The sequence below is a fragment of the Chrysemys picta genome, chromosome 17, assembly GCF_011386835.1.
Source record: "Chrysemys picta bellii isolate R12L10 chromosome 17, ASM1138683v2, whole genome shotgun sequence".
Taxonomy (NCBI): Eukaryota; Metazoa; Chordata; order Testudines; family Emydidae; genus Chrysemys; species Chrysemys picta.
This window is the reverse complement of record NC_088807.1, coordinates 16,771,874-16,842,265: the sequence shown is the minus strand read 5'-3', so window position 1 is coordinate 16,842,265 and position 70,392 is coordinate 16,771,874. Positions and strand designations below refer to the sequence as shown.

The 70,392-nt window shown below is 52.4% G+C and overlaps 2 protein-coding genes and 1 long non-coding RNA gene across 4 annotated transcripts; 2 read left to right on the top strand and 1 right to left on the bottom strand.

Annotated features, from left to right (window-relative positions):
* Positions 1–32,442: 32,442 nt before the first annotated feature.
* On the top strand, positions 32,443–64,160 carry LOC135976272 (uncharacterized). 2 transcript variants are annotated; one of them, XM_065571184.1, is made up of 4 exons: positions 32,443–32,589; positions 32,977–33,098; positions 33,500–34,221; positions 63,559–64,160. In XM_065571184.1, the coding sequence occupies exons 1-3, from the start codon at positions 32,578–32,580 to the stop codon at positions 34,209–34,211; spliced, it is 846 nt and encodes a 281-aa protein (XP_065427256.1). In that variant the 5' UTR covers positions 32,443–32,577; the 3' UTR covers positions 34,212–34,221; positions 63,559–64,160. The 2 variants fall into 2 exon arrangements, with proteins under 2 accessions (XP_065427256.1, XP_065427255.1); XM_065571183.1 differs by lacking the exon at positions 63,559–64,160 and having other exon boundaries at positions 33,500–34,762.
* LOC135976318 (uncharacterized) lies at positions 37,710–39,974 on the bottom strand. The gene is made up of 3 exons (XR_010593475.1): positions 39,869–39,974; positions 38,773–39,415; positions 37,710–38,098 (listed from the first exon to the last, which is right to left on the bottom strand). It is a non-coding gene; the product is annotated as an uncharacterized LOC135976318 (long non-coding RNA).
* Positions 61,870–64,160, top strand: LOC135976271 (uncharacterized). The gene is made up of 3 exons (XM_065571181.1): positions 61,870–61,951; positions 62,249–62,370; positions 62,817–64,160. The coding sequence occupies exons 1-3, from the start codon at positions 61,940–61,942 to the stop codon at positions 63,547–63,549; spliced, it is 867 nt and encodes a 288-aa protein (XP_065427253.1). The 5' UTR covers positions 61,870–61,939; the 3' UTR covers positions 63,550–64,160.
* Positions 64,161–70,392: the final 6,232 nt, after the last annotated feature.

The window sequence follows — 70,392 nt, the reverse complement described above, 5'->3', positions numbered from 1 at the left end:
GCTGCCCCAGTGCTACCGGCTTCAGGGTTTGAGGGGCAGCCCCCAGACCCTGCTCCCCCAGCCGGCGCTTCCCCAGCGCAGCTGGAGCCCGGGAGGGGAAGCGCCCAGCCGGGGGCGCAGGGTCTGGAGGCTGCCCGGCAAACCGTGAAGCCGGTAGCGCTTGGGCTTTGGGCAGTCCCTATGCCTCCGGACCCTGCGCCCCCAGCCGGGCACTTCCCCTCCCGGGCTCCGGCGGCGCAGGGTCCGGAGGCACGGGGGCTGCCCGAAGCCGGTAGCGCTCGGGCAGCCTGGCTCTTAAACAGAGCCGAAGAGGAGCAGAGCCTCCAGCCGCGGCGGCTCTGCTCCTCCCCGACTCTTCGGCTCTGTTTAAGAGCCAGGCTGCCCGAGCGCTACCGGCTTTGGGCAGCCCCCGTGCCTCCAGACCCTGTGCCCCCAGCCAGGCTCTTCCCCTCCCGGGCTCCGGCGACGCAGGGTCTGGAGGCACGGGGCTGCCCGAAGCCGGTAGCGCTCGGGCAGCCCAGCTCTTAAACAGAGCCGAAGAGTCGGGGAGGAGCAGAGCCGCCATTTTCCTGGACATGTTCGGCTTTTTGGCAATTCCCCCCGGACGGGGGTTTGACTGCTGAAAAGCCGGACATGTCCGGGAAAAAGAGGACGTATGGTAACCCTAGCAAAAATCTGTCAGGGATGGTACATGGTCCTGCTGTGAAGGAAGGGGACTGGACTCAATTACCTTTCAAGTTCCTTCCAGTCCTACACTTCTATGATTCTTCCATGACTTATGCAAAAGTTTTAAAAAAACAAAAATAGGAAAAAAGGCTGAAGTTGAGTGTGTGCGCTGCAAATGGTGTGGCCCAATTATTAAATGTAAATATTTGTAAGCAGAGTCTGGCTGTGCTCTCCCCTGCCATCTAGTGGTGAGCTGTGGAAAAAGACTTCAGAAGCTGGTCTTGTTTGCATGGACACACCCACCCTGCTTAGATGCTCAGCATAATGGGATTACTTCCCCCAAGTGATCACTTGTGGCTGGTGTTGGATCCCCAGTCTCCTTGTTATTGGGGCAGGAGTAATAAAGGATTGCTATCCTTGTTGTGTGAACTGAGGGCAGCAGAACTGTACCTGGCATATCCCAATGGAGGGACTCACCCTCATTTGAATGGCACTCGCTAGGCAGGAGACATGAGTTCCAAAGGCCTAGGAGTGGGGTGTTGTTTTTGTAAAGGGGATGGGGGTGTTTTAAAAACAGTTCAGAAGATGGGAAAAGCAGTAAAAACAACTGAAGAGTAGTTAGTCCTGATAAGAGGTCTGGAGGTATCTTTTTCCAGCCCTCAAGGGGAAAGAGCTAACTGCCTGAGAGGAATATACCTGAACTGGAGCAGTGGTGGGGAATAGTCCAAGGGAGCTGGGGAGTTCCAGCCTGGTAAAACCCCAGGCTGCAGGCCTTGTTGAAGGCCTACAAAGTTATTGGTGCTGCCAAGATACAGCCTGGGAATAGACAAAGGCAGCAGCTCCTAACCCCTTGCTAATGATGAGTGGCTATTACAGACTGCAGTCTGCCCCAGTGAGCAGGGGCTAGATGATGACTGGCAGCAGCCACTGAGGCAAGGTGAGTTTAGAGGGTTGGGGGTCTCCCTGGGAGGGGAGACCCAGAGCGAGGGGGTACTGCTGGGGAAGAACCCTGAGGTAAAGGGCCCCGGAGTCTGGGAGGAACATAGGGCCAGCGGCAGGTAAGACACCAGCCTGCAAAGGGTGCTCCAAGCTGGACAACAGCTAATTTCTAAGATGACCAGCAAGAGGCACCATGCCGGTGAGTCTCGCTTCGCTACAGGGCTAGATACTATTTGGCTTGTCCTCTCTCCATGGTACAACAACAGAGCTAATTTAGACTCCATTGAGAGTCTTGTTACACGCTGCGGAGCTGAAGTCACTGATACCTGGGTCTAAGTATTAGACCTGCTTTGGGACAGTGTCTCTAAGGCAAGAGACTGACCTGTGTGTGCACCAGCAGTGAGGCTCCCCCACTAGCAGCTGAAATCACTGAGAGCTGTGCTAAGTGTGTGTGTGTGTGTGGGGGGGGGGGGGGCTGAAGACATCTAGGTGAGTGGGTGGCTGGTGGAGCGGCGTGGCAAGCAGCCAGCAGAGAAACTGGTGGAAAGGACCAGAGCAGAGCCCTGCAGAGGTGTGACAATTGGCTATTGAGGTGATGAGCGAGTGCCCGAGCAGTGGAGTGTGTAAGGTGCCTCCTTACCCCCCTGCCCCCACCTTCCACACAGGGTGGGAGGTGAACCCTGTGGATGAACCTCTGAACTCTGGGGCTGCACTGGCCTAGGACCGCAATTTAGGGTTACCATATTTCAACAATCAAAAAAGAGGACGGGAGGAGGCCCGCCCTAGCCCCACCCCTGTCCTAGCCCCTCCCTCCCACTTCCTGCCCCCTCAGAACCCCCAACCCTCCCCCCCACTCCTTGTCCCCTGACTGCCCCCAGGACTCCACCCCCTCCCTAAGCCTCCCTGCCTCTTGTCCCCTGACTGCCCCCTCCTGAGACCTTCCCCACATCCTAACTGGCCCCCTAGGACCCTACCCCTACCTGTCCCCTGACTGCCCCAACCCTTATCCACACCCCCACCCCCTGACAGCCCCCCCAGAACTCCTGACCCATCTAAACCCCTCTGCTCCCTGTCCCCCCCCTCCTGGGACCCCTGCTCCTAACTGCCCTCCAGAACCCCACCCCCTACCTAAGCCTCCCTGTTCCTTATCCCCTAACTGCCCCCTCCTAAGACCCCCCCCCAACTGTCCCCCAGGACCCTACCTCCTATCTGTACTCTGACTGCCCAAAACCTTATCCACCCCCCCCCCAGAAAGCCTGCCCCGAACTCCCGACCCCCCCCAGCTCCTTGTCCCCTGACTGAGCCCCTCCTGGGACCCCTGCTCCTAACTGCCCTCCAGAACCCCACCCCCTACCTAAGCCTCCCTGTTTCTTGTCCCCTAACTGCCCCCTCCTGAGACCCCCCCACCTGTACCCTGACTGCCCAAAACCTTACACCCCCAACCCCCAGACAGCCCCCCCTGAACTCCTGACCCATCCAACCCTCCCCCCTGCTCCCTGTCTCTTGACTACCCCCCCCCCAGAACCTCCCTGCCGCTTCTCTGGCCCCCGGCCCCCTTACTGTGCTGCAGAGCAGCGCACTCGACAGCGGGGGAGGGGAGCAGGGTCGGAGCTCCAGACGGCGAACGGCCCCGATCTGTGAATGCAGGGAGGGGGGGGAGGGAGAGAGAGGAGGGGAGTGGTGTCAAGTTTCAGGAGAGAGGAGGGGGGAAGTGCAGGAAGGGCTCTGGCTGTCCGAGCCTGGGCTGCTCTGTAAGCCGCGCGCACGCTCTGTATGGGGGGGGGAGGAGGGAAAGTCCGGACATTGACAAATTCCCCCCGGACGCTATTTTTAACCCAAAAAAGCTGGACATGTCCGGGGGAATCCGGACGAATGGTAACCCTACCGCCTAGGAGCCACTGCCGGAGGGGGTGCTCCAGGTAAGCACCGAACCCCACATCCACTTCCAAAGCCTGCACCCAGGCACCCTCCTCACACACACCCTCCGGCTCCCAAATTTCCTCCTGCACTCCTACCCCCGCACCCCTGCACCCCCAAACTCCCTCCCAGAGCCTGCACCCCTCACCCCCTACCGCACCCCCATCCTGCACCCCACGCCCCCTCCCCCCTAACTCCCTCTGCACCCACTTTTGCCCCCAAACTCCCACCCAGAGCCTGCACCTCCACCTCCTCCTGCACCCCCACCCCCTGCCCCAACCCAGAGCCTGCACCCCAGACCCCCTCCCCCACCAAACTCCCTCCCAGAGCCAGACCCCTCACACTCCTGCACCCAAATTCCCTCCCAGAGCCTGACCTCTCACCCATGTGCCCTGGGGGGAGGAGGGGCAGCAGCCACGGCGTGGCCAGCACCTGCAAAAGCAGCTTTTTTTTTTTTTTACTTTTTTTTTGCTCCGCCCCCCCCGCGCGTCCCGATATCCCCCCTTCTCCCCCCCCACGTCCCGATATTTCCCGTCAGTGATCTGGTCACCCTAGCTGGATGTCCAGCTCTGAAGGCAGCGCTCCACCCGCAGCAGCGCAGAAGTAAGCGTGGCAATGTCATACCATGCCACCCTTATTTCTGACCAGCTCCTGCGCTGCTGCCTTCAGAGCTGGGCGGCCGGAGAGCAGTGACTGGTGGCCAGACAGCAGTGGTTGTTGGCTGAGCACCCAGCTCTGAAGGCAGTGCCCTGCCAGCAGCAGCGCAGAAGTCAGGGTGGCAACACCATACCAGGCCATCATTACTTCTGCGCTACAGCTGGCGGTGGCTCTGCCTTCAGAGCTGGGCTCCCGGTCAGCAGCAGCGCAGAAGTAAGGTTAGCAGTACCACAACCCCGCCCCCCCAATAACCTTGTGACCCCCCCACCATCTCCTTTTTGGGTCAGGACCCTACAATTACAACACGGTGAAATTTCAGATTTAAATAGATGAAATCATGACATTTATTATTTTTAAAATCCTCTGACCATGAAATTGACCAAAATGGACCATGAATTTGGTAAGGCCCTGCCTATAGGATAAGTGCCCCCCAGTATTATGAGGGTGAGTGAGCTAGATTTGGGCATGGGAGTCTGAGCATTAGCATGAATATTCATGATCACGCTTAGGCCCTATAATAGGGCAAACCACCATGAACCCAGCTTCATTCCCACCCCCTGTTCCAGAGGCTGGGGGCTGCGGCAGGGTTGGGGGGCTCAGTTTAGGGGATGAAGGTCTGCTGGACTCACTCTGCCCCCACAGGTGACACCTGTGCTCCCCCAAGCGCATGTTGTGTCCGCCTAAAGCAAGATTCCCTCCCAGTAGATTGTAGCTAAGGCGAAGGTGCACTGGGCTGGGAGCCAGGAGCTCTGTTCCCATGTCTGTTGTCTAATGCTCATCACACCCCTTGTAACTGATTTGTTACCTGCTCACTCCACCCCCTTTTACCCTTCCATGGTAACCTGGTTAATTTAGGCACCCCCAACCTTTCCTAGTTCCTAGGGCTCAGGGCGTAATTTTCTGCAGGTTTGCAGGACCTTTTACCAGTGAAAGAGCATTGCACAGTAATATCCTTAACCTCTATTTATTAATAGCTACCAAAACAGAACACACAGGGGAAGCAGACAATGCTCACCACTCCCAGTAAGGCAGACGGACTTTTCCTGGGGCCAGTCAGTGGCAGGTCATCTGGGGCTCTAGCTGCTGCATTGAGGGCTGGCAGGGTGCTGAGGGCTGACAGCTCTGATCTTGGGCTGTGCCCCGGAGTTAGCATCCAAAGAACTTCCTTTTGGACCTTAGTTTATATAGTGAAACTTGAGTCCTGCTTAGCTGTACCTGACCCAATCATTGCAAGCTAAAGTTCTACAAAACAATCCCTGCCCATTACAAAACAACTCTTTACCTAATCAGACCCCACCACCTTAGTTGATTTAAATCTTGCAAAATGAGTAATGCACCAGACAGAAACCACACAGCTAAACAATAGAGAAGTGGGGACCGTAAAGGCAAAATGTTAGAAGTAGCGATTTCACACCCACAGCTATTGCTAAGTGGTTTCTTGCCAGACAGAACGCTATCAAACAAAGTTTTGTTAATGATCCTAAGCTCTGGTGATGGTGGGTACTATTAGAACAGGAGCGCCGCCTGAATAGCTCAATACTAGATTATTTTGATATAATTTAGAGGGAATGTGGGGATGTGACTCTCTGTTTTCTGGCTCAGGGCTGCTGCTGTTTACTGCAGTAAAAGGCCTCAGACCTTACAGATTAGTGCCCTGTACGGCAGCCAGCTATGAGTCTCCAGGTCAACTGCACGAGACCACTTCAGGCAGAGGTGGGACTAGAACCCAACTCTTTAGCATGGTAGACCCCAGCCTCAGACATAGCCACAGCCTTTCACACTGAATGTGCCACATATATGTGCTGTTGTTAGCCTCCCTTTAACCACAGTCACAGTCCCCTCCCAGAGCCTGGGTGAGAACCGAGGAGCCCCTATCTGCAGGATTCTTTAACTCTCCAGCAAATCGCTGTGTGTCCCGGGGCCAACTGTGTGTCACGTCCCTCTCCTGGGGTGGCTCTGTGTAAAAGCTCTGGCTTGCTCCTGGAGCTCAAGCGGCAACGCTCAGCCTGGCGGAGCTGATGGATCCAAGCTCACACTGGGCTGATGAGCCCCAGGAGCAATCTATGGCAGTCCCTGATCTTCTTAAAACCACCCTCCAAGTGTATTTCATTCTCCCAGGGGCGCAAACATCCCCTGACCCAGGCTGGAGCCCTGAGAGCCTAGAACCGGCCAGTGATGGCGCCATGTGCGACCCAACCCAAGTGTCCTGCACTGCAGCCGTTTGCCGCTCAGGGCTGGGGGCAAAATGGTCTGGAGCCCCATGGGCCCTCACTGCCCTTTGCTTTGCCTTCCCTTAGGCATGGGTTCGAAATTGAATACGCCTTCGCCGTCAGCCTGAACAGTACCTATTGCCAGAACCAATCTGATCTGGAAGTCGTGCTGCCCACGGATACGCTGAGGAACATGCAGGCAGCCCTTAATGGAAGGGACCACCTGTACGACCCAGGCCAGGGGAACATCGTGGCTGCCACGGTGATGGAGCTGCCCAACACGCGCTGGGAGCACGCCGAGTGGCGCCTGCTCCAGGACGAAAGGAACAGCCCCGTGTCAAAGCTCGTGGCCCGGACCTCCAGGGAGAACAACAATAACATCTGCCTGATCCTTTTCACCCTCAGCTCGCCCTGTGTGGGGAAGTGCCTGCTGGTGAACAGGTTCTTCAACATCCTACAGCCGGTGAGCAACATCTTCAGCCCCATCAAGTACAAGGCCTTCGTCTTCCAGAGGATCTTCTGGTGGGACCGGAAAAATGAGACACGTGAGAGCCTGCTGCAGGCCTGGCACCAGCTGCAGAACGTGCCCCTGTATCGCTGCGACAATAACGGCTGCAAGGACTGCAGCGGGAACAACCCCAACACCAACGCCTGCTTGGACGGGATGAGAGCCGTGGAGCGGCCGCTGCTCCCACCTGGCAGGGGGTAGTAGGGAAAAGCAGGGGGCCCAGGGGAAAGCAGGGGATGCAGGGGAGAGCAGGGGGCACCATCAGAAGGATGGGGGGGGGTGGAGCAGGGGACACCATTGGGGAGATGGGGGGGTGGGACAGGGGGCTCCGTCGCAGGGTTGGGGGATGCAGGGGTGGAGGTGGTGGGACCTTTCTTCTTGCAAGGCCTGTAATTTTGATGAGTCCACACACATGCACATCCTGTATGATTAACACCAATAAAGTGTCAGAACATCCTGGGGCCTCCTGTCTCTGTCTGTGCGTCTTGGCTTTCCAGGGCGCGCAAGGCCTCCCAGTTTCCCTGGCAGTGCCCCCTTCATCGGGCCAGGCCTGGGCCCCATTTTTTCCCTGGGGCTCCCCTGAACCCAGACCCCTGGAACAGAGTCATCCCTTTGGGAGCGTGGCAGGCAGCCTTCAACAAACACCCAGCTCGCTATGGATTAACCTGGCCATCTGCTGCCATCTGCTGGTGAACTGGAGGAAGACACACCACGAGCACAAGGAGCAGACCCTAGTTTGCATGTTTCCTGCCAGCCCCCGACTGGCTGGATCAGACGGCACCGAAGCTCACAGAGCAGCAGGGAGACCCAAACCTGGGTGGGAAGGGGCTGAGAGGCAGAGGTGAAAGTAAGCCGGTACGGTACAGTACGGCGTACCAGCAAGAGCCAGTATGCCGTGCTGGACCGCAGCAGCTTCCGGGGCGGGGATTTAAATGGCGGCCGGGCTGGGGCCGGCATTTAAAAGGCCTGGAGCTCCACGGCAGCTGGAGCCTTGGGCCCTTTAATCGTTCCTGAGCTCCGGAGGCTCCCAGCCACCTCTGCAGCTGGGAGCCCCTGAGTGATTTAAAGGCCCTGGGACTCCTAGCCACAGCTGGTGCCTCAGGGCCTTTAAATCTTGAGGCCCCGCCTCTTCCGGATGAGGCCACACACACCCCCAGGACTCCGGCCGTACCGGTAAGTCCTGTAAGTTACTTTCACCCCTGTTGAGAGGGGATCAGATCTGCCCTGTAGCCCTCATCTGGGAACACAACGACACAGAGGCCAATGAGAACTGCTGGGCAAAACGCGCCAGCACCAGCACTGGGTGCACATCCACCTGCAGTGGGACGTGTAGGTGCCCCATCACTCCATGGAGACCTGCAGCTCCCCAGACTGATGGGTCGAGGCTCCAGGCGGTGGCTGGAGGCTCTGAGGTGCTGTGCTGGGGATGGGGGACGGGAACAGGGGGCAGGAGAGCTGGTTAGACAGAAACATGGGCCTGCCCGGGCTTGGTGAATCGTACATGCCTGTTCATTTCATCCAGCTTCTCCCCTGCTTGTTAACCAGGCAGGGATCCGCTGATGTGGACGGATGGGTGGTAAAGGTCACTGCTAGGGTCAGGTGCCTCTCAGCTGCTCCAAAGATAATTCAGGGAAGAAAAAACAGGTCTCTGTTCGGGGAAGGCAGCTCTAATAAAATACAAAAGAACCCGATAAAGCCTGAACATCTGGGCAATGCACAGGGAAGGGATTGTAGCAATCTGAACAAATTCCATGTAATGGAAAATTACAAGGATCCTTTAATCGCACAATTAGGAAGTGATGGGGAAAGACTTGTGCGCAGAAGGCTGCCGATAACTCTCCTTTCACAGCCTTTGCCAACGGACACCCAAGAGCAACCTGTCCCCAGCTCCACTGAACCTGCAGGGAAGGCAGCACCGGCACAGTGACCTCTGCTGGGTCCAGGCACAAGGACATCATCCATGCGGGAAGTGTGGATTCAAGGGACGGGCTGCTGTAATGCAGATACAAGCAGAGAGGTCACGGCTGAGGGGCTGCATTAGTGGGGCAGTTTGGGGGACATAGTGACAGTCACTCACCTCCCAAAGCGCTCAGGGAAATTGGCTATGGCCAGGAGAAGCCAGGCCTGCACAGCACCAGCCGATCTGCCCGGGCTCTCCCCTGCCCTCCCGCATAAACCAAACCTCACCGCCGTGGAGCAGGCTGACGAGAGACACCTGCCAGTGGCTGGCTACCACCTCGGCCAATGCTGGGGACTGGACCAACGACTCCAGGACTAAACACAAGAGTCTTTACACCTCGTGCCAAAGCGCCAGGCTCTCAGGCTGAGCGTTGTCACAGACTCCCAGTGTCTGCGTGTGGGGTCCGGGGCAGGAGGCCGACCACACCTCTGCACCGGGGGGTTCCACAGGCAAAACGTGCGACAAACAACTGACGTGTGTGTGTCAGGGATTCACACTGTAACTGACCCAGCGCCACAGTTGTGATGCACAAACCTATTTTCAAGGGGGCTTTTCACTGCGTGAATCGCATGAAACCAGAGCGTGGCAGCGCCTAGGACCCCAGTCCTGGATCAGGCCCCATAGTGCTAGGTGCTGTACAAACCCCGAAGGAAAAGACACTCAGCCCCCACATAGATCAGCAGCAGGCAAAGTTGGAACTAGAATCTAGCTCTCTAACATGGTAGACCCCAGTCTCAGACACAGCCTTCACACTGAATGTGCCACATATATGTGCCATTGTTAGCCTCTTTCACCACAATCACAGTCCCCTCCCATAGCCAGGCGGAGAACTGAGGAGGGTCACGCAACCATCAGGGCTGGGGAGGGACCCACTGAATGTCTAATAAACCTGGGGAGACCGCCGGTCTGCGCGCCCCTTCTGCACCCAAGTGGCAAGGGGACAATGGGGCAGGGCAGGTCGTGCCCCTTGCCATCTGTGCTAGTACCTGGGACCTGTGGTGTTTGCCCAGGGAAGGGGTTTATAGCCCAGCCCTCCCCCACTCACCTGCACCGAGCTGCCAACAGCCCCAGCTTGAGAAATAAATGGCCCTGTGTGCTTTGACGGTGGCACAAGAGCTGAAGGGTGGGCAGCCTCCAGCCACTGAGGGACCAGCCACTGGCAGCCTCATCTCTGACAGGGAGTGGGGAGTGGGCAGAGGCCTCCCTCCCGAGCCCCTCACCCTTCCTCTGGGGCCAAATGCACCTCCCTGCCCCCAGCCTCAGCCCTGTGATCCCCCGGGAATCTGGCTGGGATCCGGGTTAGAAGGAGGGAGGAGGACAGAGTGGGGTCCCCAGCGGGACAGGATGAAGATAGAGCATCACGGTGAAGGTTTCTCCGGGAGGGGTGCAGAGAGGGTATCTCTGGCAGGTGGGGGAGAGCAGGGGACATGGGGGAGAATAGGGGACATGGGGAAGAGCAGGGGGCATGGGAGAGAATAGGGGGCGTGGGCATTGCTCACTCTGACCTGTGGCCCCCCCAGCTCAGCCCACGGACGGTCGAGAGATGCCAGAGTGGTGCTCTGTATACCTTTATTCACCTCTTGCACACTATTATAATACTCTGTACAAAGATACCTTGGGAGGTATCGGGTGAGAACTCATAACCCGCTGGTCAATACTGTCCTAATAAAATATGTGTGGCCACATTGTATGTGAAGTTATCAGATTCCCCAGTATGGTGTGACTGAGACATATTCCAAGTCTGGGGAGCGGCCAGACCAGTTCCTCGGGGACAGGGACAAGCTGATGTCTCAGCCAGGTGTAAACAAGGTCATTGGGCCATCACCTGCTAAATGGCTCTTCGTGGGCAGGAAAAGGGACAGGGGCAATTAATCTTCATCTTAAAAAGAAGCAGCTTTGGGTTCCCGTCCACACAGATGAAGTGTCTCCTGGACCTCAGCTGGAGCTTCTCGAAGAAGGGAAAGGACTATAAGAAGGAAGGGCTGAAGCCCCAAATCATTCCTCGCTTTCGCTCGCTCACCTCTACCACGACACCTGAAGACCAAAGGGAGCAGCATTGGACTCGGGGAAGGATCCTGAGTGAACGTTCAGCCCGTAGGACCTGCTGGAACATGTGGTGAGAGAGACCTGGCTTTGGATTCACTTTAGTTTGTTAAGTTGGGCCTTAGTCGTGTTTTACTTTTATTTTTCTTGTAACCGATTCTGACTTTTATGCCTTAGAACTTGTACTCCCTTAAAATTGATCCCATTGTAGTTAATAAACGTGTTTCACTGTTTTATCTAAACCAGTGTGTTTGCGAAACTCCATTTGGGAGAACGGGTTTGGTGCATTTAATTTTCTATTAACAAAATGACAGACTTCATATGAGCTTGTGTTGTCCAGGAGAGAGCCGGGCCGTACAAGATGCACATTTCTGGGGAAAGTCTGGGGCTGGGAGTGTGCTGGTGTCGCTCTGCAGTGTAATCCAGGAGTGGCTGGCAGCACTCACACAATATAACTGGGAGTGACTGACCTGCTGGAGGCTGGGTGTGAGCAGACCGGGAGTGGTGGCTACCAAGCACAGCAGTGCAAAAGGCACCTGGGATGCTGTAGGATTGACTATGACCATTTATTCATTGATATCACCACTGCTATACAATTGCAGCAAATCTTGTACAGTGTATGTCATGTGAGGTGTCACTGGAGAAGTGACACTCTATCAAATCATAGGGAGCATGAAGGGTTGAAGTTTGGGGTGGAGTGGGGGGGGTGACACTGCCCCCAGAGGGGTTATCCCAGGGGAGTGGCACCTCTGGGGAGGAAAGAAACAGACACAGAGACGTGAGGCCAAGGGCTGCTCTGAAGCTTTATTGGTGTCGATCACAGGGCAGAGAATGGCCAAAACTGGGTTTTTCAGGCGCAGTGTTATCCAAACCCAACCCCCAATACGGGCCCTGGGGTCTGCCCTGGCCCCTGGCACAACCCCCCGTCTCCCTCTCCCACCTGCATGCCATGCTCTGGACAGGAATCCCACCTCCTACTCCCTGGCTAGAGAAGGGAATGCATCTGCTGGACTGGGAAGGCGGGGGGGACACAATTGCAGGGGAAACCCAGGGCCCAAATCCCAGGCGCTTGGGCACCCTGGAAATGAAAAAGAGAGAGAGAGAGAGGGAGTGAGAGGAGATCACAGTGTAAACCCAGTGCCCAGATGCCATGGGGATGGGCACCTTGAAATGAAATAGCAAAATAGAAGGAGAGGTATGTGAGAGGCATGAACAGATGGGCTGACAGATGGATAGGCTGACGGATAAGCAGTTTGACAGATGAATAGATGGATGAGTTGACAGATACATGGATGAGATATGGATGGGCTGATGGATGGATGGATGAATGGATGGATGGGTTGACAGATAAATGGGTTGACAGATGGATGGATGGGCTGATGGATGAAAGGTTTGATGGACAGATGGATGGATGGATGGGTTGGCAGACAGATGGGTTCATGGACAGACGGATGGCTGGATGGGTTGAGGGACGATGGATGGACAGGTTGAAGAATGGGTGGGTTGGCTTTTGATTGATTGCATTGCAGCTTACATGCTCCTCCCACTTTGGCGCCCTCACCCATGGGCTGTCTTCGGGTTTGGCTCAGTTTTTCATTGATGTTAGGCAGAGGTTCCTGTTGATGTTCTTCTCCTTGCAGCTGTGGCAGCCCTTGTCATCGCACTGGTACATGGGCACGCTAAAGACTAGACTGCAGCTCAGAGACCACCCAGGAATGGGGAGCGTGGGTAGGGGATCATGTTCTTGATTGGAGCTTGACATGCACAAAGGGCGGATGGAGGTTTAGAACGCAGCTTGTGGTGCTGGAGGCTGGCAATTCTAGATTGGTGCACACTTGGGGAGAAGAATGGGCTTGTAGGTTGAAGACGAGCAAACCCCGGGCTGGGCTTCTAGGCTGGAGCACCACCAGAGATGGGGGTGGGGTTCTACACTGGAGCACACCCAGCTATGGGGCTCTACATTGGAGATTTTAGCACATCAAGGGATGGGGTTCTAGACTGGAACACACACTGGGGTTCTAGGTTGGAGCGCATCCATGGATCAGGTTCTAGATTGACACATGTCCATGAAATTGGTTCTAGATCGCAGCGCTCCAAATCGATTGGGGTTCTAAACTGGGGCACACATCAGAATGAGGTTCTAGATTGGAGCTTGGTAGCTAGTTGGGACGTGTTTCTGTTACACTCAGCGAGCCAGACGCGCATGCACCACAAGGGAGACCTGTGGAAGAGCGATCCCCACATGGTTCTCAGCCCCGCTTCATCGTGCCTCTTCCCAGCCAGGCAGGGGTTGTTTTCAGGGTTCATCACAGCACAGTCCCAGCAGCCGTTGTTGTCGCAGCGCAGCAGGGGCATGTTGCGCAGCTGGTGCCAGGCCGGCAGCAGGTCCTTCCAGGTCACTTCAGGCTTCATGTCGTAGTCGAAGATCTTCTAGAACACGAAGGCCTTGTAGTTGTTGTCAATGGCCGAGAAGGCAGCGCTGGTCATCTGCATGATGTTGGAGCGCCCGGCCTCGCACAGACACTTGGTGGAGCAGGGCGAGTTCAAGGTGAATAAGATCAGGCAGCTGTTCTGGCCGTAGGTCCTGGCCGGGAGCTGGGCCACAAGGCTGTTTGGGCCCCCCTGGAGCAGGCGCCACTCGCTGTGCTCAGTGTATTTCCCACTCGGTATAACCACTTCCTTTGGCTGTGCAGCCACGATGTTCCCAAGAGGCGGGTTGTACAGGAAAGTGGTGGTGGGGGGGGAGTGGGCTGTTTCTCTGAGCTTCATGCAGTCTCAAAACCAGGGCTTTTGTCTTTTCAAATATTTATAAGAGCATGTTAATATAGCTTTATTCCTAAGAAACATCACTTTGTTGCAGTAGTTAACAGCTTCAAATAACAAGGCGTGGGGGGGGGTTACAAATTGTTCTGTTTAAATTTTAAAAAGTGGCGAAATTTGTGTATAAGCTGCTTTCTTAGTTTCGCCCAGTATGAAGCATGTTAATATAGCTTTGTTCCTCTCATGCATTCACAGTCACACGTTACAAAGCTCACATTAGAAGAACTCCTTACAGCTAACGTCAATTTCCAAGATTTGTTTGTCTGTTTTTTGTCCTCTGGTCAAGTCACTTGGGCAAAACTCTGAAAATCAAACTAGCGCTTTCTGAAAGAACTGCTTTAAACATGTCTTTTTATGTTTTATTTTATTATTGTAAAACCCCTTCTTTGTCCATGCTGATGTATTGAATTTTCACTAGGAAGCACATCTGGTCACTGTAGCTTTTCATGTTAGAAAAAAAAAATATTCCCGGGCTGGAGGCAGAAGACTTTCTCTTAATTTACAGCATGTCTCTCATGGCTTGTGGTCTGACTGAGGGTCTGTGTTTTTAACCCTGCTGTGTCAGCCTCTCTCTTTATGTTAGAACAGGTGCCTCTCGCTGTAAAAGTTGTATCATTTCATTACAGAATTTTTTCCTGTTAGCAAAAGGATTAAGAAAAGACTTTGTTTCTTCAGGGCCAGTGTTTATCTTACATCTTCACACTGTGTGAAGGGGGTGGAGATGGGGGGCTCTTGTTGTAAAATGTAAAATGCCAGAGCACAGCCATAGCCGATGAAGGTTGGCAAAGGACAGAACCCCCACCCTGCATCCTCCCAACCCCCGCACCTCAGTACTGCTCTGAGAACCCCCCAAATTCCTTCTCACTGCCCCACCCCCCACCCGTTCCCCAGCTCTGAGTCTGGGCTGGTCGTCACCAGCTGGGCCCTGGCCCATTGAGTGGGTCAATGGAGCACAGCCGGAGCGGGGCAGTTTATCAAAGGCAGGGGCCAGGTGCCAGCCTCAGGGCTGGGAGAGGAGGATTTGCCTCTCCCCGCACTCCGGGTGGGACAGAAACAATGTGCAGCCGGGCAGCTGTGAAACCCCCTTGTTAACAGGTGGCTCTGGGAGGGGCCCACCTGGCAACTCCATAAGGGGAGAGCGACTCCGAGGGCCGCCCAGTGCGAGCCAGGGAGATGCCGTCCAGCGGGAGGCTCCTGGCAGGAGCACCGCCAGCTTTTTTGCCGCCCTAGGCGGCGGAAGGTCCCTCCCCCGACAGGGGCAGCGGAAGGTCCCACCCCTGAAATACCGATGACGACCGGGGCGGCTGAAGATCCGGCTGCCGTGGTCACCGCCCCCCAAATGTTAGTGCTCTAGGCGACCGCCTAGGTCGCCTAATGGGTTGCGCCAGCCCTGGCTCGTGGCCTGGAGCTCAGTCGCCCTGGCCCTGTGCATGGCAGCCCCAGGAAACGCCTTCCCCCTGGGTAGCCCCAGGCTGTGCCCCCTGGGATCCCCGTCTCACTGATCCCCTGGGTGGGGGCTGCGGGAGAAATGAACACACAGGGGAATCACACAGAAGCTTTTCCTTCTTGTGGAAAAACTTCTGCTCTGATTTATTGATCTGCTGCAAATAGCTGAGCGTGTCTGAAAGGCAGCTGCAGAGGGCATCCGGGGGCCGATACAGGGTCCCTGCGCAGGGCAGGGGGAGTGCAGTGCAGGGAACGGGCACCCCAAGGGTAGTTCATTTGGTAAAATAGCTGCATCCATATCCCACCCCCTCCATCGGTACACAGAAGGGGGAAGCCAAGAATACTAATTCCTAGCTGCTATAGAGACATCTCCTCTGGGGTTTTCAAAAAGCTTTACACAGGGGGTAAATAACATCTCCCCCCCTTTAACAGATGGGGAAACTGAGGCAGAGCTTTGCCTGCAGAGCAAGGATTAGAACTCAGGTTACCAGAGTCCCACTATAGCACCTTCCCCACAAGTGAACACTTACCCCTACTCCTCTCAGTGCAGCCTCTTCCTCACTGTGTATAATAACCTCTCTGTTCCTTGTCATCAACCTGTTTCACTTTTAGGCTTAATCACTTCCCCTTTATTTACAAGGGAAGATCACACTGGTCATGCACCAAGGAGGGACGCACCAAGGGGGGGAGCTGTGGTGCATGACCATCAGCAAACGGAAGTCCTGCGATCTGAGGCGGGAGTCCCGGCAATCTCCACCTCTCACTCCGGTCTCGTGGATTGCACAGCGGTCACCCAGCGCGGCCTCAGTCGCTGCAACTAGGAAACGGCCCCTGCTCCAAATCATAGAATCGTAGGACTGGCAGGGACCTCGAGAGGTCATCTAGTCCAGTCCCCTGCACTCAAGGCAGGACTACGTATTATCTAGACCATCCCTGACAGGTGTTTCTCTAACCTGCTCTTAAAACTCTCCAGTGACGGAGATTCCACAACCATTGTCCCTTGTCCAAACTTTTCTGAGATCTAGTTCATTCTCGCTGAGGAACATTTGATTTAGCGATTGCTCGCTTCTCTCCTTCACTCGCTTCCCGCTCACAAGAACCGCTCTCGCTCCTTCTCCAGCAAAAAGCGCCGCCCCGCTCAGCGCAATGAAACGACGGTGTACCCACGATCCCACACGCACGCATGCGCAGAAGGAAGGCGAGCGAGCGAGGGAATGCGTGAGAGCGCTGTGTGGCATGAGACAGTAGAAATCAGGCTATTTAATACTAGCAGACAGAGCAGAACTAGATCCAGTGGCTGGAAGTTGAAGGGAGACAAATTCAGACTGGGAAAATGAGGCCTGGAAACTGCATAATCCTTATGCAGCAACAAGGGGTTCAATATTTAGGGGTTCCTCTTAACATGACAAAACAGAACCGGCTCAAGCCCCCACCCAGTAATCTGGGGAAACTAAACCCCACCCTGGGCACCTGGAAGAGGCAATAATTCCCCACTCACAAGCCCTGAGTCTGTGTGTAACAAAAGAAAACCTGTATAGAAAGGGAGCGGGAACCCAACATTAATTTGGGAAAACACTGCAGTGACGGATTCAAAAGCCTGCAAACCACAAGTGAATACCTGCCCCCAGTATCTTGGGTAGGGTCCTTTGCCTCAGTGTCCCACCTTGCGGTGTGAAAGTCTGGCAGATGAATATCCTTTCAACATGCCACTCCCCTTTTCCCTCCGCTGCATCCCACTCACAGCTGCTTGTGCGAAGCCAGCAAGGTCCCAGAATTCAGGGGTGCATTCATGTGGGTTCTCGCCCCACCCCTAAAGGGGAGGGTTTTGCAATGCCACTGGTGCTGCCGTTATCTTTGCTGCCACTTGCCACTCGCTGGGGCCTTTGCGCTGATCTCTGCCACCTTTCCCCCTGCTCATCACTGCCATCTCTGCCACTGCTGGCTGCCATCTGTAGAATGCCATCTCCTGAGGGTTGCCCCCTTAGCCCAGCTGTGAGTGAGTTCACAAGGCCGTGATTTCACCTCACCACTGCTGGAGCCTCTGCATTATCTGTCAGTGCACCCCGTCCCTGCAGGGGGCCTAAGTCTCAGCCCCATAAACCTGCTCACCAGCCATTTCAGCTCTAGGAATCACTGAGCGGAAACAAAGACCCACCACCAAGTTTGATGGGCTCCAACTCTAAACACTAAAGGAGCAAGTAGGACAGAAAACTCTTAAAGCACAACCAGGAACATCAACCCCCTACAACTCTGACTCTCACATGGATTTGGCATCACTATTGGGGGGAGGGATTGCTCAGTGGTTTGAGCATTGATCTGCTAAACCCAGAGTTGTGAGTTTAATCCTTGAGGAGACCATTTAGGGAACTGGGGTAAAAATCTGTCTTAGAGCAGGGAGTTAGACTTAAATGACCTCCTGGGGTCCCTTCCTTCCAACCCTGATATTCTATGCTCCCTGCTTAGCTAGCAATGTTACACTTAGGGTGATTCTGGCAGTCAGCAGCTGTGTCTGCGAGGCAGGTCTATGCAATATGGTCTGTTCTGGAGGGCTTTCCCCCTGGTTCATCACTAGATGTTGGGGGAGAGCTCATTCAGACCTGCTTACTGCTGTCCTCCAGCAAGAGCAATTAGCCAGTGGAACAACTTTCCACATGATGGAGAATCCACCACAGTCCTAGGTGTCTATATAGGGAGACTGGGCGTCTTTCTCAAAGATCTGCTCCAGTTCAACTATAAGCTACTGGCTGGATGCAGGAACCACTGTGTTATACAAGAGGGCCAACTAGCTGACCAGAATGGTTCTCTTCTGGCCTTAACATCTATGAATCTATAAAGGTTTAAGCCACAAGAGTTGATTTGGCCACATTAGTCCAGAAAGAAGAGGCAGGAGTTAGTGCTTTTCATCCCGAATCCATGTTGATCAAATCTCACCCACACAACCCACCCCAGCGTTGTGTATCTACTTGCCACACATCTGGCAGAGGTAGGTTAGGCAGATTTCAGACAGTTTGTGGGTGACTTTACCTGGGATTTTGCTGCTTAATCACAGAGGCCCTTTCCTTTCTATCTCCGCCTGTGAACCCAGCGCGCCATGCGACCAACTGCAGCAGCCTCCATGGGTAGGGTTACCATTTGTCCGGATTCCCCCGGACATGTCCAGCTTTTTTGAGTTAAAAATAGCGTCCGGGGGGAATTTGTCAATGTCCGGATTTCCCCCCATGCAGAGCGTGCGCGGCTTACAGGGCAGCCGGCCGGATCGTGCCACTCGCACGGGGCTCCGGCAACCTGAGCCCTTCCTCCACTTCCCCCTCCTCTCCCCTGCAACTTGAGACCTCTCCCCTCCTCCCTCCCCCTCCCTGCATTCGCAGATGGCCGGCCGTTTGCCTCGGGCCTCCGGCAGTCTGGAGCTCCGACCCTGCTCCCCTCCCCCGCTGTGGAGCGCGCCGCTCTGCAGCACAGTAAGGGGGCCGGGGGCCAGAGAAGCGGCAGGGAGGTTCTCGGGGGGGGTAGTCAAGAGACAGGGAGCAGGGGGGAGGGTTGGATGGGTCAGGAGTTCGGGGGGGGGGCTGTCTGGGGGTTGGGGGTGTAAGGTTTTGGGCAGTCAGAGTACAGGTGGGGGGGTCTCTGGAGGGGGCAGTTAGGGGACAAGGAACAGGGAGGCTTAGGTAGGGGGTGGGGTTCTGGGGGGCAGTTAGGGGCAGGGGTCCCAGGAGGGGGCAATCACGGGGACAAGGAGTGGGGGGGAGGGTTGGGGGTTCTGAGGGGGTGGGAAGTGGGAGGGAGTGGAAGGGGCAGGGGCGGGGCTAGGGCAGGACAGGGGTGGGGCTAGGGTGGAGCTCCTCCCGTCCTCTTTTTTGATTGTTGAAATATGGTAACCCTATCCATGGGGAACAAATACAACGAGTGCGTTTAGAGGGGAGACTGGAGGGCAGCATGGGTGGCGGGTAAACCCCCCCCCCTTCAGAGGCTGAGTGAGCCCCCACCAGCTTCAGGATACAGGGTGGGGCCTCAGGGCAGAACATGGGCGGGGCCACAGCCTGGGTCTGGGGAGGCTTAGCCTGCCCTGGCCTTTGATACCCGCTGCCCATGGGGGGCCGTGAGGAAGGGGAAGGAGAAAGGGGGAGGCACGTGGAGCGGAGAGAAGACAGGAGCGAGAATGGAAAAGGAAAAGCAAACCCTGCGAACAAGAGACAGGAAAAGGGAGTAGGGGAAAGCCAGAGAAAGCAGCCGCTGGGCTGAGGGGCCATTCTAGCAGCAGAGTCAGGGAAAAGCTCAGATCCTCAGAGACTGGAGAGTGTCAGGATCCTTGGGGTTTGTTATTTGTAATTATCGTCAGTCTCTGTCCCTGCATTTTCCATCGCAACTTTGTTTTGACTGAGAAGCGTCTCTCAGCTGGAGCCTGAGAGCGGGAGTGGCTGGGGCCTTTCTATTGCCTTCCCTTTCGCAAGTTATGATCTTTGCCTAAGGAAGCAAGCTACCAAGCTTACAGCAAGCTAGCAGCATCTCCAGCCGCTCCAGGTCCAGTGCTCACAGAATCAGTGGGTGCTGCCCCTTTTGCCCCCAAAGCGATGGATCACTAGAATGTCTTTTTGCTTCCTTTATATTTTCCAAAGTCCATTGTCTTTGCCTCAAGAGCCAGGAAGATCTCCTGGGGGGTTCAGACTCCGGTGTGTCCCTCGTGGGCTCCCCAGGCAGTTTCCTCTACGCCTGCTTAACTTGATTGCTTTGTTTACCGTATATGTAAATGTACTTTCACTGTCTATGGCTTATAAGCTTGACCCCAACAGGTAAATCCACATTTCTTTGTCTAAGGCAGGCTTGCCTCCAAAACATGTTTTAAGAACACATTTCCAGCACACATGTAATGCTATATACACAAGCTGTCCATGCATGACGCAGTGATATTCATGACCAGCGTGTCCGCAGTTTTTCTATCACACCTTACAACAGTGGCTCTCAAACTAGGGCCACCGCTTGTTCAGGGAAAGCCCCTGGTGGGCCAGGCTGGTTTGTTTACCTGCCGTGTCCTCAGGTTCAACTGATCGCAGTTCCCAGTGGCCGCAATTCGCCTCTCCAGGCCAATGGGGGATGCGGGAAGTGGCGGCCGGTACGTCCCTTGGCCTGCATCACTTCCTGCAGCTCCCATTGGCCTGGAGCGGTGAACCGCAGCCACTGGGAGCTGCAATCGGCCAAACCTGCAGACGGGCAGGTAAACAAACCGGCCCGGCCCGCCGGGGGCTTTCCCTGAACAAGCGGTAGTCCTAGTTTGAGAACCACTGCCTTACAAGACACGGTTAGGGTAAATATTCTGGCAACAGGGTGCCGAGTGTGCCCGTTGCCACAGAGGGGCTTTTAGGGTCTCAATCATAATGGACTTAATCTCTAGGGTTCGGGGAAGAAGCTGATTGTGTCCATTGTGCTCCTTTCCTGGGCTCAGTTCTGGCGGTTGCTGATGGGCCGGGCCCAGCTCCAGCAAAGCACCGAAGCAGCCGGTTCACTTTCAGCTCAGGCGTAGGGCCATAGGTGTAAACGGGCCCAAGTGCTTTGCTGGATTGGGTCTGAGGGCTCATTACCCTGCAGGGTCGTTCCCTCTCTGGGTTCAGCGTGTGACCAGGGCCGGCTCTAGGATTTTTGCCGCCCAAGGCAAAAACAATTTTGGCCACCCCCCCCACCCCCCGTTTTTTTAATTACCCCACCCCCGGCCCCGCCTCAGCTCCTCCCCTTCCCTGCCTCCTCCCCCCAGGCTCTCAAGCCTAGGAGGGAGGGGAAGAAGCGGCGCCCGCGCCACGCTTGCTCGGGATCTCCCCCTCCCTCCCACGTTTGAGAGCCTGGGAGGGAGGGCGAGTAGTGGCGCGCGAGCGGCAGCGGAGGTGAGCTAGGGCGGCCGGGGCACATTTTTAGGGGCGGCATTCTGGCGCCGGCCATGCCGCCCCTAAAAATGTGCCGCCCCAAGCACCAGCTTGTTTTGCTGGTGCCTAGAGCCAGCCCTGCGTGTGACATTCCCAGCACAGGGGGTTGTGCAGCACCTGCTGATTTCAGTTGGTTTTTTGGGGGGGAAGGGGGAGAGGGAGGGGATTTTTTTTGTCAAGATAAAGTGACCTGGGACAAGGGGCTATGGACAAATGGGAGCATCAGGACCACCACCCCCTCCCCGCCCCCCTCGCTATTCCAGCTCAGTGTGGTAACGTCCAGCAGGGTGGTTTATGGGAGCTTGTGCAATAGACAGGCCCCAGCCACTCCTGCTCTCGGGCTCCAGCTGAGGGACGTTTCTCCATCAAAACATCGCTGCGATGGAAGTTGGTTTTCTGGCCAAACCAAACATTCCCGCTCTGGGCACAAAGTTTTGATTTTTTTTAAACTGAAAACCCCCCAACTGAAAATTTGACTGCCCCAAAGACAGAAACCATGTTTTATTTGATTGTACTGGTAACTATTTTCTCTTTCTGTTCTCTCTGCTTATTGCCACTTAAGTCTCTGCGCTTTCTTAATGAACTTAGTCTCCATTTTACCATAAACCATCTCAGTGCTGTGTTTGAGGGACCGAGTGTGTCTCCTCCACCCATGACAAAGCCCCCCAATCCTGATTAACAGACCCCGACCCCTGACAATGCCCCACGATCCCGACCCGCAGTCCCTACCTCATTCACAGGTTTTAAGGCTAGAAGGGAGTATTAAGACCATCTAGTGCAGGGGTAGTCTATTATTTTGTGTGAATGTCCAAATGTCTTGGTCAAGGTATAGCCAAGATCCAGACTCCAGATAAAATAATAATAATAATAATAATAAATAAATAAATAAAAATATTTTGGGGTCTGTTCAAAAGCAGGTGGTGGTCCAGATTTGGTCCCTGGTCCACCAATTGACTAACCCTGACCTAGCCTGACTTCTTGCACCACAAACACCAGCAAATCTCCTCTGGTGATCCCTGCATCCAGCCAGTCCTCGCTGGGCAGAGCAATAAACAGTTACACCTGCTCTGGTGGTAGTGCAGAGGGGGCCCCGTGTGTACTAGGGGTGAACGTCAGCCAGGATGCTTGTTTCGCGAATCAAGGGGAGCCGCTGTTGTAAACGCAGCTTGTGCCCCGTCGCTACCATTCTCCAAGCAGCTGGGCGTCAGGGATGAAGCCAGCAGCGAATATCCTGCCCCACAACAAACCTGAGAGAGGGGAAACGGCTCCAGCGACGGTTGGAACCGAGGGCCAGATCCCCAGCTGGTGTAAATCGGCCCTGCTCCATTGGCCTTAGCCCAGTTTACACCGGCTGAGGAGCTAGCCCAGAAAATCCAGCTGCAACGCGGCCGCAGCAGTGGAAAGGTGACACTGCCCCAACTGCGTTTCAGCCACACAGACATTCGCTGCGTCGAAACGTGCTTGTGCAGCTTTACACCGCAATAGCACTGCATGCAGCCCTGTGTGCATCTTATCCAGAGCGTCCCAGCCAGAGAGACGCTCAGCTGGGGCCTTCATCTCACAGGTGCTTTGGCTTTGCTCAGAACACCCCTGCCCTGTAATTGTCCCAGGGATGGAGAAATCCCCAGACCGGATGGTCTCGGGGTCCCTCTAGCCCAGGATCCTGTCTCTGACAGCGACAGCACCAGATGCGGTAAAGCAAAGGGCAAAGATCCCTGCAGCTCTGGGCTAACCTGCCCCCCAAGGCAAATTCCCACCCAGCGTCCGGCAGCTACCGCTAAGCTCCTCCCTGCAGCAGACAGACCTTGTGTCCCTTCCCAAACGCCTGGGTATCGTTTTTAATCTTCACTGCGCTATCTCTGGACACTCTTGTTCTCCACAGACATGGGGAGAAATGGTGTGATAAATGAAGTTTGGGGGGAGCTCCCTTTTATGGACAGCCAGCCAGTTAGCTATAAAATTCTTCTTAGTAGCTGTTCTCTGCTTGCTTTATCTGTAAAGGGTTAACAAAGTCCCCAGGTAAAGGAAAAGGAGTGGGCAACTGACCAAAAGAGCCAATAGGAAGGCTAGAACTTTTTTAAATGGGGAAAAAACTTCCCCTTGGTGCCTGTTGTGATTCTCCAGGAAAGAGAGACACAGAGCAGCAATGCTGCAAACAGCTTTAAAACCAGGTATGAAAAAGCATCAAATCATACCTCAAACCTACTTATCTGAAACCCCAAATAGCTAAGTAAATCACAGAATGTCTAGAAAGATGTGATTGGGTTTCTCTCTTTTATTTCTTATTGGCTTGTGGACTCCTCTGTACTAATCCCAAATGCTTTTTGTTTTGCTTGTAACCTTTAAGCTGGACCTCAAGAAGGTTATTCTTGATGTTTAATTTTTGAAAGTGGGTTTTTTAAATCTAGTAAAAGCCTAAGATCCACATGTATTTTCTTTCTTTTTGTTTTTAATAAAATTTACTTTTTTTAAGAACAGGATTTGGATTTTTGTGTCTTAAGAGGTTTGTGCACATATTTTTTAGTTAGCTGGTGGCTAATTTTAACAGATTAAGGGGACTGGTAAGGGAAGTGGATTGGGCAAACGTATTAATGAATCTTAAGACAGATAATGCCTGGGATTACTTTAAGTTAAAGCTGCATGAGCTGTCAGAGGTCTGTATCCCAAAAAAGGGAAAAAGATTACTAAGCAAGAGATTTAGACCGAGCTGGATGAGCGACCGACTCAAAGGGGCGATGGTGCGCTGGTGCCTGGAGCCGCCCCTGATGAAAGGGCTTGAGGGTACCCCACAGGAAGGAATTTCCAAGTGCGCCTTCTGGGTTCCCAGGGGTTTTGCATTTGGGTGGTGGCAGCATCTACCCATGCAAGGTCAGAGAGAAGCTGTAACCTTGGGAGTTTAATACAAGCCCAAAGTTGGCAGTATTAATTTTTAGAATCCTTGCAGGCCCCCACCTTCTGCACTCAAAGTGCCAGAGTGGAGAATCAGCCTTGACACTTCCGCTCACCACAGATCAGCTGTTCAGCAAGTGGGAAGCACTGGGGGACAGGGGGCGGAGCGAGGGTGGGGCGCATTCAGGGGAGGGGCGGAATGGGGCAGGAAGAGGTGGGGGCAGGGACAGAGTGATGGCAGGAAGAGGTGGGGCCTTGGGGGAAGGGATGGAGTGGCGGCAGGGCCTGGGGCAGAGCCGGGGTCGAGCACTGCGGGGGAAATGAGAAAGTCAGCACCTATGGTTTTACAGTAATAAAATAAAACGTAAAGACACATTATAGCTTTCTAAATGGTTAGAGGGGGTCTTTAAAATAGAGTGGTGGTTTGTTTTTTAAAGTTATGCCTAAACAAATTGCAGAATACAAAAAGATAACCAAACAAAAACCGCTCTACCTGTAAATTGTAAAGAAAGCTTTTAAAGTTCAGGGTACAGTTAAACCCCACCCCCCACACACATGTGATGGGTTTTACAATAAAAAAAGTTAAAAAGACAAAAGCCGCAGCCATAGAGAACAGGACGGGGGATAAGAGAGCTGTCCTGAGTTTTAGGGGAATATTGATAACTCATTGAAATCTTTTTTTTTTTTTTTTTTTAGTGAAACGGCTTTGTAGGCAGACATTCTGTGTTAGTTGTTAAGCTTTAGCATGGGCAAGCGTTTGTCATTCAGAAACACTTTCCCACTATGAGGTATAATCTCCCCCATCTAACGGACTATCAGAAATAATAAATAAGACCTGAGACATTGCTGAAATCAGAGGTGTCATGATCACTAAAGTCCTAACGCAGAGGGCCTGGGGAAAATGAAAAGGTACAGCTGATGCAGAAGACAGTATGATTTAGACCAGCTCTGGGGCTACTTTGCAATGGCCCAGATGCTCCAACAGCCTATATCCCTCATGCACGAGCACCCGGGGCCCTTGTCAGAGGAACAGGCAGCCTATATACTTCTTGGTGTTGTTGACAAACTGTAACCTAACTATGAGTATACCAGGGGGGCAACTTACTTCCCTTTAGACAAACTACCCCACTCCCTTATGCCCCCAGAGTTCCATAAACCACGCTCTAACTTTGAGTGGTTTTTTTCAGCGGGATTTTGTAATTTGCTGAACGAAGAACGAAGAAGACGTTCAACATTCCACATTAAATATTTATCCATTGGTTTGATTATTTCATCTAATGCTCTATCTGGGTCCTCTGCCCCTGTCACCTTGTCCACCAGCTCTGCCCCTAGACCTAAATGTTCCTGGGTTAAACAGAGGCTCTGCAGTGCATATCCCAATGTGCTGATGATATTTAAAACACTCTCCTTACACAAGCTGCCACTAATTTATTTAATTTTGCAGTTTACATCATCTAAAGACCAGTTCACACAATCATGACTCCTCTGATCGGGGGCATCTATGACACACCCAGGGCAATTCCCAATTTCCTTCTCTCTCAGGCACTGCTTGTACAATTGCACGCGTAACGGTTTTATGAACTTGCAGAGGCTCAATACTATATTTCGTCCTCAATGTTAGATAGTACAGGCCTATAGAAAAAGCATCTCGCTCTCTTTTGGCATCCCATTGAGCATCTGTTTTTGAGTCTGGGCATAAACAGATCAGGCCCAATCCGTTTGTTCCTTCGAAGCTTTCAGTGTCCAGAATCTCCAAATCCTCCAAAGAACCATTGCTCAGCTGCTGAAAAAATTACCGTAAGAAATACGTGTAAGGCATCTTTGTACTTTTTCATAATGTGTTTTTAAAACATTTTACAGTGTGTGTCACGAGACCCCCTTCAGCATGCAGCTTAAATAAAACCCCAAAACAATATGTATCTATGCAGGCTTGAGCCAAAAGGTTCTAGCCAACTGAGCACCGGTGACCAGGATCCCGCCAAACCCCCTTGAACGTTCTTACATATAATATACCTGTGCCTCGCCTTCGGACATCCCTTTGCTTGAATCGTTCGGGTTCTCCTGGTCGGGGTCCGGAGTCTCAAGCAAAACTTGGCTCAGCAATTTGACCTCTTGTTTCTTCTCCGCATCATTCTTGTGGCCACAGTTGTCGGTGGCTATCCCTGTTTCCCCACTCCCATGACCCATCTCAAACACCATTTTTGTCAATGATATGTTTGTTTCTTCAGGTCCCACAACAAAGCCTGTGTAACACCTTTTCATGAGCAGTTTCACTGCTGGTGTTGGCCAGGGCCTTGCCATCTTTAATCAACAATCTTCCTCCCAACCCCCACTCCTAACCCCCTTTAAATGGCTCATCCTCTTTTATACAAGGGTTAGCCAATAGTTTAGGGCTAACGTTTCAGAAGTCCATCAGTCTCTCTCCCTAAGTAAGGAGGAACTTCTATTTAAAGACATGGGAGGATGGGCACTGTTGCACCTTTAGTTATATAATATTTTTATACCTTATAATTCATTCCTCTTAAACTTTTATTGTAAATGATAGTCGCACTTTACAACGCAAAAGTCAGTTTCCAGTAAATGAAATAAGGAAGTTTGGTCTAACTTTCACAAATGTCTTTAACAAAGCTAAATAAAGAAATCTACATGCAGATGTTTTAAAAATTGATTTGTCCTTGGTTTACATTTTTAAAAACATTAGGAAAGAAGAAAGTGTGGGGGGGAGGGGTCAGTTTTTATCAACCTTCTTTGCATAATTTTCTTCTAGGAAAAAAAAGGAGGGGGGGCCTGGTGCTACAGAATTGCTCTTCTTTAAACTTTTATTTTAAAACAGTTGAAAAGAACGTGTTAAATACATTTTATTTTGGTTGTAAATGGTTATATTGCTATTTCTTTACAAGTGACATTCCTGTACACAGGGGTTTCTTACTAGTCATGGCCTTTAGACTAAAATCTTTCTGTTGCAGAGATGATAATAATTTAGTTGTGGAAACTGAGTAAATTTGGCATCTTTTTCAAATGTAAAAAAATGCTTACGTTCTTTTTAAAAGTTGTGATAGTACAGCTTTTACTCACCTTATTTAATTTTAAGTGCTTTCCCTGCAGCTTTTTAAAAAGCTTGCTGCTTCAAATAGGCCTCACTGCATATGAAACAATCCCCAAAAAGGCCTTGTTATGTGACAGCTCATTCAACGCTGTATTTTCATGTTAAACTTTTAAAAAATTGTATTTGATATGATTAAACATTGCATGCTTAGCAAAAGCGTTAAATGGAGGGGGAAAGTCAGGAAGGGTGAGGGCTATCTCTGAACTTCATGCCATCACAAAACCCTGGCTTTTGTCTTTTAAAATTTTTATAAAGCTTTATTCCTAATAAATATTTTTTGTTGCAGTAGTTAACAGCTCCAAATAACAAGGGAGGGGGAATATTTATCTTACTCCTTCATGCAGTTATTCATTCCTCTTAAACTTTTATTGTAAATTATGTTCACCCTTTACAAAGCTAAAGTCAGTTTCCAGTAAATGAAATAAGGAAGTTTGATATAACTTTCACAAGTGTTATTAACAAAGCTAAATAAAGAAATCTACATGCCTGTTCCCTTTAATTAATGTGCTATAAGTTGATTTGTCCTTGATTTAGATTTTAAAAAACAGTAGGAAAGAAGAAAGTGTGTGTGTGGGGAGGGTTGTTTCTACGAATAACAAGGGGAGGGGGGCCATTTTTATCTACCTCCTTTACATAATTTTCTTCTAGAAAAAAAAGGAGAGGGGACCTGTTGCTACAGAATTTCTCTCCTTTAAACTTTTATTGTAAAACAGTTTAAAAGCACGTGTTAAATACATTTTATTTGGATTGTAAATGGTTATATTGCTATTTCTTTACAATTGACATTCCTGTACACAGGAGTTTCTTACTAGGCATGGCCTTTAGACTAAAATCTTTGTGTTGCAAGAATGATAATTATTTAGGTATGAAAATTAAGGAAACTTTTTTAAAAGGTTTGTTTCTTCAGGGTCTTTTACTTCAAAGTGTGTGCGTGGGGGAAACAGATTCCTTCTCTCTGGTCAAATGTGTTCACTCTTTTACATGAGCTGTTTCTTCTCTTAAGTTATCCTACGGGAGTTTTGTAGAATTTCTTTACAGAAGTATTCCTTTCTGGCATAACTTTAAAAAACAAGCTGGCATATTTTTGTGAGAAATAGAACATCTTTATATTCACTGTTAGCAAAAAAATTTTTAAAAGGGTTTGTTTCCCCTTTATAAAGCTTACAGCTAAAGTCAATTTCCAGTCAATGAAATAAGAAAGCTCGATATAACTTTTATTGTCAATGATATACATTTATTGTTTCTCATGTTTTGTAAAAATCTAAACTTTAAAGAGCAACGTGATGTATTTTTTGAGAGAAGTAGAACATCTGTCAGCAAAAGAATTAAGAAAATGGCTTATCTTCAAACCAGTCAGAAGGGAGGGAGGGCAGGAGTTTTAAAATGTTGGTATATTATGATTGGTTCAGGAAGAATGCATTCTATGACGTAGCTGTAGAACAGCTTCTGATTGGTCCACCCAAGAGGCTAGGTTTGCTTCCAAGGCTCATGTATCATTTCACTAGGGGCAGCTGCTAGGGGTAAACTGTTCTGCTCTCCCTCTCTCTCAGCCAGCCATGTGCTGTCTTTTCTCTGCTTTAAAATCTCTTTGCCCTGCATTCACTAAACTTTCTCTCGACCTAACAAAGAAATCTTTATTTTTATTTTCTTTACCTTATTTCTCCCTCTTTCTTTCATAAACCTTTAAAACATCCTTATCTCTAGTCTTTCATTCAAAATAACCCTTTTTATTTTCTATTTTTTAAAAAACTTACTTTTTTCTACAAAGCACTTTTTAAAACCCACTCTCTACCCGGTGTTCACTAAACTTTCTCTCAACCTAACAAAGAAATCTTTATTTTCTTTATTTTTTTAAAATTCCTTTTCTTTAATTTCTCTCAAAACGCAGCCAAACATGTCAAAACACATTCACAGAAGTACCCCCTGACATTCCCCAATACAAAAATAAATAAATAAAAATTTCAAAATGGCCGACAGCGCCAAAAGTGTACATGACCAGAAACAGGACAGGAGATTGGGACATAAACCATAAAAAGGGCATGGAAGCCTGTCAAAAATACATGGTGATGAGTGCTATCAAGTGGTTCACTACTCATGGCGCAGGAGACCAAACACACACCCACACTGGGGCGTTCCACACGCAAAGCATGCAACAAACACCTGATGTGTGTATGTCAGTGTTTCACGCCATAACTGACCCAGCGTCGGAGTTTAGAACCTGTTTTCAAGGGGTCTTTTCACTACGTGAATCGCATGAAATCATAGCATGGTAGAGCCTAGGACCCCAGTCCTGGACCAGGCCCCATCGTGCTAGATGCTGTACAAACCCAGAATGGAAAGACACTCAGCCCCCACATAGATCATCAGCAACGTTTGAACCCTTACACTTTAGCTCCCTAACTTAGGCCCTTATTAGCTGAGCTCAGTGAGTAATAACTAGCACCTTCCTACACCAGCAACGGGAGAAGGACTTGACAAACAGTGTCTCACTGGGTTACACTATTCACTTGTCAGCAGCAGAATATAGATAACCAGGAATCTCGGATTCTGCCCATGGCTCTAGTTCCAGGGGCTGGGCAGGGCATCGGGTGTCTAAGCTGTCAGGGCGGGTGCTAGGCAGAGGGTCTGCACCCCAAGAGTGTGCCTGGGGACCCCAAGACAGGGACAAAGTCTGGGCTTTCTTCATACTCAGGATCCAGTGGCTGGGTCCCCTCACAGCAATCAGGTGAGTGGCCAAGACGGGGCGCTCATCTGTCACACACTGCCAGGCTTTCCCCTTAGGGAGCGGGTGGCACTAACCCAGGGCTGTAGGGCAGGGGGAGGAGTCAGGTCTCTGCTGATGATGGCTGGTGCCAGCTTCACTCTTTTTTGGGGATGTGCAAGGGGGAGCACTGCAGTCTGGGGTCCCCGCTGGCCAGGGCTGTGTGTGCAGGGAGGGGTTGGGGCTAGGTTGGTTTTTCACCCCCCTTGGAGTGAGGAAATGGAGGGGGATTGAGCAGACAGGGCCAGATCCCAGCTGGTGTGATCGGAGTCACACCCTTGATTTCAGCACCAGTGGGGGGGGGGGGTCTGGCCCATAATAGATAATAGTCACTCCCCTCACGCCGATCCCAGGGCAGTGACACAAGCTTGGCACAGTCGCGGGAGTTACTTCAACCCCCCACGGGAAATAAACCCCTGAGAATCGTTTCCCCAAAGGATTCATACCCAAAATAACCTGAGAGAGAAAGACCTTAGGCTCAGGGCCCAAACACCACACACCACCCACAGACATGGCCTCACTAAGGAGAGTCCATGGGCCAAAAGCGAGGCCAGAGTCAATAGCCCCGCTCCCTTGGAGTCAATGGGGCCAGACACCAGTGTACTGGGAGGTTTGATGGCACTGTATGATCTACACTTCCCTGGGCTTTCCATGATCAAATATAAGGAGCACAACGAGGTCAGAGTGGGCACCATGTGCCCGTGTGTTGTCTGCTTCACATCGGCTGCGCACCCTGAGGGCATTAAACTGGAAACAGCAGTTTCATGCTGGAGGGGCAGTTTGGGGAGGGATGCATGCTGTTCCCAGGGGCTGGGCAGATGGCTGGGTTCCCACGCCCAGAGGGAGGTGCCAGGGGGAAGGGCTGCACCCCGAGGGGTGTCTGGATCCCAAGGTTGGTGCAGTGGATGCCCTCCAGTCAGGCTCCAGGAGCTTGCAATATCCCTGGGGTGCGACGCACAGAAACTTAGATCCTCTCATCTGCTGGATGGCTGGGGAGGACGCTGGCTGGGCCCTGTGACAGATGCCCTGCCACCATTCCCCAGGGCGCTGGCTCACTGGGGAGGGGCAGGAAATAGTCCCCCTGCTTCTAGCCACTAGCCCTTCTCCCAGGGATGATGGGGCTGCGGGAGGGGCAGGGATGCAGCCGGCCCAGAGCTCAGGGCTGGCCAGCCCATGGCCAAGCTGGTGTCCCATGTCTCTGCCCTCACTCTGCTCTGGCCCCTGGCAGTGCGGGGTCAAAGGGCCATTCTTCAGCCAGCCCCATGCCAGTTGCAGGCAGCCCTGGAAGAAGGGAGGAGGCTCTGCCCAGGAACTGGCTGGAAAAGATGCGGAGAGCAACTGTGGAGCCTGGCTGAAGGGAAGGGGGCGGCCTCCCAGCCCCACTGATCCCAGCCCAGCTGTCCCAGTGTTGCCTGCTCCCCGGTGGCCAGAGGGGAGGCTCCTGGCTGGGACCCACAGCCAGAGCAGGTGCCTGATCTGCCCCCTCAGCTCACCCGCATGGGAACGTGGCTGCGGGCGAAGAGGCTCTTTCACATCATGGGGACGGCCAGTGGTGCCTCCCAGGGCAGCAACAATGACGCGGACTGTGTGTTTGGGACAATATTCCACCACGACACCCCCACCCTACTCCTGCCCCATGGAAACCCTGCTGAGTCCCCCTGCCCCCCACCTCTCCGCTGGGCACAGGTGAATAGGGCTGAGGCATTAGCCCCACCCTGGTTCCAACAGTGCACTCAGATAATTCCCAAATCCTGCTCCCAGCACCCCTGCCCAGAGGTGCCCTCAGCTTTCTCCACCACACGCCACCCGGGGCATTGCTGGGTCACACTCTGCACCCAGGAACCGCAGGGTGAAAGGTCCTGTTGGTGCCGCCTGGCTAAAGCGCTGACATGTTGTTCAGTCTAACCCAGCCCGTCAGCCAAATCCAAGCAGCCGGCGAGCGGGGTCGGCACTTTCCTCTGCTCTCACTTCCCCAAACTCCAGGGAAAATTGGGCCCCTCGCTGTTTGGATTCAGCTGATTCAGATTCTTCGGAAATCTGGGCCCCATGACACCCACTGAACCCCCTAACAGCACTAGTCAGGGTGCGCTCCTCAGCCCAGAGATTGTCTCTCACTCTGTGTCGGGGCAGTGCCTGGTGCGACAGGGACCTCTGGCCAGTTCACCCCGAGGGGCAGATGGGCTGGTCTGGGCTGGTCTGGGCCTGGGGCTGGTTGGCTGCTGGCCCCAGCCCTCCCCCGCCCCCTGAGAGTCTATTCACCTCAGCTGCACTCCCCACCAGCTCCTTGCCCCACCAGCCCTGCCCTCTTGCCCCCCATTAGTGGGCTGGGCCCCAAGGCCCCACACGGTTCCTCAGGCCTGTAGCCTCCATGATGCCAAGCCTGGGCCGTCAGCACCAGCGTCCTGTCTCTCCCCAGTGCCCCCTGCAGCGCAGCCAGGCCAGCTCGGGAACTGGGTCTGTGTTCAGGGCAGGAGCCGAGCTCTGCAGCAAACCACAGATACCCTGGCCCCAGAGCACCCCCCTCTGGCCCAGCCCAGCAGCTGCTGTTGGCACAGCTGGAAATTGGAGGCTGCCTCACCCGCCCCCCCCTCCTGCTCCACCCCCCACCCCACAGGGTCAGTGGAGCAGAGGAGGGGCCTGGCGAACGGTATAAAGAGGAGCTGGGAGGGACTCAGCTGAAAGCCCATCACTGGGGATCTGGTGTGAGCATCTGTCAGTGAGTGACGGCACCCCCTTATCCTGCCCTATGGAAACCATGGTGAGTCCCCCCACCTCTTTCTGCCCCATGGAAACCCTGGTGAGTCTCCCCCGCCTCCTCCTACCCCATGGAAACCCTGGTGAGTCCCCGCTCCATCTCTTCATGCCCCATGGAAACCCTTGTGAGTCGCCCTTGTCCCCCCCACCTCCTGGCCCATGGAGCCCCAGAGGTGACCCGTCTGCCCACCTGTCACCTGCCTCAAGTCATCCCATGTGGGTCCCCTCTGCCATTCACCTACCCCCCACCTCCCCATCCCATCAAGCTCCAGGGGATTCTTCTCTGCCCCATCTCCTGTCGGTGGCATATCAGGGGCTAGGGGATGTGGGTTGGTGGCTCTGGGTCTGTGCCCAGGGCTCAGGGGAGCTGACATTGCAGGGTCCTGTGCAGATGCTGGGACGGATGCCCAGGGCTGGACTCCTGCTGCTGCCCCTTCTCCTCTGCTTCGGGCCAGAGACTGCCGGGAGCATCAACTCGGACGCGCTCAAAGCCATCGTGGATCACGTCCACCAGTGAGTGACCGGCCTGGGCTGTGTGTGTGTTTTGGGCCTGCCCCACTCCCCTAGCCACAAAGGGAGCAGCAGGGACCCCTTGTGTCTGCTGGCATCACAGGGTTACCTAGAGCCACTGCCTCAGAACCGGTGATTCTGGGGCTGCAGGGGGGAAATGGGGTCCAGAACTGGGAGGGATGATTCTGGGGGTGCTGGGGGAGATGGAGCCCAGAGCTGGGAGGGGTGATTCTGGGGGGCAGGAGGGACATGGGGCCCTAAGATGGGAGGTGTGTTTCTGGAGGTGCAGGGGGAGGATGAATGTTTGTAGGCTGTGCAGGTGTTTGCACAGTTCATGCTCATTAACCCCATGCTCAGTGTGTGATTTCCCCTGGGCTCACGCTCCCCTGCCCCCTCTCCTCCAGGTATCACCCTTCCCCCCCCATCATTCAGTATGCAGTGGCCATCTCCTTGCCGCAGTCCATGTGCAACAGCAACAGCCCAAGTGAGCTGAACGAGCACCTGCCTGTGGCCGAGCTCCAGGCGATGAAATCCAAGCTGGAGACGGATATTCTGTACGAGGGGGATCACATCGTCGCCGCCAAACCTGAGAAAAGTGGCAACCGCTACCTGCACTCTGAGTGGCTGATGCTCAGCCTGGACCAGAATGGGGTGAGTCCTGTCTCCCGCCTCCTGGACAAGTCCCGGGGCCAGACCAAGTGCCAGGAGACCCGCGCCTTGGATGAAATGCATGGCAACAACCGCTACCCCAGGTCATTTCCAAACAACCCGTGCGGCTGGAACCACTGCTTCGTCTTCTTCACCTATTACGCCCCCTGCCTGAGAACCTGCCTCAGCTTGAAGGACGACCACCGCATCCAGGAACTCATGGATGGGATCTTCAGCGCCATAGATGAAGACCATCGTGCCTTGGCCTTCCAGGAGGTTTTCGATCAGGACATAAATCGGGGGAAGCAGTTTGTATGGAACTCATGGCAAACGCTCTGTAACGTGCCCATGTACCAGTGCAATAACCAGGGCTGCCAGAGCTGTGAGGAGAAGGACGTCAACAAGAACTCCTGCCTAACAGCAGTGAAAAACCCAACCACGAAAGCCCCGAAGACAGCCCATGGGTGAGGGCGCGAAGGTGGGAGGAGAATGTAAGCTGCAATGCAATCAATCAACAACCAACCCATCCCTCCATCAACCCATCCATCCATCTGTCCTTCAACCTATCCATCCATGAACCCATCCGTCCTTCAACCCGTCTATCTGTCAACCCATCCATCTGTCCATCAACCCATCCACCAATCCTTCCATCCATCAGCCCATCCATCTGTCAACCCATCCGTCCATCATCCTTCAACCTATCCATCCATCTGTCTGTCAACCCACTCATCCGTTAGCCCATCCATCTGTCATCCCAGCTGTCCATGCCTCTCACATACCTCTCCTTCTATTTCACTATCTCATTTCAAGGTGCCCATTCCCTGAGTATCTGGGCACTGGGTTTGGCCTGTGATCTCTTCTCCCTCTCTTTCTGTATCTCATTTCCAGGGTGCCCATGCCCCTGGTATGTGGGCCCTGGGTTTCCCCTAAAAATTTGTCTCCCTTTCCCAGTCCAGCAGATGCACCTTCTCTGCCATATGATCAACACCAATAAAGCTTCAGAGCAGTCCTTGGCCTCACATCTCTGTCTGTGTGTCTGTCTCCTTGCTCCCTGGAGATGCCAGCTCCCCTGGGATCACCCCTTTGCAGACTGTATCATCCCCCACCCTCCAGACTGCAGTCCCTCATGCTCCCTATGCCTGCCCTACACCACCCCTAAGGGAGCTCCTAACCTCCACTCCTCACAGACTGCACCCTAGATACCCACAGTACACGTGATGGGGTGAGTGTTTTCCACATCCCCATGCCAGTCCTGCTTCCTCACCTCCTGCTCCACTGCTGCAAGCCTTGTCCCTCACCCCCTATGCCATTCCCAGGAGATGGAGAACCTGGACTCCTGGGTTCTCTCCCTGGCTCTGGGAGGAGTGTGGGGTCTAATGGGTCAGAGCAGGGAGATGTGGGCCTCAGGACTCCTGGATTCTATTCAGGGAAGGAGCAGGATCTAATGATGAAATCATGGAGACCTCCCTCGCTGCCATCTCATGCCCATGTTAGACAATAGCTGCCCCTTTGCCAGTCCTGACACCTGCTGCCATCTAATGCTCCAGTTTCACCGACTGACAGGGTGAGTTACTCCCAACTTTGGACGGCCTGTCTAATAGGTGATCTCTTTATACTGTATTTGCAAGGGTGGGCCCCATGGCACCACTACCCCAAAACTGGGCCCCCTCACTTCAGCACCCCTGTTTCTGACCTGGGCACCCCAGAGGGCCCACATGACTTCTGACCCCTGGGAGAGATGAGACCCCTTGGGAGCGATCCACCCAGCAGGTTGTCACATCCCGGGGTGCAAACCAGACCAGTGAGGGGTTGTGTCACCACCTGCCATGAAACCTTGGCTGCCTCAGTTTCCCCCTCTACACAACAGGTCGTGTTTTCCATGGTTTCCCTGTTGTCATAAGCTTGGAGTCTGTACATGTACCAGCCATGGGATAGTGTTACCATGAGGCCTTGTGACATGAGACGTCTCTTCATTCACCTTTTCTATAACCACAAAAGGGCCCGCCCAAGAGTGTAACATTTTGTATTTTTTCAAAGGGCTTATCACCAACGCCAAGTCCCCATTTCAAAAGAGCATTCACAGGTGTGTTGGTCCTAGCAGGCCTTTTGTTTAGACTGACTGTCCCTGAGGTTAGTCTGAGCCACATCCGTCATGGCTCGCCCGCTGCCTCAGTGTCCCCTTCCCAGGAGTCTCTGATGAGATCTAGGTGTCCCCTCACTTTCCTTGCATAGGGAAGATCAAATGGGGAGAACCCCGTCAATTCTTGGGGCACCTCCCTATAAGTAAACAGGGGATTATTTCATCCCAGTCTTGATCTCTCCTATTTGTGTACCTTCCCAGCACAGATTTACAGTCCCATTGACCCTCTCCACCAAACCATTTGCTGCGTGTGACGGGGGGCGACTTTTAATTGTTTCACCCCACACAACTCACTGAATAGCTGAGACATGACATGTAACCCACGGTCAGATCAAATCTCTTGAGGGGAAACTCACTGCGCTAAAACTAGAGAAAAGGGCTTTGGCCTCAGAATCAACCTCTATGTTAGTTCAAGCGACCTCCTCAGGCTATCTCATGGCAAAATCCACCCCACCAGGATGTATTTCTTCCCCCTTTGGGCAGGACGTGGCACAGGGCCCACAATGTCCATGTAAAATGCCTCTTGTATCACAGGCAAGGGGCACAGGGGAACTTCCTGGGGTCCTGCAGTGCTTTTCCTTCGTTGACATAAGTCACAAGACCCATACTAATTCCTCAACTCTGTCTGTCTCGCTGCCCAGTAGAAATGTCCCTTTAACCTCTCATAGGTTCTCTGGGCCCCTAAGTGACCAGCAATGGGACAATCATGTGCTAGCACCATTAATTCCCCACAGTGCAGGGTGGGTCCAACCAACTACTTATAGGTTTTTTTCCTTAGGAGCCTCCCCTATTCAGTCTCCCGTCTGCTTCAAAAAACATCTCCCCATTTTCTCTTCCTGGGGCCCCCTCTGGGACTTATGCTCTCTACAGTGGGGTCTGCAAAACACTGGCAGCTGATATCTGGGACAGTGCCTTCAGTCACAGGGGTCATCTCCGCCCTGGGCTCCGAGGGTTGCATCTTTTCTCTGCCATGCGGGGGGCCAGCTTCAGCCCAACAAGCATCCCATGCAGCACCCCAACTGACCAGGCACCTCAAAACTTTCCCATTCCACATGCACCTTGGCTAAAGGGATGCGGATTTTATGGCGTCCTGCTACCAGAAGCCCCACCGTTTGGTCAGGTAACCTGTCAGTCTTTTGGACTATGCTTCCCTCGACCAGGGAGATCTGGGCTCCGGTGTCTCTCCGCCCCATGCCCTCCTTGTTATTTACTCCAGCAACCTTAATAAATTCCATATCCACCCCGCAGGGTAAATCCTCGTAAAACGCACCAGGGGTACTGCAGGGACCTCTGGGCTCCTGTCTCAGGGACAACCGCACTAACATGGGGCTTAGTTTCTTTTAGCTCAGGGCGCTGATTTCTCAGGTGCTCAGCAGAGTTCAAGTGAAAACAACTTTTTGGACTGTCCTCCTTCCCTGAGGACTGTCCCCCCTTTCCATTGGGTGTGTGCCCCTCCTTCTGTGACTTGTGCTTATTGGACATCTGGACTTGCACAAAGGCATCCCACAGAGAGGCCATTTTTTGCACTGATTTTAAAGATTTATCCTATTCTCTATTCCTAATCTCGTCAGTGCATATTGTGACAGAGTCACAGGTCCGACGCTCTGGCACTGCTCTGTAAGAAGCCAGGCAGGACTCTGGGTAGCGTGACTCCCCTCAGGGCTTGCTGTCCAGGGCAAAAATCTCCTCGGCTACGGCCTTCCTGGTCTGACCTCAGAAAATTCAGCACCCCTGTTCTCACCGTGCACTTCCCCTTCACAGGGCTTCTAGGGAAGCCTGAGTCCCTGTACCCCAACTCCGCAGTCAGCATTGACTCTCAGCCAGCATTGTAAAACACAAGTGTTTATTAGTCAACAGGAACACAGCATAGAACAGAGCTTGTTAGCACAGAAATCAGGGACTTTTAGCAAAGTCCGTCTTGAGGGGACCTTGGGCCAGACACCCTGGACTCCCCCTTTTCCAGTCCCCCACAGCAGACTGCCCTGGATCCTGCTACCCGGCCTCCCACACGATTATTGCTGCTCCTCTGGTCTTTGTCTCACTTCCTGGGCAAAGTGTCACCTGGTTGCATCCCCCTCCTGGGTCTCAGGTTACGAAGGTCATCAGCCATCGCATAAATGCAGGCAGCTGGGCAGCCTCACTTGCCCCGAGGGCCTCAGCGAAAGTCACACACCCAATTCCCACCAGGTAGGCGTTGGTGCAGTACATAGGGAAACTGAGGTACACACAGAATTAGTATAGGATGGTAAGACTCACATGCAACATTACAAGATAAAAGTCCCCACTTCGTAGGGTGATCAGATCAGCAGTATAAAATATCGGGATGGGGGCGGAGCAAAAAAAAAAAGGGGGAGTTTAAAAGGGGCCGAGGGCATTAGCAGGCCCCAGCCGCGCGCGCTACCCTCCCCGCAGAGCCTCTCGCCCCCCGGCCGCCACGGGCATATGCGGTGTGCCGTGGGTCCGGGCGGGGGCAGCGCGGAGTGGGCAGGGGCCGGGTGAGCGGCGCGGGCCGAATCCCCGCTGCTGCCGGGGAGCCCCGCGCCTCTCCCTCCCACTCGTGGCTGCGGCTCCTTCCTGGCGGGACGCGTCTCCCACTGCCCCAGCCACGTGCGGCGCGCATCCCCCGCGCCTAGTCTCCCTCCCGCCGGGAAGGAGCTGCTGGACGCGCAACGCATGTGCCCGGGGTGGGGGGGCGCGAGCACCAGAGCAGAGGGCAAAATTTCTTTTTTGTCCAGTGTCCCGACCAAACATTGGTCGGGACACGGGACAAAGAACCAAATATCGGGACGTCTGGTCAACCTACCACTTCGTCACACATATACTTAGGAAATATTCTTGAGCCAAGACATCAAACAATTGGTTATAATCCTCAGCCCCCTTCCCCTTTACCTGTTTTCTCATTAGATCACACATCTTCCGGGCATATTCGCTATGACTCACGTCAGCACTTTTCTTGAGATTTCTTCAGGAGTAATTTGAAACTTTTGTAAAACACGTTCTTAAATTTAGAATATTTCAAAGCTTCCTGACTTGGCATTTCAGTAAATACATTTCAAGCTTTACCAGACAGTTTTGCAATCAGTTTGGGGACTTTCTCGTCCTCAGGAATGTTATGAACCTCACGTAGCCTTTCAAAAGTGGTGAGGGATTCCTCAGGGCAGTCTGGCTCTTTGTCTGCAGGACAAAGCTGAGGGTTCCTTGAGTGGAGGGAGATGTTGGTGACTCTCCGGAATCTTTTCATGTTTTTCTATCAGCTCCAGGTTGTATTTCTCTCTTTCTCTTCAGCCCCTCTGTCTTTCAGCCTCATGTCTCTTATGGGCTTCAGCTTCTTGTTGTCTCAGCTCCATGGCTCGCCTGTGGGCGTTTCCTCTGCTTCCAGTGCAGCAAATGCTTCTCTCCGTCTCATTTCTGCCTGCCATTTCTGGAGTTCCCGTTCTTTCTCCCTTTCTTCTGCCTCCAATCTGGCTAATTGTAGCTTTGCAGCTGTTTTGCTGGTGCTCATTTTGTGCTTCACTTTTTCTAGCTCCCTTACCTGAAATAAGCAAACAGAAAACAACAAACTGTAACCTCCCTTTGACTGTTCCCAGCCTCCACAACTGAGACTCACTTAAAATAGCTATCGTTAGGATATAGATACTCAAGCCTGTCTGCAAAGTCTATACTTTAAGAATTTAGGTGTGTTCTTACCACTTAGCAAGTTATAGAGGTATAAAACATGAGTCAAAATCACAGTCTGCCTGTTTATAGGCCTTCTCTCACTATGATAGTCTAAGGCCGTGTTCTTAGGCTAAGGTCTCTGGCTAAACAGCAGAGGCAGCCATGAGCTGGGAAGCAAATGGTCACATCCTCACCGGTCACACGGAAATAAGGCAGTTTTGGGGCTGTTAAAGAGGTGATCCAACCTATCACCTCCAGAGAAAGGGAAGAGCCTAGAAGATGTAAAAGGAAACTTAGTTTGATAGCATCCTGTCTGGCAAGAACTCACTTATCAATAGCTGGGGTGTGAAATCCTCATTTCTTTGTTCTATCACTGTAGTCCCCATTTCCCTATCGTTTGTCTGTACAATCTCTGTCTGGTTCTGTGATTGTTTCTGTCTGCTGTATCATTAATTTTGTTGGGTGTAAACCAGTTAAGGTGGTGGGATATAATTGGTTAGATAATCATGTTACAATATGTTAGGATTGGTGAGTTAAATTTCAGTAAAATGATTGGTTAAGATATAGCTAAGCAGAACTCAAGTTTTACTATATAGTCTGCAGTCAATCAGGAAGTAAGAGGGAGGAATTGGAATCATGTTTCGCTAAGGGGGGGAATGGGAACAGGGACACAGGCAAGGCTTGATGGTGTCAGAGCTGGGAAGGGGGACACTGAGGAAGGAAATTAGAATCATTGCTTGCCGGAAGTTCACCCCAATAAACATTGAATTGTTTGCACCTTTGGACTTCGGGCATTGCTGCTCTCTGTTCACGTGAGAAGGACCAGGGAATGGGAGGGTGAAGGGATAACAGCTATGCCAGTGCTTAAAGTGTAAACCTCATCTGAAACAACAAGCTGTGCATACACCCTGCTTGCTGCGCCATTGGGACATACCCAGGGTACACTCTGGACAAACAGCTGTGTCCCCTCACCTCTGTAACCTGGGGTGCCTTTTACACTGCTGCGCTGTGGTAGCTACCACTCCTGGTCTGCTCACACCCAGCCTCCATCATGTCCCTTGGCCGGCCCTGGGAAGAGCGGTCTATAGAACAGTCAGAGAGGCCAGGGGGGTGAGGTAACATCTCTTATTGACCCAGCTCCGGCTGGTGAGAGAGACAAGTGTCAAGCTGCACAGGACCCAGAGACGAGGGCCTTGTAAACGCCAAAGTGTCTCTCTCACCAGCAGAGGCTGGTCCCATAAAATCTGTTACCTCCCCCACCTCGTCTCTCTAGTACCCCAGGACCGACACGGCTACGGCATCGCTGTATAGTACAGTGAGCCGCTGTAACTCTCCGCTTCCTCTGTGCTCTGGGTGGGAGGGTTCAGAGGCAGCTGCCTCCTGCACTGAGCTGCCCTTGGGTGCCCAAGCCACACACCCATTAGCTATTGCCCGTGCTCTGTGCTTCACTCCCCCTGCCCTGTGCAGGGACCCTGTATCTGCCCCCCGGACGCTTTCTGCAGCTGCGTTTGGGACACGCTCAGCTATACGCAGCAGATCAGTAAATCAGAGCAGAAGTTAGTCCAGAAGAAGGAAAAGCTTCAGAGCGATTCCCCTGTGTGTTCGGTTCTCCCCCAGCCCCACCACTCAGGGGGGAAGGCGTTACCTGGGGCTGCCACGCAAAGCACCAGGGCAACTGAGCCCCAGGCCAGGAGATTCCCACTGGACGGCATCTCCCTGGCTTGCGCTGGGCATCCCTCAGAGTCGCTCTCCCCTTATGGAATCACCGGAGGCCGCTCCCCAGAGCCACCTGCTAACCAGGGGTTTTCACAGCTGCCCGGCTGCACATTGTTTCTGTCCCACGCCCCCGGATGTGCGGGGAGAGGCAAATCCTCCTCTCCCGGCCCTGAGGCTGGTGCCTGGCCTCTCCCTTTAATAAACTGCCCTGCTCCAGCTGTGCCCCACTGACCCGCTCAGTGGGCCAGGGCCCAGCTGGTGGCACCAGCCCGGACTCAGCTACATGGTCAGATTCTTGTAATTTTGTAGGTGCCGAGCTGGGGAATGGGGGGAAATGAAGAGGGGGGGGGCTCTGGAGCAGCGCTTGGGATGCAGGGGTCGGTGCAGGGTGGGGTCTCTCCCCCTGGGCCAACCTGCACCCCATCAGGCCGTGCTCTGGCACCAGGACCCTTATTCAGGGGAAGGGACCATCCCAGCAGCCATAGGTGCTGGAACTTGGGGTGCTGGAGCTCCTGCCAGACCCCTTGGCTGGAAGTGGTTTCTATGATATACGGGGTTTACAGTTTGCTTCAATGGCTCTGAGCGCCCTTAGGACACAAATTGTTCCAGCACCACTGCCAGCAGCACGATTCTGAAAAAAACCCACAGTTTCATAGCTGCAGCTTTGCCCAGGAACTGGGTTTCCAAAAGTGCTGTTTTCCTACGATCCCTCCATGAACAAGGGCCCATCCTCAAAGGACCCTTTGCTCTGGGGGCTCCCTGATGGAGCAGAGTCAAAGTGGGGGAAGCCGGGCCCTTTCCCCTCCAGTGATGGATTTGGGAAAATAGAAGTGGAGACAGCTCGACACCCCCCCATCTCACTCCCTTCCCTTTGCCCCACAGTTCCTCTCCATCACTGCTGCACCAGGCCAAGGGAGGGGGCTCCTGGATGGAAAGGGGGATCAGAGCAGTGCAGTGGGGGTTGGGGGGAAGGCTTTAGCTCGGCTCCACCTACCCCCACCTCCATGCCCCTCATTTGTGACCCCCGCAAAAGGTGCCCCCCACTGACTTCACATCAGTCCCTGCCCTGCACCTGCATCCTCCCCCAGCTCCTGGACCTGTGGGTCCCCAGATGACCCTGCCCTGGGTGAGGCGCAGGCTGGGGTGGTGTGCAGAGCAGGCTGGGCTGGACAGGCAGAGACAGGAGATGAGGAGATGGTGCTGGGGTAGCAAAGGGGCTCAGATGCAGCCAGGACCTGCTGAGCCCGGGGTGACCCTTGCCGAGGAGGCAGAGGCCAGGGTGGGCGAGAGCTGGGCTGTGGGACCTGGGGAAGCGGGAAAACCAAGGAAATTTGTAAGAAAACCATGGAAATGAACTGTCCGTAAATTTCGTTAGCCCAGAGTGAAGGGTGTCCGGAGCGGCCTTGTGCCCACGCAGAGCGTCCAGCTCAGCGACACTCAGACCTCTGTAGCCCAAGGAACACAGCGCTGAGGCCACAATGCCCCTGCAATGCCAGTGACCCCTACACCAGCGCCCGGCTCTCACAGGGGCTACAGAGCACGCAGGGGAGGGCGCACACGACTCCGTGTATCGCCTTCGCTTTGCCAAGGCAGAGCGCAGGTGTGAGCCAGACACAGCGGCCGACACGCCTGAGGCTGCCCCATGCAGCCCGGCCCCGACTGGCCCAGCATCCCCCGGGCCCTGAGGGTTCCCGCTGAGGCACTGCCGTCACTGCTCTGGAGGGAGCGGCCGGTCCCCCTGGCAAGGGAACCCCTGTGCCCCACCAGAGACACAAGCGACACAAGGCAGCATTGGTAAGAGGCTTCCTGGGGCTCCCAAGAGGCACATGCTCCTCTCTGGCCAGTTGCTGCAGCTACATCCCCCTCCCCCCGCTGCGTGCCACAGGTCCCCCAAACCCAGCGAGGGCAGCTGGAGAGCCGGCCACTAAACACTGCAATTCACAGCTGTGCCGCCCAGCACGACCAACAGCATGTTGGGAATTCTTCTTCCGTCCATTCACCCTGGTGCTTCCCCCTCTCTCCCCCCGACAGAAACATTCATGCTGCCACCTTCTCTGGGCAACAGGCCATGGCTGGAATGTCCTGCACTGCGTCCCACTCCCCGGCCTGCCTCCTCCTGCTGGTGGGCGCTGCATTAATGCCAATGGCTGGAGCAGGCCATGGCTCAAAGCTGGCTCCATGCCTGGGCGCCGACTGGAATGGAGGCTGCAGGAAGAGAGCTAGTGCACGCCAAGCCATAGCAGGTTACTTTTCTGGATTGCCAGGCTCAAAGCAGAAAGGCCAGCGACGTTCTCCCCCAGGTCACTGCGAGAGCATTCAGAGAGCAGCACAGTTCTGGGACCTGGCAGATGCTCCGGGTGAAAACCCAGCACCTCCCCTGGGCTAGCCAGCACCACTGGGACCCAGAACTGATACATGGCTTTGCAGTGTGGAGGGTCACACCTGGGCTCTCAGACCCGGGGCCGATCACCCGGGTTAGTTCAGCAGTGAAAAGAAACCCAGAGATTCGTAGATCTCAAGGCCAGAAGGGTCCACTGAGATCATCCACTCAGATGTCCTGGATCCCCACAGTAATTCCTAGAGCAGAGCTGGTAGCAAAACATCCAATCTTGATTCCAAAAATTGCCAGTGATGGGGAATCCACCATGACCCTTGGCGGATTGTTCCAATGGTTAATTGACCCTCCCCACCGTTAGACAAAAAACACTTAAAGCGGCTATGCTGGGGTTTGACCCCGGGATCCCTTGTTTAGTGTTTTTTGTCAATGGGCCACATCCCCCGCTGGTGTAAGTCGGCCCTGCTCCATTGGCATCAACAGGCCAGATGCCCAGCGGGTGTGAACAGTGCAGCTCCATGGCATCACAGAGGAATATGAGGTAAATTCCCACTCAGCTACGCCGGCGCTAACTGGGAGTTCTTCACGCCCGTTTAAGAACTGGTCAGATGCCCAGATTCATCCCTGTCCTCTACAACCTGGCCCTGAGCTGGTTTGTTCTTGCAGATTATTCACCCCAGACATGCTGAGGCCTCTAACTGCAGCGGGGCTCAATGGGCCAGGTTCTGGCCCCAGATTCTGGGCCCTGGGGGTGAATCCTGAGTCAACCCGGATAGTGACCGAGCGAGTCACTGAGCTCGCTGTTGAATAACCTGGCCATCTGCTGGTGAACTGGAGGAAGACACATCACGAGCACAAGGAGCAGACTCTAGGTCAGGGCTCTCAAACACGTGGCGGAACTCTTCCCTGTGGCCCGTGGAGCTCCCCTTACTTCCTGTCGCCGCCAAACTCCCCTCACCCCCGACCCCAAGTTATTTTCTGTGCCTGTTAAGCTCCCCGTGCGCTGCTCCCTGCACCTGCCCGCATGTTTGAGGCACCTGCCACCTCCACGCGCCCCCCCGGAGTGTCTCCCCGCACCCACTTGCTGCCTCCTCACTGCCCCAGAGCCTGGAGCACAGGGTGACTCAGGAGCCTGCAGCACACATTGACTCCCCTCCGCTCTGCAGGCTGCCGGCTTCCGGCAGGTCCTAGTGTCCCTCTTCACTAGGGCCAGGGCAGGCTGCCCTTCCCCTGCCCTTCTGCCCTAGTCCTGAGCCTCTCTCTTCAGTGAGGTGCTGCCACCCTGGAGTCGCTCTAGGTAAGCAGCGCCAGGCTGGAGCCCACACCCTGCACCCCAACCCCCTGTCCGGAGCCTCCTGTCACATCCCACACTCTCCCGCACCCCAACTCCCTGTCCTGAGCCCCCTGCCACACCCTGCACCCCAACCCCCTGCTGCACTCCGCACCCCTCCTGCACCCCACACCGCAATTCCCTGCCCTGAGCCCCCTGCTGCACACCTCCTGCACCTCAACTCCCTGCCCTGAACCTCCATCACACCCCGCACCCCTCCTGCACCCTAACCCCCTGTCTGGAGCCCCTGCCACATCCCACACCCTCCCGCACCCCAACTCACTGCTACACCCCTCACCCCTCCTGCAGCCCACACCCCAATTCCCTGCCCTGAGCCCCCGCCATACCCTACACACCTCCTGCACCTCAACTCCCTGCCCTGAGCTCCCATCACACCCCGCACCCCTCCTGCACCGCCTGGGGGCAGAGAGGGGGCAGAGTTGGGGTGAGGACTTTGGGGAAGGGGTTGGAATGGGGGCAGGGAAGAGGTGGGGCAGGGGCGGGGCCTCATGGAAGGGGTGGAGTGGGGGCAGGGCCAGGGGCAACAAGGGGTGGGTGTCAGTGATGCAGCCCTCGGGCCAATGCACTAGTCCTCATGCGGCCCTCGTGGTCATTTGAGTTTGAGACCCCTGATCTAGGTTGCATGTTTCCTGCCAGCCCCCAACTGGCTGGATGAGATGGGACAGAAGCTCACAGAACAGCGGGGAGACCCAACACTTGGTGGGAAAGGGCTAGAGGGGACCGGGGCAGATCTACCCTGTACGTCCTCAGCTGGGTGCACGACGACACGGAGTTCACAAGAACTGCAGGACAAAGCGCTCCGGCTCCAGCGCTGGGCGCACATCCATATGCATTGGGGCATGAACGTGACCTGAACTGATGGGACGAGGCTGGGGAAGTGGAATGGGGGGCAGGAGAGCCAGTTAAATCGAAACACGGGCCTGCCCTGGCTTGCTGATTCGTACAGGCCGATTTCATTTCATTCAGCTTCTCTGCTTGAGCCAGTCTCACCTGCTTGTTAACCAGGCAGGGATCAGCTGACGTGGACAGGTGGATGGTAAAGGGCACTGCTAGGGTCAGGTGCCTGTCACTAAAGCCCGTGCTCCTTAAGATAATTCAGAGGAGGAGAAATATGTTTCTGTTCTGGGAAGGCGGCTCTAATCAAATGCCAAAGAACCCTATAAAGCCTGAACATCTGGGCAATGCGCAGTGAAGGAATTGTAGCAATCTGAACAAATTCTATTTAATGGAAAATTACAAGGACCGTTCAACAGCACAATTAAGAAGTGAAGGGGAAAGACTTGTGCCTCCCTCCCCACCTTCCCATTGCCCAGAAGGCTGCCCATAACACTCCTTTCACAGCCTTTGCCAATGGACATGGGGCGCCATTTAGGGATAGCAGGGGGTGCTCCTGCCCCCCCCCCTTGAGGTTCATACAGGAGGTGTGCTCCCTGGCGGAGCTCTTTAGTACAGCACAGTATGACAGAACAAGGAGTAATGGTCTCAAGTTGCAGTTGGGGAAGTTTAGATGGGATATTAGGAAAAACTTTTTCACTAGGAGGGTGGTGAAGCACTGGAATGGGTTACTTATGGAGGTGGTAGAATCTCCTTCCTTAGAGGTTTTTAAGGTTAGGCTTGACAAAGCCCTGGCTGGGATGATTTAGTTGGGGTTAGGTCCTGCTTTGAGCAGGGGGTTGGACTAGATGACCTCCTGAGGTCCCTTCCAACCCTGATATTCTATGATTCCATGATTCTATGAGTGTGGAATGTGAGTTCGCAGAGGAGAGGTCCTGCTCCCAGCTTGTGCCCCCGGAGTCCATATTTTGTTTACAAACAAAGGCAGAGTGATGAAGAGAAGAAAGTGCTGGTAATTCAGTGAAGTATCTGGAAGTGGTTAGAGAAGCCTGCAAAACAGGATCCCTCTTCGGGGCGGAGGGGGGACTGGGGTGTTGAAGAGAGAATGCAGGGGACTGAGAAGCAATACAGCGAGGCCCTCTGAGCCAAGTTTACATTCAGAAAAGAGGAAGATTTGAGGGATGTGGGTGAAAAGAAGAGGCCAAACCCAAGGGAAGGGATAGCAGTGGTACAGAGAAGTCCCCACTCTACCTGTTGTACTTAGGTGGTCCCATCCCCATAGTATATGAGCCCCTCACAATGTCGAACCTATTTTTCCTCACAGCCCCTTGGTGAGGAAGAGCAGTCCTATTATCCGCATTGTACAGATGGCAAAAACAACGAGGAGTCCTTGTGGCACCTTAGAGACTAACAAATATATTTGGGCATAAGCTTTCGTGGGCTAGAGCCCACTTCATCAGATGCATGGAGTGGAAAATATAGGAGCAGGTATAAATACACAGTACATGAAAAGATGGGAGTTGCCTTACCGAGTGGGGGGTCAGTATAACGAGACAATTCAATTAACAGTAAGATACCAAGGGAGGACAATTCACTTTTGTAGTGGTAATGAGAGTGGCCCATTTCAAAGAGTTGACAAGAAGATGTGAGTAACAGTAGGGGGAAATTAGTATGGTAAAATCAGTTTTTGTAATGATCCATCCACTCCCAGCCTTTATAGAGGCATAATTTGATGGTGTCCAGTTTGCAAATTAATTCCAGTTCTGCAGTTTCACATTTGAGTCTGTTTTTGAAGTTTTGTTGCTGAAGAATTGCCACTTTTAAGTCTGTTATTGAGTGACCAGGGAGGTTGAAGTGTTCTCCTACTGGTTTTTGAATGTTATAATTCCTGATGTCCGATTTGTGTCCATTTATTCTTTTGCGTAGGGACTGTCCGGTTTGGCCAATGTACATGGCGGAGGGGCATTGCTGGCACATGATGGCATCTATCCCACTGGTAGATGTGCAGACCTAACCACATCAGCCACACCACTTAAAAGTGGCAATTCTTCAACAAAAAAACTTCAAAAACAGACTCCAACGTGAAACTGCAGAATTGGTTTTAAGAAGACTTTAGAGAAAAAGAAAGTATTTTTAAAAAAGAGAAAATAAAAAAGTTATTTTGAAATAAAAGTATAGAATGCAGCAAGAGAGAGAGGAGCAAAGAGAGTTTTAAAAGTTTTAAAAGTGCTTTACAGAAAAAATAAGGGTTATTTTGAAAAATAAAGAGAGAAAGAAAAGAGGATTTTAAAGAAAATAAACCAGAGTATTTTGAATTAAGAATAGAGAAAGAAATCAAATAAAAGAGTAAAAATACAGTTGCATAAAGAAAGGAAAATGAGGGGAAAGGGTTTTAAAGAATTGAGAGAAAAAGTATAGAGAAAGAGGAAAAAAGAAAAAAATAAAGATTTCTATGTTAGGTTGAGAGAAAGTTTAGTGATCACATGGTAGAGAGGAGAAAATACACAGAGTCCATGGCTGGCTGAGAGAGAGAAAGATCTTTTTTTGTTAGTGAGCAGATGGCAGAGAGGAGAAAAGCCAGGGAGCACATGGCAGAGAGAGAGCGAGCAAACAGCCCACCCCAATGGCTGCCCATAGTGCAGGACCGGCTCTAGGCACCAGCAAACCAAGCACGTGCTTGGGGTGGCACAATTGCAGGGGCGCTCCCGGAGCTTTGTTGGGGTTTTTTTTTGTTTTGTTTTTTTGCTCTCGGAGCTTGGGGTGGCAAAAAACCTAGAGCTGGCCCTGTTATAGTGAAATGATAGCTATCCTGGGAGGTGAGCCTTGGGAGCAAACCACACTGGACCAATCAGAAGCAGTCCTACAGCTACGTCACAGAATGTGTTCTTCCTGAACCAATCATATCATACCAAGATTTTAAAACAAGCGCTATCTCCTCCCCCCTGCCCCTTCCCCATTTGAAGGTGTAAGAAAATCCCTTTTCTTAATTCTTTTGCTAACAGTGAAATAAAGATGTTCTAATTCTCTCAAAAAAATACACTAGCTTGCTTTTAGGAAAACTTCTGTGAAGAAATTATACAAAACTCCCATAGGATAACTTAAAAGGAAATTGATACAAAACATGAAAAACAGCTTATGGAAAAGAGTTAACACATTTTACCAGAGATAAGGAATCTGTTTTTCCTCACCTCACACTTTCTACTTCCCTAATGTTTTCAAATGTAAACCAAGGACAAACAAACTTTTAAAACATTAATTAATGGGAACAGGCGTGTCTATTTCTTTATTTAGTTTTGCACCAGCAGTGAAATTACATTGAAGGACATTTGTGAAAGTTATATCCAGCTTCCTTATTTCATTTTTCTAGGGTTACCATACTTCCGTTTTTTCCCGGACATGTCCGGCTTTTCGGCAATCAAACCCCCGTCCGGGGGGAATTGCCAAAAAGCTGAACATGTCCGGGAAAAATACCGGCCAGGCACTTCCTCTCCCGCGGCTGCTCTGCTCCTTCCCGGACTCAGACTTCGGCTCTGTTTAAGAGCCAAGCTGCCCGAGCCAGCGCTACCGGCTTCGGGCAGCCCCCGTGCCTCCGGACCCTAGCCACCGGCCGGGCACTTCTCCTCCCCGGCTCCGGCTGCTCTGCTCCTCCCCGGACTCAGACTTTGGCTCTGTTTAAGAGCCAAGCTGCCCGAGCCAGCGCTACCAGCTTCGGACAGCCCCCGTGCCTCCGGACCCTGCGCCGCCGGAGCAGAGCAGCTGGAGCCGGGGAGGAGAAGTGCCCGGCTGGGGGCTGGGGTCCGGAGGCATAGGGGCTGCCCGAAGCCCGAGTGCTACCGGCTTCATGGTTTGCCGGGCAGCCTCTAGACCCTGCGCCCCCGTCTGGGCGCTTCCCCTCCCGGGCTCCAGCTGCGCTGGGGAAGTGCCGGCTGGGGGCGCAGGGTCTGGAGGCTGCCCGGCAAACCATCAAGCCGGTAGCGCTCGGGCAGCCCTTTTTGCGTGGCTGGGAGGGAGAAGGGGGAGTTAGGGCGGGGACTTTGGGGAAGGGGCGGGGAAAGGGTGGAATTGGGGCGGGGCCAGGGGTGGGAAAGGGGCGGGGCTAGGGCCCGTGGAGTGTCCTCTTTTTTTATTTTTTAAATATGGTAACCCTAATTTTTCATTGTGGGGGGAGGGATAGCTCAGTGTTTTGAGCGTTGGCCTGCTAAACCCAGGGTTGTGAGTTCAATCCTTGAGGGGCCATTTGGGGATTTAGTTGGGGATTGATCCTGCTTTGAGCAGGGGGTTGGACTAGATGATCTCCTGAGGTCCCTTCCAACCCTAATAATTTATGATTTACTGGAAATTGACTTTAGCTGTTGGCTTTGGAAATGGAGAATGTCGTATCCCCGGCGTTTGCAATAAAAGGCTTGAAGAACTGCATGATAAGAATAAAGCTATATTAGCAGGTTTTTATACTAGATGACACCAAGAAAGCAGCTTTTACAAAGAAATGGGCAACTTTTTCAAATGTAAAGGAAAACCTTATATTTACTGCACGAACCAGCCACCCCCTTCTAACTGCTTTAAAGATGTAAGATAAACACTGACCCTGAAAAAATAAACCCTTCTCTCAAAAAAAATACCACTTTGCTTTTTAGAGTTTAGATTTATATAAAACCCTTGTTATTTGAAGAAATGACCAGCATCACCAACACCACTCCACTCCCCACACCCAAACCTCCACCCTTTTTCTTGACTTTTTTCCCCTCAATTTAAATCTTTGATGTTCTTTCGCTACATATACAGCGTTTAATTATATCAAATAAAGCTTTAAAAAAAAGTTTAAAAGTTTATCATGAAAAAACAAGCATTGAGGCAGCTGTAACATAAGGCCTCTTTTAGGAATGTTTTCTAGAAGTTTAGTGAAATAAAAATGTTTAAGATACACGATCCTATCCTTTTCAAAATAAGAGTTTTAAAACTACCAAAATAATAACTGGCTAAAATATCAAAACTGTCAGTTGAGGGGAGTTTACATATGTGTTTCAATAAAAAAAATTAGCATACAATGAGGTCTACTTGAAGCAGCATGTTTTTTAAAACCTGTTATCTTTTGCAGTGAAAGCACATGCTTAAAATTAAACAACGCAAACCTAAAGAGATGCTACATTTACTTAATTTTCATAACTAAATAATTATCATTTCGGTGACATAAAGATTTTAGTCGAAAGGACATGCCTAGTAACAGGCCCAACGACAGCAATTCCGGGCCCCAGGGCCGTCCTGGAGGGGGGGCAGGGGTGGAAGTGACAAATCCATCACTTCCACGACCGACCGCGCCAGCCAATCGCACCGGTCCGTGGGGCCCCCAAAAGCGCGGGGCCCAGAGCGGTCACCACCCTGCGCGTGCTTTGGAGCCTTGCAGCCCATCGGGCGATTTAAAAGGGCCTGGGGGACCCCAGGCTCTTTTAAATCACCTAGGCCCCTGAGCAGGAAGAGGCAGGCAGGGGTGAGGCCTTGGGGGATGGGGTGGAGTGGCGGCAGGGCCTGGGGCAGAGCGGAGGTCGAGGACAGCCAGGGAAATAAGAAAGTCAGCGCCTGTGGTTTTATAATAATAAAATAATACTTAAAGACACATTATAGCTTTCTAAACGGTTAGAGGGGGGTGGTCTTTAAAATAGAGTGATAGTTTGTTTTTTAGAGTTATACTTAAACAAATTGCCCAGAATACAAAAAGATAACCAAACAAAAACCACTCTACCTGTAAATTGTAAAGAAACCTTTTCAAGTTCAGGGTACAGTTAAACCTCGCCCCACATGTGATGGGTTTTACAATAAAAAAAATTAAAAAGGCAAAAGTAACAGCCATAGAGAGCTCATTGAAATCTTTTTTTTTTTAGTGAAACAGTTTTGTAGGCAGCCATTCTTTGTTAGTTGATGGTGTTAAGTTTGCAAAAAAAAAAGTTTGCAGAGCTACAATTCATTTGCAAAGTTAGCACCATCAATTTGGGCTTGAATAGGGACTGGCTCACTACAAAAGCAATTTTCCCTCTCTTGGCATTGACACCTTCTCATCAATTACTAGGAGTGGACCACATCCACACTGACTGAATTGGCCTTCAACATTGGTTCTCCACTTGTAAGGTAACTCCCTTCTCTTCATGTGCCAATTTATATTTATGCTTGTATCTGTAATTTTCACTTCATGCATCTGAAGAAGTGGGTTTTTTACCCACGAAAGCTTATGCCCAAATAAATCTGTTAGTCTTTAAGGTGCCACCGGACTCCTCATTGTGTTGATTATATTTAAAACACTCACCTTACACATAGCTTGTAATTTCTTTAATTTTGCAGTTTACATCGTCTACAGACCAGTTCACGCAGTTGTGACTCCTCTGATCGGAGGCATCTCAATTTCAATCTCATCACCCAGGGCAATCCTCAATTTGCTTTCCTCTCAGGCAGTACTTGATGATTCTGTGCACAGCAACTTGTACAATTGCATGTGTAATGGTTTTATGAACTTGCACAGGCTCAATACCATATTTCTTCCTCAATGTTAGATAGTATAGGCCTATAGAATAAGCATCTCCCTCTCTTTCGGCATCCCATTGAGCATCTGTCTTTGGGTCTGGGCAAAAACATATCGGGCCCAATCCGTTTGCCTCTTCCGAGCTGTCCAAATCCTCCAAAGAACCATTGCTTAGCTGCTGAAAAAATTACAGTAAGAAATGCATGTAAGGCATCTTTGTACTTTTTCATAATGTGTTTTAAAAACATTTTACACTGTGTGTCAAGAAACCCCTTCAGCTTGCAGCTTAAATAAAACCCCAAAACAATATGTGTCTGGGAAGGCTTGAGCCAAAAGGTTCTAACCAACTGAGCACCAATGACCAGGATCCCGCCAAACCCCCTTGAACGTTCTTACATATAACATACCTGCGCCTCGCCTTCGTACATCCCTTTGCTTGAATCGTTTGGGTTCCCTGGTTGGGGTCCAGACTCTCATGCAAAACTTGGCTCAGTGATCTGGCCTCATGTTTCTCCTCCGCATCATTCTTGTGGTCACAGTTGGCAGCAGCTATCCCTGTTTCCCCACTCCCATGACCCATCTCAAACACGGTTTGTATCAACGATATGTTTGTTTCTTCAGGTCCCACAACGTCACCTGAATAACACCTTTCCTTGAGCAGTTTGACTGCTGGTGTTGGCCAGGGCCTTGCCATCTTTAATCAACCATCTTCCCCACCCCCACCCTGCATTTAAATGGCTCATCCTCTTTCATACAACAGTTAGAAAATAATTTAGGGCTAATTTTTCAGAAGTCCACCGATATCTCTCCCTAAGTAAGGAGGAGCTTCCATTTGGAGTAATAGTAACAGAATGAAATTTAATAGTGAGAAGTGTAAGGTTATGCATTTAAGGATAAATAACAAGAATTTTAGTTATAAGCTGGGGACGCATCGGTTGGAAGTAACGGAAGAGGAGAAGGACCTCCGAGTCCTGGTTGATCGCAGGATGACTATGAGTCGGCAATGTGACGTGGCCGTGAAAAAAGCTAATGCGGTCTTGGGATGCATTAGGCGAGGTATTTCTAGTAGGGATAAGGAGGTGCTGGTTCCGTTATACAAGGCACTGGTGAGACCTCATTTGGAGTACTGTGTGCAGTTCTGGTCTCCCATGTTTAAAAAGGATGAAATCAAACTGGAACGGGTACAGAGAAGGGCCACTAGGATGATCCGAGGAATGGAAAATTTGTCGTATGAAAAGAGACTCGAGGAGCTCGGTTTGTTTACCTTAACCAAGAGAAGGCTGAGGGGGGATATGTTTGCTCTCTTTAAATATATCAGAGGGATAAATACCAGAGAGGGAGAGGAATTACTTCAGCTCAGTACTAATGTGGACACTAGAATGAATGGATATAAACTGGCCATCGGGAAGTTTATGCTTGAAATTAGACAAAGGTTTCTAACCATCAGAGGGGTGAAGTTTTGAACAGCCTTACGAGGGAAACAGTGGGGGCGAAAGACCTCTCTGGCTTTAAGATTAAGCTTGATAAGTTTATGGAGGGGGTGATTTGATGGGATACAGTGATTTTAGTCAATAGGTCAATAACAATGATCAATGATGGGATATTAAAAGTTACTACAGAGAACTTTTCCAGAAGGTCTGGCTAGAGAATCTTGCCCGCATGCTCGGGGTTCAGCTGATCGCCATATTTGGGGTCGGGAAGGAATTTTCCTCCAGGGTAGATTGGCAGAGGCCCTGGAGGTTTTTCACCTTCCTCCGCAGCATGGGGCAGGGGTCGCTTGCTGGAGGATTCTCAGCGACTTGAAGTCTTTAAATAATGATTTGGAGACTTCAACATCTGAGTCAAGGGAGAGAATTCTTCCAAGAGTGGGTGGGTCAGCTTTTGTGGTCCGCATCATGCGGGAGGTCAGACTAGATGATCATAATGGTCCCTTCTGACCTTAGAGTCTATGAGTCTATTTCATATCATATATGGAGATATACCTATCTCATAGAACTGGAAGGGACCCCGAAAGGTCATTGAGTCCAGCCCCCTGCCTTCACTAGCAGGACTAAGTACTGAATTTGCCCCAGATCCCTAAGTGGCCCCCTCAAGAATTGAACTCACAACCCTGGGTTTAGCAGGCCAATGCATAATTTTCTTCTAGGAAAAAAAAGGAGGCGGGACCTGTTACTATATAATTTCTCTCCTTTAAACTTTTATTTTAAAACAGTAAAAAAGTACATGTTAAATACATTTTATTTTTATTGTAAATGGTTATATTGTTATTTCTCTACAACTGACACGGGGGTTTCTTACTAGGCATGGCCTTTAGACTAAAATCTTTATGTTGCAGACATGATAATTATTTAGTTATGGAAATTGAGTAAACTTGGCATCTTTTTCAAATGTAAAAACACACATATATTATTTTTAAAAGTTGTGATAGTACAGCTTGTAATCACCTTATTTAATTTTAAGCCTGTGGAGGTTAAAAAAAAAAAGTGAAGCCTGAAAATAAGGGGGACAGGTTAACCCTAAGGTGTGTGTGTGTGTGTACAGTGCTGGAATCTGAAGCTGTCTCTCAGCTATTAACTAAAAATAAACGTAAAGCTTGGTACAGCAGAGAAACTATTGCAAACCTGATCTGTTGTACAAGAGGGGAAACTGAGGTACACCACCTCATGAATTTCATAAATGACCAGTGAGTGGGGTAATTCACTAGCCCAACTATAGAACAAAATAAGGACAGCCTGGAGGTAATTCTTCTGTTTTTCCTGCAATTAGCAAAGAGATTTATAAAAGGAAGTGGTATTATTATTAAGCAATAATCTGTCCCTACCAGGGGGGTGGAAATTGTTTAGTTTGTTTTTCAGACACTCTACAAGCAAGCTGGCGCCAGTGGAAGAATAACCCAGAATACCATGGATCTATGTTTTGTGTTGTTTGTCTTGTTGCTAACATTGTTGTGTTTCAATTAACAGAAAACCTCATGACGTGGGTGGGGGAGGGCTTCAAAAGGCTAACCTGGGGGGAAGATGTGTATTGGAACGCAAAATGCTCAACTAGGAGCTCCAGGGGCAGGAACAATGATGCGGCCTGCATGTTTGAGACAATCTTCCACCACAACACCCCCACCCTACTCCTGTCCCATGGAAACTCTGCTGAATCCCCCTGCCCCCCAACCCTCCACTGGACACAGGTGAATTAGGACCAAGGCATTAGCCCCACCCTGGTTCCAACTGTGCACTCAGATAATTCCCAAATCCTTCCCTGCCCAGGAAGTGCCCTCAGCTTTCTCCACCACACGCTACCCAGGCCACACTCTGCACCCAGGAACCACAGGGTGAAAGGTCCCATTGGTGCTGCCTGGCTAAAGCGCTGACATGTTGTTCACTCTAACCCAGCCCCAGTCAGCAAAATCCATACAGCCAGCAAGCGGGGTCGGCACCTTCCTCTGTTCTCACTTCCCCAAACTCCAGGGTAAACTGGGCCCCTCACTGTTCGGATTCAGCTGATTCAGCTTCCTCAGAAATCTGGGCCCTATGACACCCACTTAACCCCCTAACAGCACTAGTCAGGGTGCGCTCCTCAGCCCAGAGATTGTCTCTCACCCTGTGTCTGGACAGCGCTCGGCGCAACGGGACCCCGATCTCGGTGACTCTGTGTCAGTGGGGCTGGGCCTGGGCCTGGGGGTGGGGAGGCCCCATCACTGTGAGCAGCAAATTCTCACCTAAAACCCTTGTTAGAAACCAAACACCTGAGACAAACCAGAAAAGTCTTATCTTGGGGTAGGGGAGATGGCAGGGGGGGATCGGCACGGGAAAGGGATGGGTCAGGTGATAGGGGATGTCTGACCACAGCCGAGCACCCACCGCACAACTGCAGCTGCCCTGCTGTTTACAGGCACTAGCATGGGTCTGTCTACACGAGCTGCATCACGCTTCCCAGTTGCTTCCCAGTTCCCCATCGCGTCAGTTGCCTGTGGGCCCTGGCTCTGTGCACACACTGGTGGGGTGTCATTTCCATGGCTGCTTTCAGATTTGGCCTGGCTGTTAACACCCTTATGAAGCTCACAAATGTCATAGATCCAGCTTAGAGAGGGGCAAACTGAGGCACCCAGACAGGAGGAGACCTGCCAAAGACAGCGGCAGAGCTAAGGCTAGAACCCAGGCGTCCTAGAACCCAAGCCCCTGCATAGCCCCCAGAATCATTCTTCCCACCCTCTGCAGCGGACGGGCCGGTGTCTGGTCAGTGCCCTGAACAAGTGTCAAAAAATCAAAACGTAACCAGGGGCTGGAATCTGTCTGGATTAGGTGCAGCGGCTGTGACACCAGAGCTAGGGTTGTGTGCAACACGTTTGTGTTTGGACAGTGGCAAGGATGATTGAATATCTCGTGTTTCTGAGGGAGTTTTAATAAAACAAAACCTAGGTTGTCATTTTTGGCTCATGATGGACTGTCTGGTGAGTTGATTGTACAATTTGAGGATCTAGAAAGTTTATGATAAATTGTTGAAAAACAGGTGTGTGTGTGTGTGTGTGGGGGTGCATTATGTCATTTTTCTTCATACTCCTCTAGCAGCAAGATCCCATCACAGACATGGTCCACATTTGCCTATAGCATCGTTCACATACAAGGTAAAGTACTTTAAAGTGATGATGGTAAATTTGGTGCCTCAGTTTGAAGGTGCCAAATTTTAATTTGATGGCAAAAATGTGATGTTGGAAAATGGCTAAAAATGAGCGAGAGGAGAAGCAGCCCAGGACCCAGGGCTCTAAAATGAGAAAATCCACTTTGATCTGCTCCAGCCCGACACTGTTTTCAGAGTGACTGACCCAGGTTGGAGTCTCAGGTTTCTAACCAATAAGCCACACTCCCCTCCCCTCCCATCCAGGATTCCTGGGTGCCAATACGCTGCTGACAAGTGAATACTTGGGTAACTCACTGAGAAAACATTGCTCACGTCCATCTCCAGTGGCAGCGTGCGGAAGGGGCTAGTAATGGCTTCTGTTCTCTTTCTGTTCCAAAAGCTGGGAAATTAAATAGCAAAAAGCTTTGTTAATGCAGAGTTAAGGTTGCCCAGTGACACCTCATGCCCTTCCAGGACATCAAATTCAGCAAAACTCAAACTGGTGAGCGCCAGGCAGCATGGAGTGAAGCTAAGCGCCCACGCCACCGAAACTCTGCTCTCTTGGAGCGATGCCTGAATGAGCCTGCACCACGGTCCTCACCTGGCACTGACCAGCAGCTCTCTGCACTCAAACCCTTCGCCTGCGCCACAGAAAGACAACCACAGATACGGAACATGACAGCTCCTTCCACCCTTTGCAGTCCTTCACCTTTGGGCACATGAGACCATCACTCTACGTTCACTTACCCGCCGCCCTCCTCTCCCACTTCACTACTGACAGTCCCCACGGCAAGGAGCCCCTGCATCCGCCTAGTGGCACAGCCGACCCCAGTGGGTCTCCAACTTCTTTGCCATGTAACTATTATGCACTGTTGGGGAATTGCTGCACTGTGGAGTGAGGCTGTGACCTCTTGAGTGGGTTAGTGGAGATGGTGCTAGACTAGGAGCCTGGCAACTTCTGTTCTAATCCTGCCGCTGACCTTGGGCAAGGCTGTGCCTCAGTTTCCTCATATGAAGAAGCTATTTACCCTCCCTGTGTAAAGGGCTTAAAGTTGAGGAGGAGCTCAATCAGAGAGGCCAGGTGGGTGAGGTAACATCTCTTATTGACCCAGCTCCTGCTGGTGAGAGAGACAAGTGTCAAGCTGCACAGGTCAGACCCAAAGACGAGTGACGTGTGAACTCCAAAGTGTATCTCTCTCACCAGCAGAGGCTGGTCCCATAAAATCTCTTACCTCCCCCACCTCGTCTCTCTAGTACCCCAGGACTGACACGGCTACGGCATCGCTGGATAGTGCAGTGAGCCGCTGTAACTCTCCGCTTCCTCTGTGTTCCGGGTGGGAGGGTTCAGAGGCAGCTGCCTCACCCACTGAGCTGCCCTCGGGTGCCCGAACCTCACACCCATTAACTATTGCCTGTGCTTTGTGCTTCACTCCCCCTGCCCTGCGCAGGGACCCTGTATCTGCCCCCTGGACGCAGCTGCGTTTGGGACACGCTCAGCTATACACAGCAGATCAGTAAATCAGAGCAGAAGTTAGTCCAGAGAAAGGAAAAACTTCAGGGCGATTCCCCTGTGTGTTCGGTTCTCCCCCAGCCCCACCACTCAGGGGAGCAGGAAAACTTGAGAATTATTTCCCTGAAGGACTCGCACCCAAAATAACCTGCTGAGAGAGAGACAAATGGACCCTGGGGTTCGGGGCCCAAACAACATGTGACCCACCGACATGACCTCACTAGGGAGAGTCCATGGGCCAAAAGCAAGGCCAGAGTCAATGGCCCCGCTCCAGATCCCAGCTGGTGTGAACCAGCCCCACTCCCTTCCAGTCAATGGGGAGACACCAGGGTCCTGGTATGTTTGATGGCACTGTACGATCTACACTTCTCTGGGCTTTCCATGACCAAATATAAGGAGGTCGGAGTGGGCACCATGTGCCCGTGTGTTGTCTGCTTCACACCGGCTGCACACCCTCAGGGCATTAAACTGGAAACAGCACCTTACATAAGAACATAAGAACGGCCGTACTGGGTCAGACCAAAGGTCCATCTAGCTCAGTATCCTGTCTACCGACAGTGGCCAATGCCAGGTGCCCCAGAGGGAGTGAACCTAACAGGTAATGATCAAGTGATCTCTCTCCTGCCATCCATCTCCACCCTCTGACAGACAGAGTCTAGGGACACCATTCCTTACCCATCCTGGCTAATAGCCATTAATGGACTTAACCTCCATGAATTTATCCAGTTCTCTTTTAAACCCTGTTATAGTCCTAGCCTTCACAAGCTCCTCAGGTAAGGAGTTCCACAGGTTGATTGTGCGTTGTGTGAAGAAGAACTTCTTTGTATTTGTTTTAAACCTGCTGCTATTAATTTCATTTGATGACCCCTAGTTCTTGTATTATGGGAATAAGTAAATAACTTTTCCTTATCTACTTTCTCCACATCACTCATGATTTTATATACCTCTATCATATCCCCCCCTTAGTCTCCTCTTTTCCAAGCTGAAAAGTCCTTCCAAGCTTCATGCTGGGGGGCCAGTTTGGAGAGGGGTGCATGCTGTGCCCAGGGGCTGGGCAGATGGCTGGGTTCCCACACCGAGAGGGAGGTGCTGGGGGGAAGGGCTGGGGTGTCTGGACTCTGAAGCTGGGGCAGTGGCTGCCCTCCCGTCAGGCTCCAGAAGTTTGCAGCATCCCTGGAGTGCAACGCACAGAGACTTAGATCCTCTCACAGCAGTCCTGCTGGATGGCTGGGGAGGGTGCTGGCTGGGCCCTGTGACAGATGCCCCACAACCATTCCTCAGGGCGCTGTTGACTGGGGAGGGGCAGGAAATGGTCCCCCTGCTTCTAGCCACCAGCCCTTCTCCCAGGGGTGACGGGGCTGCGGGAGGGGCAGGGATGCAGCTGGCCCAGAGCTCGCTGGTGGCCCATGTCTCTGCCCTCACTGTGCTCTGGCCCCTGGCAGTGCCAGGTCAAAGGGCCATTCTCCAGCCAGCCCCATGCCAGTTGCAGGCATTCCCAGGGCCGGTGGAAGGATGTTTTACGCCCTAGACGAAATTTCCACCTTGCGCCCCCCACCCCCCGTCCCTGAGCCTCCGCCCTGTGGCGCCCTCCCCCATGGCAGCTCCCCCCCTCCACTCTGAGGCGCCCCCCCCGCGGCAGCTCCCCACCCCCCACCTTGAGGCAACCCCTCCGCCCCAGCTCACCCCTGCCCTGCCTCCTCCCCAGCACGCTGTCGCTGCTTCACTTCTTCCGCCTCCCAGGCTTGCGGTGCCTAAGCTGATTGGCGCCGCAAGCCTGGGAGGTGGGAGAAGTGAAGCAGCCACGGCGTGCTCGGGGAGGAGGCGGGGCAGGGGTGAGTTGGGGCGGGGAGTTCCCCTGTGTGCCGCACCCCCCCCTTGCTGCAGGCGGCCCTCCCCGCGCTCCACTGCCCCAGCTCCCTCCGCCTAAATGCCGGCGGCGACCGGGGCAGCCAAAGATCCGGCCACCATGGTCACTTTGGAAGAAAATGGCGCCCCCCAAATCCTAGCACCCTAGGCGACTGCCTAGGTTGCCTAAATGGTTGCACCGGCCCTGGGCATCCCTGGCTGGCTGGAAAAGATGCGGAGAGCGACTGTGGAGTCTGGCTGAGGGGACAGGGGCGGCCTCCCAGCCCCACTGATCCCAGCCCAGCAGTCCCAGTGTTGCCTGTTCCCCGGTGTCCAGAGGGGAGGCTCCTGGCTGGGACCCGCAGCCAGAGCAGGTGCCTGATCTGCACCCTCAATTCACCCTGCGTGGGGACATGGCTGCAGGAGAAGAGGCTCTTTCACGTCATGGAGACGGCCAGTGGTGCCTCCCAGGGCAGCAACAACGATGTGGCCTGTGTGTTTGAGACAATCTTCCACCGCGACCCCGCCCCCCTACTCTTGCCCCATGGAAACCCTGCTGAGTCCTCCTGCCCCCCACCTCTCCACTGGACACAGGTGAATAGGGCCGAGGCATTAGACCCACCCTGGTTCCAACAGTGCACTCAGATGATTCCCAAATCCTGCTCCCAGCACCCCTGCCCAGGAAGTGCCCTCAGCTTTCTCCACCACATGCCACCCAGGCCACACGCTGCACCCAGGAACCGTAGGTGAAAGGTCCCATTGGTGCTGCCTGGCTAAAGCGCTGACATGTTGTTCAGTCTAACCCAGCCCCAGTCAACAAAATCCACACAGCCGGCGAGCAGGGTCGGCACCTTCCTCTGCTCTCACTTCCCCAAACTCCAGGGCAAACTGGGCCCCTCGCAGTTTGGATTCAGCTGATTCAGCTTCCTTGAAAATCTCGGCCAGATAACACCCACTTAACCCCCTAACCGCACTAGTCAGGGTGCGCTCCTCAGGCCAGAGATTGTCTCTCACTTTGTGCCTGGGCAGCATCCGGAGCAACAGGGCCCCGATCTCAGTGACGCTGTTTCTGGGCAGCGCCTAGTGTGATGGGGAACTCTGGCCAAGGGGCAGATGGTCTGGGCTGGGCTGGGCTGGGCCTGGGGCTGGTTGGCTGCTGGCCCCAGCCCTCCCCTGTTCCCCTGAGAGTCTATTCACCTCAGCTGCAGTCCCCCGCAGCTCCTCGCTCCACCAGCCCAGCCCTCTCACCCCCCTTAGTGGGCTGGGCCCCAAGGCCCTGCACGGTTCCACAGGGCCAGGCCTGTAGCCTCCATGATGCCAAGCCTGGGCCGTTAGCCCCAGTGTCCTGTCTCTCCCCAGGGCCCCCTGCAGCGCAGCCAGGCCAGCTCGGGAACTGAGTCTGTGTTCAGGGCAGGAGCCAAGCTCTGCAGGAAACCACAGACACCCTGGCCCCAGAGCGCCCCCCTCTGGCCCAGCCCAGCAGCTGCTGTTGGCATCCCGGGGAATTGGAGGCTGCCTCACCCAGTCCCCCTCCTACTCCACCCCCCGCCCCACAGAGATCAGTGGGGCAGGGGAGGGGCCAGGCGAACAGTATAAAGAGGAGCTGGGAGGGACTCAGTTGAAAGCCCATCACTGGGCATCTGGTGTGAGCATCTGTCAGTGAGTGACGGCACCCCCTGGTCCTGCCCCATGGAAACCCTGGTGAGTCCTCCCTGCCTCCTCGTGCCCCATGGAAACCCTTGTGAGTCCCCTTGTCCCCCCACGTCCTGGCCCATGGAGCCCCAGGGGTGACCCCTCTGCCCACCTGTCCCCTGCCCCAAGTAATCCCATGTGGGTCCCCTCTGCCATTCACCTACCTCCCCACCCCATCAAGCTCCAGGGGATTCTTCTCTGCCCCATCTCCTGTTGGTAGCACAGCAGGGGCTAGGGGATGTGGGTCGGGGGGCTGTGGGTTTGTGCCCTGGCTCAGGGGCGCTGACACTGTGGGGTCCTGTGCAGATGCCAGGACGGATGCCCAGGGCTGGACTCCTGCTACTGCCCCTTCTCCTCTGCTTCGGGCCAGAGACCGCCAGGAGCATCGACCAGGTCGCGCTCAAAGCCATCGTGGATCACGTCCACCAGTGAGTGACCGGCCTGGGCTGTGTGTGTGTTGGGCCTGCCCCACTCCCCTAGCCACAAAGGGAGCAGCAGGGACCCCTTGTGTCTGCTGGCATCACAGGGTTACCTAGAGCCACTGCCTCAGCACCCGGTGATTCTGGGCGTGCAGGGGGAGATGGAGCCCTGAGCTGGGAGTGGTGATTCGGGAGGGCAGGAGGGACATGGGGCCCCAAAATGGGAGGGATGATTCTGGGGGTACTGGGGGAGATGGGGCCCAGAGCTGGGAGGGGTGATTCGGGAGGGCAGGAGGGACATGGGGCCCTAAGACGGGAGGTGTGTTTCTGGAGGTGGAGGGGGAGGATGAATGTTTGTGGGCTGTGCAGGTGTTTGCACAGTTCATGCTCATTAACCCTGTGGTCAGTGTGTGATTTTCCCTGGGCTCCCTCTTGCCCTGCCCCTCCTCCCCCAGGTATCGCCCTGTCACCGCTCCCGCCCCCACTGATCAGTATGCAGTGGCCATCTCCTTGCCGCAGTCCATGTGCAACGGCATCAGCCCGAGCGAGCTGAACGAGCACCTGCCCGTGTCCGAGCTCCAGGCAATGAAATCTAAACTGGAGACAGATCTTCTGTACGAGGGGGATCACGTCGTCGCCGCCGCCAAACCTAACAAACATGCCGAAAGTGGCACACAATACCTGCACTCTGAGTGGCTGATGTTCCACTTGGACCAAAACGGGGTGAGCCCCGTCTCCCGCCTCCTGGACAAGTCCCGGGACCAGACCAAGTGCCAGGAGACCCGCGCCTTTGAAGAATCATATGGCAACAACCGCTACCCCAGGTCGTTTCTGAACAACCCGTGCGGCTGGAACCGCTGCTTCGTCTTCTTCACCTATTACTCCCCCTGCCTGGGCACATGCCTCAGCTTGAAGGACGACCACCGCATCCAGGACCTCATGGATGGGATCTTCAGTGCCATAGACAGTGACCACCGTGCCTTGGCCTTCAAGGAGGTTTTCAAAAAAGACAGAAGTCTGGGGAAGCAGATTGTATGGAACTCATGGCAAACGCTCTGTAAAGTGCCCTTGTACCAATGCGATGACCAGGGCTGCCAGAGCTGCAAGGAGAAGGACGTCAACAAGAACTCCTGCCTAACAGCAGTGAAAAACCCAGCCACGAAAGCCCCGAAGATAGCCCATGGGTAGGGCGTGAAGGTGGGAGGAGATTGTAAGTTGCAATGCAATTAATCAACAACCAACCCATCCATCCATCGTCATCCACCCATCCATCCATCCATGAACCCATACATCTGTCAACCCATACATCTGTCAACCCATCTGTTCATCCATCCTTCAACCCATCCATCCATCTGTCCATCCATGAACCCATCTGTCCGTCAACCCATCCATCTGTCAACCCATCTGTCCAACCCATCCATCCATGAACCCATCTGTCTGTCAACCCATCCATCCATCCATCCATCCACCCATCCATCTGTCCATCAACCCATCCATCTATCTGTCTGTCAACCCATTCATCCGTCAGCCCATCCATCTGTCAGCCCAGCTGTCCATGCCTCTCACATACCTCTCCTTCTATTTCACTATCTCATTTCAAGGTGCCCATTCCCTGAGTATCTGGGCACTGGGTTTGGCCTGTGATCTCTTCTCCCTCTCTTTCTGTATCTCATTTCCAGGGTGCCCATGCCCCTGGTATGTGGGCCCTGGGTTTCCTCTAAAAAAATGCCCCCTTTCCCAGTCCAGCAGATGCACTTTCTCTGCCATATGATCAACACCAATAAAGCTTCAGAGCAGTCCTTGGCCTCACATCTCTGTCTGTGTGTCTGTCTCCTTCCTCCCTGGAGATGCCAGCTCCCCTGGGATCACCCCTCTGCAGACTGTATCACCCCCCACCCTCCAGACTGCAGTCCCTCATACTCCCTATGCCTGCCCCACAACACCCCTAAGGGGAGCTCCTAACCCCCACTCCTCACAGCCTGCACCCTAGATCCCCACAGTGCATGTGATAGGGTGAGTGTTGCCACATCCCCATGCCAGTCCTGCTTCCTCACCTCCTGCTCCACTGCTGCAAGCCTTGTCCCTCACCCCCTATGCCATTCCCAGGAGATGGAGAACCTGGACTCCTGGGTTCTCTCCCTGGCTCTGGGAGGGGTGTGGGATCTAGTTGTTAGAGGGTGGGGCTGGGAGCCAGGACTCCTGGGTTCTATCCTTGGCTCTGGAAAGGGAGTGGGGTCTAATGGGTCAGAGCAGGGAGATGTGGGCCTCAGGACTCCTGGGTTCTATTCAGGAAAGGAGCAGGATCTAATGATGAAATCATGGAGACCTTCCCTGCTGCCATCCTGCCATCTCATGCCCATGTTAGAGAATAGCTGCCCCTTTACCAGTCCTAACCCCTGCTGCCATCTAAGGCCCCAGTATCACCGACTGACAGGGTGAGTTACTCCTAACTTTGGACTGCCTGTCTAACAGGTGACCTCTTTATACTGTATTTGCAAGGGTGGGCCCCATGGCGCCACTCCCCCAAAACTGGGCCCCCTCACTTCAGCACCTCCGTTTCTCACCCAGGTCCCCCAGAGTGCCCACATGACTTCAGACCCCTGGGAGAGACGATACACCCAGCAGGTTGTCACATCCCGGGGTGCAAACCAGACTAGTGAGGGGTTGTGTCACCCTCTGCCATGCAACCTTGGCTACCTCAGTTTCCCCCTCTACACAACAGGTCATGTTTCCCATGGTTTCCCTGCTGTCATAAGCTTGGAGTCTTTACACGTACCAGCTGTGGGATAGTGTTACCATGAGGCCTTGTGACATGAGACGTATCTTCATTCACCTTTTCTATCACTGCAAAAGGGCCCGCCCAAGAATGTAACATTTTATATTTTTTCTAACGGCTTATCACCAACGCCAAGTCCCCATTTCAAATGAGCATTCACACGTGTGTTGGTCCTAGCAGGCCTTTTGTTTAGACTGACTGTGCCTGAGGTTAGTCTGAGCCACATCCGTCATGGCTCGCCCGCTGCCTCAGTGTCCACTTCCCAGGAGTCTCTAATGAGATCTAGGTGTCCCCTCACTTTCCTTGCATAGGGAAGATCAAATGGGGAGAACCCCATCAATTCTTGGGGCACCTCCCTATAAGTAAACAGGGGAGCATTTCATCGCAGTCTTGATCTCTCTTATTTGTGTACCTTCCCAGCACAGATTTTAGAGTCCCATTGACCCTCTCCACCAGACCATTTGCTCTGGGTGATGGGGGCGACTTTTAATTGTTTCACCCCACAGAACTCACTGAATAGCTGAGACATGACATGTAACCCACAGTCAGATCAAATCTCTTGAGGGGAGACTTACTCCGCTAAAACTAGAGAAAAGAGCTTTGGCCACAGAATCAATCACTATCTTAGTTCAAGCGACTGCCTCAGGCTATCTAGTGGCAAAATCCACCCCCACCTGGATGTATTTCTTCCCCCTTTGGGCAGGACGTGGCACAGGGCCTACAATGTCCATGTAAAATGCCTCTTGTATCACAGGCAAGGGGCACAGGGGAACTTCCTGGGGTCCTGCAGCGCTTTTCCTTCGTTGACATAAGTCACAAGACCCACACTAATTCCTCATCTCTGTCTGTCTCGCTGGCCAGTAGAAATGTCCCTTTAACCTCTCATGGATTCTCTGGGCCCCTAAGTGACCAGCAATGGGACAATCATGTGCTAGCACCATTAATTCCCCACAGTGCAGGGTGGGTCCAACCAACTACTTATAGGTTTTTTTCCTTAGGAGCCTCCCCTATTCAGTCTCCCGTCTGCTTCAAAAAACATCTCCCCGTTTTCTCTTCCTGGGACCCCTCTGGGACTTATGCTCTCTACAGTGGGGTCTGCAAAACACTGGCAGCTGATATCTGGGACAGTGCCTTCAGTCACAGGGGTCACCTCCGCCCCGGGCCCCGAGGGTCACAGCTTTTCTCTGCCATGTGGGGGCTAGCTTCAGCCCAACAACCATCCCAACAGGGATCCCATGCAGCACCCCAACTGTCCAGGCACCGCTAAACCTTCCCATTCCACAGGCACCTTGGCTAAAGGATGGGGATTTTATGGCATCCCACTACCAGAAGACCCATCGTTTGGTCAGGTAACCTGTCAGTCTTTTGGACTATGCTTCCCTCGACCAGGGAGATCTGGGCTCCGGTGTCTCTCCGCCCCATGCCCTCCTTATTATTTACTCCAGCAACCTTAATAAATTCCATATCCACCCCACAGGGTAAGTCCTCATAAAACTCACCAGGGGAACTGCAGGGACCTCTGGACTCCTGTCTCAGGGACAACTGCACTAACATGGGGCTTAGTTTCTTTTAGCTCACGGCACTGATTTCTCGGGTGCTCAGCAGAGTTCAAGTAAAAACTACTTTTTGGACTGTCCTCCTTCCCTGAGGACTGTCCCCCCTTTCCATTGGGTTTGTGCCCCTCCTTCTGTGGCTTGTGCTCATTGGACGTCTGGGGTTGCACAAAGGCATCCCCCAGAGTGGCCATTTTTTGCGCAGATTGTAAAGATTTATCCTATTCTCTATTCCTAATCTCGTCAGTGCATATTGTGACAGAGTCACAGGTCCGACGCTCTGGCACTGCTCTGTACGAAGCCAGGCAAGACTCTGGGTAGCGCGACTCCCCTCAGGGCTCGCTGTCCAGGGCAAAAGCCTCCTCAGCTACGGCCTTCCTGGTCTGACCTCAGAAAATTCAGCATCCCTGTTCTCACCAGGCACTTCCCCTTAACGGGGCTCCTGGGGAAGCCAGACGGCCCCAACGCCGCAGTCAGCATTGACTCTCAGCCAGCATTGTAAAACACAAGGGTTTATTAGTCAACAGGAACACAGCATAGAACAGAGCTTGTTAGCACAGAAATCAGGGACTTTTAGCAAAGTCCGTCTTGAGGGGACCCTGGGCCAGACACCCTGGACTCCCCCTTTTCCAGTCCCCCACAGCAGACTGCCCTGGATCCTGCTTCCTGGCCTCCCACATGACCATTGCTTCTTCTCCATTCTTTGTCTCGCTTCCTGGGAAAAGTGTCACCTGGTTGCACCCCCCTCCTGGGTCTCAGGTTACAAAGGTCATCAGCCATCGCTTACTGGGAGGCAGCTGGGCAGCCTCACCTGCGCCGAGGGCCTCAGCGAAAGTCACACACCCAATTCCCACCATGTAGGCATTGGTGCAGTACATAGGGAAACTGAGGTACACACAGAATTAGTATAGGATGGTAAGACTCACATGCAACATTACAAGGTGAAAGTCCGCTCTTCGTCTCACATATACTTAGGAAATATTCTTGAGCCAAGACATCAAACAATTGGTTATAATCCTCAGCCCCCTTCCCCTTTACCTGTTTTCTCATTAGATCACACATCTTCCGGGCACATTTGCTATGACTCACTCCAGCACTTTTCTTGAGATTTCTAAATCTCAACCTGTGCACTTCAGGAGTAATTTGAAACCTTTGTAAAACAGCGTTCTTAAATTCAGAATATTTCAAAGCGTCCTGACTTGGCATTTCAAGCTTTACCAGACAGTTTTGCAATCAGTTTGGGGACTTTCTCGTCCTCAGGAATGTTATGAACCTCACGTAGCCTTTCAAAAGTGGTGAGGGATTCCTCAGTGCAGTCTGGCTCTTTGTCTGCAGGACAAAGCTGAGGGTTCCTTGAGTGGAGGGAGATGTTGGTGACTCTCTGGAATCTTTTCATGTTTTTCTATCAGAGAGAAATACAACCTGGAGCTTTCTCTTCAGCCCCTCTGTCTTTGAGCCCCATGTCTCTTATGGGCTTCAGCTTCTTGTTGTCTCAGCTCCATGGCTCGCCTGTGGGCGTTTCCTCTGCTTCCAGTGCAGCAAATGCTTCTCTCAGTCTCTGGAGTTCCTGTTGTTTCTCCCTTTCTTCTGCCTCCAATCTGGCTAATTGTAGCTTTGCAACTGTTTCGCTGTTGTTCATGTTGTGCTTTCCTTTTTCTACCTCCCTTACCTGAAATAAGCAAACAGAAAACAACAAACTGTAACCTCCCTTTGACTGTTCCCAGCCTCCACACCTGAGACTCACTTAAAAGAGCTATGCCAGTGCTTAAAGTGTGACCCTCATCTGAAACAACAAGCTGTGCATACACCCTGCTGTTGTATCAACCAGGCAAGGTTCTAACAAACTTCAACAGGATTTTATTTTTACAGTGGAAAACTCTTTACCAAGCTGCTGCTGCACCTGCTGTAACTCTCACTCTGCCTCAACTCCTCCCCCCTCCTTCCTGTTTCCTGTCCTTTCAGACTCCCAACAGCCAGTGCTCCCCGTTCTAATAATCACAAGCAACATCTAAACACAACGTTCCCTCCTGTCTTAAGAAACTTTACCAATTAAAATAAACATTGTTGTTCTAACCACAGGAACAAATATGGAACAAGACACTATACTGTTGGCAGGAATATTACACTGGAAACACTGTAGATACTACATAACATAGTCTCTAATCCAGACAGGTGGTCGTCTGGGTCTGACAGGCCGTCTCTCAAGCCCCGGTTCCAGTGCAATGTCTCTTTGTGTTGGTTCTACTGTGAAGTCATCCAATGCAGATTGGGCGTTGGCATAATCTCCTCTTGGTGCATAGGCAGGTGCAAGATAAGAAGCATTCCATACTCGCCCATCAGAAAGTCGATAGGTGTAAGGTCCCTTCTTTTCTATGATTTTAAGAGGAGCTGTGAATTTATGTCCCCTTTGTGTAAGATTCCAGGTTTTCGTATTCTAAGGAAGGAACCACACTCAGACTTTGGTTCCTTAGCACCCCGCCGCTTGTCTGTGAAAGCCTTAGACTTTGCTTGGTTCTGTTCAACTGTTTTTCTCACATCATCCTCATTTGGGGCATCAGGTCATGCCTTTAACAATCCAGCAATGTTCAATTTAATATTCATCTGTTTCCCATGCAGTAACTCTGAGGGTGATCTTTGCATTGTGGCATGTCGCGTAGCCCGGTATGCTTGCAAGAAATCAGTAGTGAAGGGTATCCACAATCACCCTTCCAGTTTAGCTGTTTGCAAACTCTCTTTCAAACTTCTGTTAAACCGTTTGATTTCCCCATTGGCTTGAGTGTAATATAGGTATGACCTTCTGTGTAAAATGTTCCTCTCTGCTAGAAAAGTTTCAAACTCCAGGGAAGTAAATTGACTACCATTATCTGAAACCAGTTCTTTGGGGTTACCTTCCCTGCTAAAAACTGAACAGAGGAACTTAATTACTGTAGCAGAAGAGATTTGCGATGTAAATGCTACCTCAGGCCACTTACTGAAATAGTCTATTAAACTGATGGCATAATGACAATCAATTGGAGCAGTATCAAAGGGTCCTACAATGTCAATCGCCACTTTTTCCCATGCAGATTCAGGAAGAGGAACAGGCTGTAATGGAGGGGTACATGTCACTGCTGTCTTATCATGCATTTGACAAGTGACACAGGATTTTATGAGTGCTTCACTTTGAGACTCCATCCCTGGCCACCAATACAGATCCCGTAGTTGTTGTTTGGTTCTGACAATTCCTTGATGAGTATCGTGTGCCAGGTGTATGAGTTTTGACTATAATTCTTCTGGCACAAGTAGCCAGTGTGTACCTCGTAGCACACAGCCATTGAGCAAAGAAAGTTCATCCCGAACTCTAAAATAAGGCAGCAAAACTGGGTCAAGGTTTTTAGGGTTACTGGGACATCTCTTTGTCAGAAATTCCCATAGTTTTTGTTGAATTGGACACACTGAACAAGCAGCTTGGAATTGTTCTCTTGTAAGTGCAGTAAGAGTGCTTGTAATAAGCACAAGTACTACATCCTCATCCTCTGGTGGACCATCTGGTGAAGGCAAAGGCAGGCGAGAAAGGCAATCAGCTACCACATTTTTGTTTCCAGGCTTATATTCCAGTTCATAATTGAAAGACAGTAGTCTTGTAGACCATCTAGCAATACGATATCCTGCTCTTCCCAGTCCTTTCGTGGTGAGCAACATTGTCAAAGGGCTGTGGTCTGT

Coding starts and splice junctions, on each gene's coding strand:
- LOC135976272 (XM_065571184.1), top strand. Junction 33,099..33,499: donor ATCGTGGATCACGTCCACCA/GTGAGTGACCGG, acceptor CCTCTCCTCCAG/GTATCACCCTTCCCCCCCCA.
- LOC135976271 (XM_065571181.1), top strand. Junction 62,371..62,816: donor ATCGTGGATCACGTCCACCA/GTGAGTGACCGG, acceptor CTCCTCCCCCAG/GTATCGCCCTGTCACCGCTC.